The following is a 71,335-nucleotide window of genomic DNA, read 5'->3' on the forward strand; positions in this document are numbered from 1 at the left end:
ACTAGGGATACTTTTATTAAATCCATTTATTAAAGTGGGCAGTGATTTGAGTCTATATGTTGGCAGCAGCCTCTCTATGTTAGTGATGGCTGTTTAACAGTCTGATGGCCTTGAGATAGAAGCTGTTTTTCAGTCTCTCGGTCCCAGCTTTGATGCACCTGTACTGACCTCGCCTTTTGGATGATATCGGGGTGAACAGGCAGTGGCTCAGGTGGTTGTTGTCCTTAATGATTTTTTGGCCTTCCTGTGACACAGGGTGCTGTAGGTGTCCTGGAGGGCAGGTAGTTTGCCCCCAGTGATGCATTGTGCAGACTGCACAACCCTCTGGAGCACCTTGCGGTTGAGGGAGGTGCAGTTGCCGTACCAGGCAGTGATACAGCCCGACAGGATGCTTTCGATTGTGCATCTGTAAAAGTTTGTGAGGGTTTTAGGTGACAAGCCAAATTTCTTCAGCCTCCTGATGTTGAAGAAGCGCTGTTGCGCCATCTTCGCCACGCTGTCTGTGTGGGTGGACCATTTCAGTTTGTCCGTGATGTGTAAGCTGAGGAACTTAAAACTTTCCACCTTCTCCTCTACTGTCCCGTCGATGTGGATAGGGGGGTGCTCCCTCTGCTGTTTCCTGAAGTCCATGATCATCTCCTTTGTTTTGTTGACATTGAGTGAGAGGTCGTTTTCCTGACACCACGCTCCGAGTGCCCTCACCTCCTCCCGTAGGCTGTCTAGTTGTTGTTGGTAATCAAGCCTACCACTGTAGTGTTGTCTGCAAACTTGATGATTGAGTTGGAGGCATGCATGGCCACGCAGTCATGGGTAAACAGGGAGTACAGGAGAAGGCTGAGAACGCACCCTTGTGGGGCCCCAGTGTTGAGGATCAGCGGGGTGGAGATGTTGTTTCCTACCTTCACCACCTGGGCGCGGACCATAAGAAAGTCTAGGACCCAGGTGTACAGGGCGGGGTCGAGACCGAGGGTCTCAAGCTTAATGATGAGTTTGGAGGGTACTATGGTGTTGAATGCTGAGCTGTAGTCAATGATCAGCATTCTTCCATACAGTTGAAGTCGGAAGTTTACATACACTTAGGTTGGAGTCATTAAAACTTGTTTTTCAACCTCTCCACAAATTTCTTGTTAATTAGTTTTGGCAAGTCGCTTAGGACATCTACATTGTGCATGACATAAGTAATTTTTCCAACAATTGTTTACAGACAGATTATTTCACTTATAATTCACTGTATCACAATTCCAGTGGGTTAGAAGTTTACATACACTAAGTTGACTGTGCCTTTAAACAGCTTGGATAATTCCAGAAAATTATGTCATGGCTTTAGAAGCCACATCATTTGAGTCAATTGGAGGTGTACCTGTGGATGTATTTCAAGGCCTACCTTCAAACTCAGTGCCTCTTTGCTTGACATCATGGGAAAATCTAAAGAAATCAGCCAAGACCTCAGAAAAAACATTGTAGACCTCCACAAGTCTGGTTCATCCTTGGGAGAAATTTCCAAACGCCTGAAGGTACCACATTCATCTGTACACACAATAGTACGCAAGTATAAACACCATGGGACCATGCAGCCGTCATACCGCTCAGGAAGGAGACACGTTCTGTCTCCTAGAGATGAACGCACTTTGGTGCGAAAAGTGCAAATCAAACCCAGAACAACAGCAAAGGACCTTGTGAAGATGCTGGAGGAAACAGGTGCAAAAGTATCTGTATCCACAGTTAAACGAGTCTTATATCGACACAACCTAAAAGGCCGCTCAGCAAGGAAGAAGCCACTGTTCTAAAACCGCCATAAAAAAGCCAGACTACGGTTTGCAACTGCACATGGGGACAAAGATTGTACTTTTTGGAGAAATGTCATCTGGTCTGATGAAACAAAAATAGAACTGTTTGGCCATAATGACCATCCTTATGTTTGGAAGAAAAAGGGGGAGGCTTGCAAGTCGACGAACACCATCCCAACCGTGAAGCACGTGGGTGGCAGCATCATCTTGTGGGGGTGATTTGCTGCAGGAGGGACTGGTGCACTTTACAAAATAGATGGCTGCATGAGAAAAGAAAATAATGTGGATATATTGAAGCAACATCTCAAGACAGGAATGGGCTCAAAATTCACCCAACTTATTGTGGGAAGCTTGTGGAAGGCTACCTGAAACATTTGACCCAAGTTAAACAATTTAAAGGCTTTGCAACCAAATACTAATTGAGTGTATGTAAACTGCTGACCCACTGGGAATGTGATGAAAGAAATAAAAGCTGAAATTAATAATTCTCTCTACTGTTATTCTGACATTTCACATTTTTAAAATAAAGTGGTGCTCCTAACTGACCTAAAACAGGGAATTTTTACTAGGATTAAATTTCAGGAATTGTGAAAAACTGAGTTTAAATGTTCTTGGCTAAGGTGTATGTAAACTTCTGACTTCAACTGTAGGTATTCCTCTTGTCCAGATGGGATAGGGCAGTGTGCAGCCGATTGCATCGTCCGTGAACCCATTGGAGCGGTAAGCAAATTGGAGTGGGTTTAGGGTATCAGGTAGGGTGGAGGTATTATGATCCTTGATTAGTCTCTCAAAGCACTTCATGATGACGGAAGTGTGTGCTGCGGGGCGATAGTCATTTAGTTCAGTTACCTTAGCTTTCTTGGGAACAGAAACAATGGTTGCCATCTTGAAGCATGTGGAGACAGCAGATATGGATAGAGATTGATTGAATATGTCCGTAAACACACCAGCCAGCTGTTCTGCGCATGCACTGAGGACTCGGCTAGGGTTGCCGTCTGGTCCTGCAGCCTTGCGAGGGTTAAGACGTTTAAATGTTTTATTCACGTAGGCCACAGAGAAGGAGAGCACACAGTCTTTGGAAGAGGGCCGTGTCAGTGGCACTGTATTGTCCTCAAAGCACGCAAAGAAGTTGTTTAATTTGTCTGGGAGCAAGACGTTGATGTCAGCGACCGGGCTGGTTTTCCTTTTTGCTATCCGTTAATGTCTGTAGACCTTGGTACATACAGTGGGGAGAACAAGTATTTGATAACCTGCAATCAGCAGTGTTTCCTACTTACAAAGCATGTAGAGGTCTGTAATTTTTATCATAGGTACACTTCTACTGTGAGAGATGGAATCTAAAACAAAAATCCAGAAAATCACATTGTATGATTTTTAAGTAATTAATTTGCATTTTATTGCATGACAAGTATTTGATACATCAGAAAAGCAGAACTTAATATTTGGTACAGAAACCTTTGTTTGCAATTACAGAGATCATACGTTTCCTGTAGTTCTTGACCAGGTTTGCACACACTGCAGCAGGGATTTTGGCCCACTCCTCCATACAGACCTTCTCCAGATCCTTCAGGTTTCGGGGCTGTCGCTGGGCAATACGGACTTTCAGCTACAAAGATTTTCTATTGGGTTCAGGTCTGGAGACTGGCTAGGCCACTCCAGGACCTTGAGATGCTTCTTACGGAGCCACACCTTAGTTGTCCTGGCTGTGTGTTTTGGGTCATTGTCGACCCATCTTCAATGCTCTTACTGAGGGAAGGAGGTTGTTGGCCAAGATCTCGCGATACATGGCCCCATCCATCCTCCCCTCAATACGGTGCAGTCGTCTGTCCACTTTGCAGAAAAGCATCCCCAAAGAATTATGTTTCAACCTCCATGCTTCACGGTTGGGATGGTGTTCTTGGGGTTGTACTCATCCTTCTTCCTCCAAACACGGCGAGTGGAGTTTAAACCAAAAAGCTCTATTTGTCTCATCAGACCACATGACCTTCTCCCATTCCTCCTCTGGATCATCCAGATGGTCATTGGCAAACTTCAGACGGGCCTGGACATGCACTGGCTTGAGCAGGGGGACCTTGCGTGCGCTGCAGGATTTTAATCCATGACGGCGTAGTGTGTTACTAATGGTTTTCTTTGAGACTGTGGTCCCAGTTCTCTTCAGGTCATTGACCAGGTCCTGCCGTGTAGTTCTGGGCTGATCTTGCATGGAGCCCTAGACCGAGGATGATTGACCGTCATCTTGAACTTCTTCCATTTTCTAATAATTGCGCCAACAGTTGTTGCCTTCTCACCAAGCTGCTTGCCTATTGTCCTGTAGCCCATCCCAGCCTTGTGCAGGTCTACAATTTTATCCCTGATGTCCTTACACAGCTCTCTAGTCTTGGCCATTGTGGAGAGGTTGAAGTCTGTTTGATTGAGTGTGTGGACAGGTGTCTTTTATACAGGTAACGAGTTCAAACAGGTGCAGTTAATACAGGTAATGAGTGGAGAACAGGAGGGCTTCTTAAAGAAAAACTAACAGGTCTGTGAGAGCCGGAATTCTTACTGGTTGGTAGGTGATCAAATACTTATGTCATGCAATAAAATGCTAATTAATTACTTAAAAATCATACAATGTGATTTTCTGGATTTTTGTTTTAGATTCTGTCTCTCACAGTTGAAGTGTACCTATGATAAAAATGACAGACCTCTACATGCTTTGTAAGTAGAAAAACCTGCAAAATCGGCAGTGTATTAAATACTTGTTCTCCCCACTGTATGTCTCATGTTTGAGCCGTTGAATTGCGAATCTACTTTGTCTCTACACTGACACTTTGCTTGTTTCATTGCCTTGCTGAGGGAATAAATACACTGTTTGTTTCCAGTCGCCTTGCCATGATTAAATGCGGTGGTTCGCGCTTTCAGTTTTGAGCGAATGCTGCCATCAATCCACAGTTTCTGGTTAGGGAAGGTTTTAATAGTCACAGTGGGTACAGCATCTCCAATGCACTTCCTAATAAACTCACTCACCGAGTCAGCGTATATGTTGATGTGATTGCCTGAGGCTACCCGGAACATAGCCCCAGTCCACGTGACCGAAGCGATCTTGAAGTGTAGAATCTGATTGGTCAGACCAGTGTTGGATAGACCTAAGCACGGGCAATTCCTGTTTTAGTTTCTGCCTATAGGAGGGGAGCAACAAGATGGAGTCATGGTCAGATTTGCCAAAGGGAGGGTGGGGGAGGGCCTTGTATGCATCGCGGAAGTTAGAGTAGCAGTGGTCCAGTGTTTGGCTCGAGCGGGTACTATAATCAATGTGTTGGTAGACTTTAGGTAGCCTTGTTCTCAAATTAGCTTTGTTAAAATCCCCAGCTACTATAAATGCAGCCTCAGGATATATGGTTTCCAGTTTACATAGAGTCCAGTGAAGTTCTTTCTGGGCCGTCGAGGTATCTGCTTTGGCGGGGATATACACGGCTGTGACTATAATTGAAGAGAGAATTCTCTTGGGAGAAAATGCGGTCAGCATTTGATTGTAAGGAATTCTAGGTCAGGTGAACAAAACGACTTGTTCCTATATTATGTTATGATTACACCATGAGTCGTTAATCATGAGGCATACACCCCCACCCTTCTTCTTACAAGAGAGATGTTTGTTTCTGTCGGCGTGACGCATGAAGAAACCCGGTGGCTGTACTGACTTTGACAACATAATCCTAGTGAGCCATGTTTCCGTGAAACAGAGAATGTTACAATATCTGATGTCTCGCTGGAAGGCAACTCGTGCCCTAATTTCATCCACCTTGTTGTCTAAAGACTGTACAATGGCAAGTAATATGCTCAGAAGCGGTGGATGGTGTGCTCGCCTTCTAAGTCTGACCAGGAGGCCGCTCCGTCTGCCTCTCCTGCGGCAATGACGTTGTTTTGGATCGGCCTCTGGGATAAGATCCAATGTCCAAGGTGGCGGTCCGAACAAAGGATCCGCTTCAGGAAAGTTGTATTCCTGGTCATTATGTTGGTATGTTGGTGTCGCTCTTATATCCAATAGTTATTCCCGGCTGTATCGAATAAAACTTACGATTTTCAGGGCTAACAATGTAAGAAATAATACATAAAAAAACGAACTACTGCATAGTTTCCTAAGGACTTGAAGCAAGTAGACCATCTCTGTCGGTGCCATCTTGCTATCACGGCGCCATCTTGCAATCTGTCACAGGTCAGTTGTCAAAGTAAATATAGAAATAGGTAAAGAGTGACTGGGGTTTCTTGGTGGATGAGAGAAACTTGACCTGAACATCCCACTACAGGTAATTCCACAATTGTCAGAGTGATAATTTGTTGTAGTGATGATGGGTGGGAAGTAGGTAGGCCGAGTGTTTCTGTATTGGCTAACGAAGGCAAAGTTTGAGGCGTTGGTCCACCAGACATTTTACGCATTTGGGGGTAAGTGTCTGGGAATGAGATTAGTTCCAATGTAATCAATCAACACTACTTCTTGACTGCATTATACTGCAAAGCACTGTAATTGGGATAATGAAATCTATACTGATTGTATTTAGAGGGAGAAACTCCTTAGGAATGTGTGTGATTTCCCTGTGTTTCTGTAGACACACTAATACCAATCAAGTAGTCCTACCAGTAACTACATATCTACATGTAGATTCAGCAGCTGCACAAGAAGAGAATCCATCCCTCCCCTTCTTCCTGTGTGATTGTGTCTGGTTGACAGGCAGTATTTCCTATCACTGACAAGGAAAAAGCAACATTACACAATAGGTATTGATCAGAAACAATGTGTTGATTAGTGTGTTTCTGTGGGTTTTAATCTAGTGGGTTTAATAATTGAAATAGGTACATAAATGCTTTGCCATTTAATCTGTATGAGCTCCAAAAAATACAAAACAATATGATCGAAGTTTAAAAGGAAAACAAAAAGAGAATGTGCAGAAGAGGTAGAAAACTGAACAGCTTGTAATACACCTCCCCCTTTCAAATGAAATTGGAATGATTATTTACAAGCAAATTAGAATGCTGTCTTGACACAGCAGGCTATCACACAATAATTAATCAGTATAAAGAATGCAGACAATCTCATGTATTTTAGCATTAAAGGGGCAATCTGCAGTTGCTACATCCATTTTTCTACTTATAAAGTAAGGACATCAACCTATTGATTATTTAATTTTACACCTGTATTTTCAGGCCTAATGTAGTTTTTGAGTAAAAAAAATATGCCCAGGGCCCTAAATCAAATGTATATTCAAGATCCTTTTTACATCAGCAGTTGTCACAAAGTGCTTATACAGAAACACAGCCTAAAACCCCAAACTAACACGAAGATGTGTATCAGGTAAGTAACCTACTGCTGAGTCAAAGAATGATGTCAAGGTATTTATCACTTTCTAGCTAAATTCATGTCATCCTTGTGCAGTGAACATGTCTTGCCTTTTTTTTACTGACAATTTCTTTGTCATTTCTGTATGAGCAGCAGCGTGTCGTGTTCTCCTCTCCTCGGTGCCCGCACATGATGAGAGAACTGTTACAAAGTAACCGAATATGAAAGAATGTTAAGAGAAACTGATTCGACCGTTACAATGTATAATTTGACCCTTTGTTTCCCAGTAATCTAATCGACTTCTGAAGATGTTTCATCAAGTTCAGCTGAAGGATAAGACGGTCAATTGGGCAGGAATCACATGCTGGGATATTTACTTGGGGGCGGGACCTGAGATTTTCTAATTCCTATTTCAGCCAATCCCAAAATACACTGTGTGATATCGAGGTCCTTTTAGCCAATCACAAGCCTTTCTTACTATCACGACATATAGCTGGCTGTATAAAGTGTTGTGTTTAGTAGGCATGGTCTACACAACAACAGCATAAATCAACACACTGTTACTGCAAATTGACGGAAAAAGTAAGTATTACCCTAGCTCTATTATGTTTGTACAGTGTTAGGTCGGTCTTCTTGGGTTATGGCCGTTTACCAGGGGCATTTGCTCTTCGGTTGATACAACAATGCCTAACAGCGTTAGGATACAGTTTCTGATGTTATTGCTGCCGGCTGTTACTAAACATTCCCTTGAATATCTCGGTGGATATCAACATTACTTTATCATTTGGAAAAGCATTACTTGATATTTTTTATAGCGATAGTAACGTTCCATATAATTTGTTTTTTCCTTCAGTTGAACTTACTGTTGGGCTAGAACCCAGTTCTCACATACGAAATGTCTCCAGTGTTGTCGTTTTTATACGTTGTTACGATATAGGGGAAAACAGTAAAAAAATTTAATGTATAAATGTGGCTAATATTTGGATGAGGTGTTGCCTAATGAGAATTTCAGCAATTTAAAAGGAGACTGGCGTTTGATTCCACGATGTGTTATCACCGCTTTCAACCGTCAAAGTACAACCCAAATTCCATGGATTTTTTTTTTTAGATTTTTGGATTAATAATCATCTAAATGTGTTTACACTGCGCTTTTAACCATTACACAAACATATAAAAACAAACAATTGAATTACTGTGCTTCATCTAATAGCACAACCACATGACCTTAAGTGGTGTTGAGATTTCATTAATAACCGCTAGGGGGCAGTATTTTCATGGCCGGATGAAAAACGTACCCAATTTAAACAGGTTACTATTCTGGCCCAGAAAATAGAATATGCATATTAGTAGATTTGGATAGAAAACACTGAAGCTTCTAAAACTGTTTGAATGGTGTCTGTGTATAACAGAACTCATATGGCAGGCAAAAAACCTGAGAAATTGAATCAGGAAGTGGAAGAAATTAGAAATGTATTTTTTGTTTTGAATCCCTTAACTACAGTGACATAGTAGGTGCAACGTAAATCCTAACTCTTCCATTGGCTGTCAACAATCTTTAGGAACTGGTTTCAGCTGTTACCGGGCAGATAATTATTACATTTACATTTAAGTCATTTAGCAGACGCTCTTATCCAGAGCGACTTACAAATTGATTATGACTCAGTCAAGCATTGGCCAGTCTGAGGAGAGGTGTCTTATGATGCACGTGAGTTTGTCGTGTTTTTAAAAAAAAAATTCTTCTGGAACAAATACCTATTGCCCGGTTGTAAAATTATCGCAATTTTACGTAAAAAAATACCCTAAAGGATTGATTGTAAACATCGTTTGACGTGTTTCTACAAACGGTAATGGAACTTTGAACACTTTGACTATGGGTTTGCGTCCACGCCACACAGCATTGTACTGTGTTTTGGATGGGTCAACAAAACGGACGTATTTGGACATAAATGATGGACTTTGCAGAACAAATTAACATTTATTGTGGAAGTGGGTGCCCATCCGAGTGCATTCCACCGAAGATCAGCAAAGGTAAGTAAATATTTCGAACGTATTGTTAGAGATTTGTCGACTCCGTGGTTGTAGGCTAACTGTATAGTACTCAGAATATTGAACAATGTTTTTTCCGTAAAGTTATTTTGAAATCTGACAGTGGTTGCATAAATGAGTAGATCATCTCTAATTCTTTAAATAATTGTTATAAATGTTTATCAACGTTTATGAGTTCTTCTGTAAATTAAATGTGCCTATTCACCGAAAGTTATTGGGAGAACATTTTCTGAATGTCATGTGCCAATGTAAAAATTGGGTTTTTGGATATAAATATAAACTTGATCAAACAAAAAGGCATGTATTGTCTAACATGTCCTAGGAGTGTCATCTGATGAAGATTGTCAAAGGTTAGTGCTTAATTTTAGCTGTATATCGGGTTTTGTGATGGCTATCGTGCTTGGAAAACTTTTTTTTTTTTTTGCTGAGGTGCTATGCTAAAATAATCTAATGTTTTGCTTACACCGTAAAGCCTTTTTGAAATCGGACAATTGGATTAACGAGTAGAGTATCTTTAAAATGCCGTATAATACGTGAATTCGCGCCGTGCTATCTCACTGGTTGTTGTCCAACCAATCCCGTTATCGGGATTGTATCAAGAGGTTTTAACTACGTAATTTAGTGCCAGTGATCAATGCCATTTTGAGAATGTGTAGATTATTATAGCTATTGTGAGTATCTCCAGACCTACGACCTTGGCACGCTATTTTGAATGCATGATGAATTAGTTCAGTGTTGTCACCTTTTTTGCCCTGTTGGTTAGAGCCTGTAAGTAAGCATTTCACTAAAGTCTACACCTGTTGTCACATGCACCGAATACAAACTTTGATATGATTTGGAAATGAGACATTTTATAGTGACTAATCTCAAATGTGGCACTGGATATGTTTACTCATTTTAGTTGAATAAATACTGTTACAATAGTTTAAGAGCCATAATTTAGGCTATTTGCTGTATTGCACAAATAATATAAATGTTTAGTTGTCAATGCAACCAATTATCAACATTTAAAGGATTTGTTTATTTTGTGCCACTGATTTAGTCTGGTGTTAATTTTAGCTTGTCTACATATTGTTTGCTTCACAGCTCCAGCTCAACCAAAAGTTTGTCACGTCCTGACCAGTGTAGGGGTCTATTTGTTATTGTAGCTTGGTTAGGATGTGGCAGAGGGTATTTGTTTTGTGTACATGTTTAGATAAGAGGGATATTTTGTGAGTGTTTTTGGGGATTATTGGTGTATGTATTGTAGAGGGGTTATTTGATTTATGTGTTCTGGGGTGTTGGGTATGTTCTTGTGTTTTGTATTTCTAGGGGCTGTTCTAGTTGTAATTCTTTGTTGGCCTGGTGTGGCTCTCAATTAGGAACAGCTGTACATTGTTGTTCCTGATTTGAGTCATATTTAGGGAGCTTGTTTTCACCTGTAGTATTGTGGGTAGTTTTTGCACCGCTTGTAGTTATAGCCTGCAACTGGTTCCTGTCGGGGTTTCTCTATTTTCTTGTTTTTCCATGTTCACGTGTTTAATAAAATATGATGATGAGCACGCAACCCGCTGCGCCTTGGTCTAATCTATACGACAGCCGTGACAAACAAAGTTAAAGAATAGGTCTGAAGTTGGATTTAGTCCTATTCTTTAACTTGGATATTTGTTGAGGGAGATGTGACTCCAACACATGACTTAATTTAAGATTACTTTTGAAATCAACCAAAACTTGAAACTAGGTGTATGTCTCTTTTTAGTTGACCCCTGGGTTGACTTGAAACAATAGCTCCTGATGCCTTCACAAATCCTATATGCCTGAATAGTGTCATTGACATGTAGAGTAGGGTGTCATTTCATTGTTTCTGTAAAACCTATCCTTTGGAATGACTCTGCTAGCATCAGTGAATCTTAAGAGACTTCTCACTGTACCACATTGGTAGTAGTCAGTGACATATCAAAGCTAAGCAGGGCTTGGTTAAAACCCTGGGTGGGAGACCAAATGGCTAGCTGTAGCTCAACTCTTCAGTAGTAGGTGCTGCCCAGACTCTTGTTTTTTTTTTTCCTCTGGTAGTGGCTATAACGTTGAAGCTCTATTGTTTCAACATTTAATAACGTATAGATTCTTTACACTGAATACAATGCTGACTGATGGCTCTCCTCTCTCCCTTCAGTTGTCTGACCATGACGTCCCTCTACTTGGCAGTGTTGGTGCTCTGTATGAGTGCTGTGTATGCGGCCCCTATGTTTGACTCTCAGTTGGAGGGCCACTGGCACTTGTGGAAGAACTGGCACAGCAAGAACTACCATGAGGTGGGTGTTTAAGCACAAGTAGGGGAGAACATCCTCATAGGAACCCCTCAGTAGCTCCCAACGAGTGCCTCTAATTGGTGCATTTTGTATACATGTAGCTGTAAATTACAATTAACTCCGTATAACATTATTGCATGGATTGTGTATTTTCTGACTTTTTCACTCATTGTTACAGAGGGAGGAGGGCTGGAGGAGGATGGTTTGGGAGAAGAACCTGAAGAAGATTGAGATGCACAACCTGGACCACTCTATGGGAAAACACTCCTACCTTCTGGGCATGAACCACTTCGGTGACATGGTATGAAGATCTACCTTGCTGAGCAGTGCTTGACTTGGACTAAATGGGCGCCGGTACTCATTCTGAGTGCCAGTACTGTTTATGTTAAGGTGCAGGAAATCTGCAGTACTTTCAGCTAATATTCTGAGGTGCAGGAACTCAAGCACTAGACAGATTGAGGTGCCAATTCTGGTGAGCTCCTGCCCAAGTCAAGCTCCATTGCTGAGACATTTTAATAGTGGTGCAGGAGGTACATTTCAGAAGTCTTGTCCCATGCTGAATCTTTTTGTTGACATGATTATTTTATTATTTAGCCTTTATTTAACTAGGCAAGTCAGTTAAGAACAAATTCTTATTTACAATGAAGGCCTTGGAACAGTGGCTTAACTGCCTTGTTCAGGGGTAGAACGACAGATTTTTATCTTGTCAGCTCAGGGATTCGATTTAGCAACCTTTCGGTTACTGGCCCAACACTGTAACCGCTAGGCTACCTGCCGCCCCTGCATTGGCTACAGCACCTAAAGTATGAAATGCTTCACAGGCACTTTGAAAACCGACACAGGTGTCAGCATTGACAACTAAAGCAGGAATGTATTCACTAACAGGTTAGGTTTCTTCCACTATCAGGTTCTGAAGGAACAGTGATCTGAGAAGGGAACAGAAGTGTTCACTTTTTAACGCACCATGTTTCTCGTTCAATGCATAACTTAAAAAAAAAAACGTTTAAAGACATTAAACCTACATGTTACAGTCAGTAAGTTATTAAACACATCTGGCCAGGGAGACACTACACTTCATGTTTTTCTGGATTTCTTCCTCCCTAGACCAATGAAGAGTTCAGGCAGCTGAACGGCTACAAGCAGACGACTGAGAGGAAGTACAAGGGCTCTCTGTTCATGGAACCCAGTTACCTGCAGGCCCCTAAAGCTGTGGACTGGAGAGAGAAGGGCTACGTCACTCCCATCAAGGACCAGGTGAGACCTCAATCACTCGAGTCATGACTCATCCACACACTGCTGTGTCGCGTAATGCAGACTTTCGTGATTTCTTGCATCCAGGGAAATGTCTGGCTTGTTTGCATGCTTACCTATGACATGCCTGTAATTTACAGTGTGGCAAATTGTGTATGCAAGTGGTTTATTACTAGAGGTTGGCCGATAAATCACATTTTCATTGAAGGCCTGGGAGCAGTGGTTTAACTGCCTTGTTCAGGGGCAGAACCTTGCAACCTTACGGTTAACTAGTCCAATGCTCTAACCACCTGCTTTACATTGCACTCCACGAGGAGCCTGCCTGTTACACGAATGCAGTAAGAAGCCAAGGTAAGGTGCTAGCTAGCATTAAACTTATCTTATGAAAATCAATCATAATCACTAGTTAACTACACATGGTTGATATTACTAGTTGATCTAGCCTGTCCTGTGTTGCATATAATCGCTTAGGCACAGGTTGCTCTAACGTGTACCTAACCATGAACATCAATGCCTTTCTTAAAATCAATACAGAAGTATATATTTTTAAACCTGCATATTTAGTTAATATTGCCTGCTAACATGAATTTCTTTTAACTAGGGAAAATGTGTCACTTCTCTTGCAACAGTCAGTGTATATGCAGCAGTTCGGGCCGCCTGGCTCATTGCGAACTGTGAAGACTATTTCTTCCTAACAAAGACAGCTGACTTCGCCAAACGGGGGATGATTTAACAAAAGCACAATCGTTGCACGACTGTACCTAACCATAAACATCAATGCCTTTCTTAAAATCAATACACAGAAGTATATATTTTTAAACCTGCATATTTAGCTAAAAGAAATCTATGTTAGCAGGCAATATTAACCGGGTGAAATTGTCACTTCTCTTGCGTTCATTGCATGCAGAGTCGGGGTATATGCAACAGTTGGGGCCGCCTGGTTTGCTGCGAACTAATTTGCCAGAATTTTACGTAATTATGACATAACATTGAAGGTTGTGCAATGTGACAGGAATATTTAGACTTGGGATGCCACCCGTTAGATAAAATACAGAACGGTTCTGTATTTCACTGAAATGAAAAACGTTTTGTTTTCGAGATGTTAGTTTCCGGATTCGACCATATTAATGACCTAAGGCTCTTATTTCGGTGTTTATTATATTATAATTAAGTCTATGATTTGATAGAGCAATCTGACTGAGCGGTGGTGGGCAGCATAAGGCTCGTAAGTATTCATTCAAACAGCACTTTCGTGCCTTTTGCCAGCAGCTCTTCGCTGTGCTTCAAGCATTGCCTTCAAGCATTGCCTTCAAGCATTGCCTTCAAGCATTGCCTTCAAGCATTGCCTTCAAGCATTGCCTTCAAGCATTGCCTTCAAGCATTGCCTTCAAGCATTGCCTTCAAGCATTGCCTTCAAGCATTGCCTTCAAGCATTGCCTTCAAGCATTGCCTTCAAGCATTGCCTTCAAGCATTGCCTTCAAGCATTGCCTTCAAGCATTGCCTTCAAGCATTGCCTTCAAGCATTGCCTTCAAGCATTGCCTTCAAGCATTGCCTTCAAGCCTTGCCTTCAAGCCTTGCCTTCAAGCCTATCAACTCCCAAGATTAGGCTGGTGTAACTGATGTGAAATGGCTAGCTAGTTAGCCAGGTGCACGCTAATAGCGTTTCAAACGTCACTCGCTCTGAGACTTGGAGTAGTTGTTCCCCTTGCTCTACATGGGTAACGCTGCTTCGAGGGTGGCTGTTGTCGATGTGTCCCTGGTTCGAGCCCGGGTAGGAGCGAGGAGGGGGGACGGAAGCTATACTGTTACACTGGCAATACTAAAGTGCCTATAAGAACATCCAATAGTCAAAGGTATATGAAATACAAATCGTATAGAGAAATAGTCCTATAACTACAACCTAAAACTTCTTACCTGGGAATATTGATGACTCATGTTAAAAGGAACCACCAGCTTTCATATGTTCTGTGCAAGGAACTTAAAATGTTAGCTTTCTTACATGGCACATATTGCACTTTTACTTTCTTCTCCAACTTTGTTTTTGCATTATTTAAACCAAATTGAACATGTTTCATTATTTATTTGAGGCCAAATTGATTTTATTGATGTATTACATTAAGTTAAAATAAGTGTTCATTCAGTATTGTTGTAATTGTCGTTATTATTATAAAGAAATATTACAAAAAATTGGCCGGTTAATTGGTATAGGCTTTTGGTCTCGTATCGGCGTTGAAAAATCATAATCAGTCGACTTCTAGTTATTACTTACATACACTGGCTTAATATGCACGTGTCAGTGTGTTCTGACATGCAATACTAACAAGATGTTTAACAATCTTTCCTCCAGGGCTCATGTGGGTCTTGCTGGGCGTTCAGTTCCACCGGGGCCATAGAGGGTCAGCTATTCAGGAAGACTGGCAATCTGGTGTCTCTGAGTGAACAGAACCTGGTGGACTGCTCCAGACCCCAGGGCAACGAGGGCTGTAATGGAGGTCTCATGGACCGGGCGTTCCAGTATGTAAAGGACAACGGTGGCCTGGACACAGAGGCATCATACCCCTATGTGGGCAAGGTACTGTGTTCTATTAGTCTGAATTCAAATATAATAGCGTATGAAGATGCATTTATTAAAAGTAAGGCCCTGTTCTTTTAGCCTGGTCCCTGTTAATGCAGTTTGCTGTAGAACTAACTGTTTTTTGGGGTTTTTTTGAATGATTTTCAACTTAGAAATATAAATTACATTTTCCACTTCATTACAGTGGGATTTTAGTCTCCAAGGATGACTGACTTGCTTGAATAATTGGAGTTTTAATTTTTTTTTTTTACTAATCATGGCCATTGTTCTTCTCTGGTAACTCAGGATGATCTTTGCCACTACCGACCAGAGTTCAGTGCTGTCAATGAAACCGGCTTCGTGGACATCCCCAGTGGCAAGGAGCACGCTCTGATGAGTGCTGTGGTGTCTGTCGGCCCCGTCTCTGTCGCCATCGATGGCAGCCACGACTCCTTCCAGTTCTACCAGTCTGGTGAGTAGCAATTAGCGGTGCAACTTAAACTATGTGTTAGAATATTTGCAAGGATTGGATTCCCTACCTCCTATTTTTGGGTAGCAGTGATCTGTACTGGTCTGTCCTTTTCACACTGTAGCTAAGATTTACAAATAGGATCATCTTTGAAGTAAATTGTTTCCAATATTTCAATTTTTCCCTCTAGTAAATAGCTACACACTACCTTTAGCGTTGAGATCAGGAGGTTTTACATACTGAGGTTAACCCAGCATCTTAGCCCACTAATTTAACTATGTCCTCTCCCTGTAGGCATCTACTATGAGAAGGAGTGCAGCAGTGAGCAGCTCGACCATGGCGTTCTGGTGGTGGGATACGGTTTCGAAGGAGAGGATGTAGATGGCAAGAAATTCTGGATTGTCAAGAACAGGTACAGTACATAGTATCTTCCTAGGATGTTTTTTATTTGTTACGTCACCACTACGGGATTGGTTAATTTCCTCATCGGGGAATGTGTCTCTCTACATTGCCTTTATTTGGATACGGTGTTGGTCTTGTCCTGATACTATGGTCTAAGTCATACATTTCTCTAAAGCAGCAGTAAATCTCTATAACTTCCTACTAATTAGGACTGTGGGACTAACATGTTTTGTCTTTTCCTCAGCTGGAGCGAGAAGTGGGGAGACAAAGGCTACATCTACATTGCTAAAGACAAGATGAACCACTGTGGCATCGCTACGGCAGCCAGCTACCCACTAGTCTAGTGTTCTAGTACACTAGACCTTAGTTTTAGGAATGTTTGAAAGTTCTGGCTAAAGGGTCAGGATTACAGTGCTGCTTAACTAAATCTGTGAAAGGTGCATGAGAACCTGCTGCTTGGGTTTTAAAGAATCACATTTAGGGAATTTGTTTTATACTTTATTTTGTGTGTATGCCTGTGTGAAGTGAATGTTACAGGTGTGACCTGTGTACGTTCCTAGTTCTGCTTTTACACCTGTTTTGTACATGTGAACAAAATAAACTTTTTAAATTGCTTTGTGGTCCTAATCGACTAGATTCTCTTATGATGTAGTGCTAATTTTTCAACGTTGGCACTCTCTAGCAGCTATTATGACCGTCGATGAAGACTGACTCTCAAACACAAACATGTCATGTGGAAGCTAGGTGAATTTCAACAGCACTAGGTTGTGTTCAAAACAAATCTCCCCTGCATCCCACTTCCCTGTAACATGGCACTCCTGCTTGAGACTCTTGAACTATTTATTTTGTTTTACTATTTCAGTGATTTTTGTTGGGTGGTACACTTCAGTGCTTGTTTATTTTTCACAAAATGAAATTGAGTGACCAGTGAATTTTGGCCACCAGGAAGTGACAGGGTGTCTTGACCCAATAGCCACTACATAACACAGCCAAAACCACTTTCCCATTTTTGACAGATGCCATTCTGGCAGGCGAAATCATTAGACTAATCACAACACTGGCAGGTCAGGAATTTTGATTTATTCTGCTATTACTGCAGATATTATGGACCTCAGAAAATTGGCAAATTCTAAAGATCCTGTGTAGCACCTTTAATGGTTGTGGGGTTTGATGCACAGTAGTGAATGAGAACTGATGCCTCTACTAGGCATTAAGATGCATTTTGGGGGGGGGGGGGTGACCCTATCCAGTGGGTGTACTTGTACATCAAGCTGCTTCACCCTACAGAAACAACATGGACTCTTGCCCCTAATTGGCAGTTCTGGCTCAGACAAGCCTTACAAAGGCTTTTGTGCCTGGGCCTTATGGATAAAAGCTTACAAGGACAGATTGGTATAAGATATTTGTTTTCACTTACAAGTTTTTAATCTTTTGTATATAAAGTGGCAAGCCAACCAAATCGTTTGACCAAAACATGCTTTGAGGCAGATTGTATTTTTAAACATTGTCACACCCATTGTATTTCCTATATTGTCCTTAAGACCGCTACACCATCTTTTACTATGTTTTCTACAAGCCTTCCAGAGGCCATGAGTAATGGCAAACCTTGTTAAAGGCCAAGTGCAGTAAAAATTCAGTATAAAATCCTTTCAGCTGTTATTTCCCAATGGCTGCTGGTTAAAAATACAATCAACACAGGATGTTTTAATAAGCATGTTTTGCATGAGAAGTTGCAGTATCAGTTAACAGACCAGTTCCAAACCTCTCTTCCAGTAACAGCTCGTTTTCAGGTTAGAATACATATTCCTCCCCATTAGGTCCTTCATCTCTGGTGGATTGAGCTACTCTTTGGTGCCCTTCCCCCTCGCCACTCAGACCACTCCAAGATAGTCCTAGCGACAAATAGGTTTTTGCTAAAAACTGTTTCTCTATGACCACTTTAATGGAAAACCGTTACAGTAAGGCTGTAATATGTAACTTTTTGGGGCGACCGTGCCTAATTCACAGAAATGGTCATTCTCATTGAAAGTATGTCTAAGAAGTGGTAGCTCTGTTCTGTGTGAGCTATTTCTACGCTTTCCGTTAACTTTAGTTTTTGCGTCTTTTAATTTCGGTTTTGAACACCAGCTTCAAAAAGCAAAAAATATATTTTTGGTTATGGAATGTATATTTCACAGGTTTAGATGAAACAATGATTCTCTACGCTATACTTGTTTTGTCACAAACTGAAATTAGGCGAACTGTGAGCTGAATTTTAACAACCAGGAAATGGCCAGAGCTATTTCTGCATAGGGCATCTTTTATTATTACCCAGAAATGATTAGATTTATAGATAACATCTGCATTGGGCCTTTAAAATGCAGGAAATTCATTTAAAATGTAATTGTTAGTGACGTTTCTGTGTACTGTATTTGGTATGTCTAGCTGGTCCTAATGTAAATACATGCCAGGCTGAAGTGAAGAACAGACCGTACAGTAATTTAAAACCTTGTACGGCCTACATACTTACTACAGGAGTTTCTGATCAACAGTATGTGAAGAGACATTTGTCACTCAGCATTAAGTTTATTTTAAGCTTTACTACACAGCAATAAGTCCAGTGTTGAATTAACTCCCACAGAGTTGATTTCAACACTTTTTGAGGGTTTATATAGGTCCACACTCTCCAGAGTTAAATTAACACTTTCAAAATAGTTAAACATTTAACACTCTGCCAGAGTTCCTTTAACTCGCAAAACAGAGTTAAAGTAACACTAAGAGATTAGACAACTAACACTGCTCCGAGTTAATTTTTATTAACTATTTGGGTAGTGTTAATTTTTATTAACTATTTGGGTAGTGTTAACTTCACTCCCTAAAGTGTCAATTATCTACACTGAAAAAATGTTAAAATGAATTGTTAATTTATTCAATATTATTTCATTAAATATATACACTTATAATAATAATAATGAATCACAATAAACAATCATTGTCAAAAACATTTATTTGTGCCTTCTCCCTTGCAGTCAGTTGAATTAAAACATTGTGAATGAAGGTATAATGTACATACTTTCATCTGAAACATTGTATGAGCTTTGAATATCAAATGGTTTATGAAATTTAAGCTCAGACATTTTTAGTAGACATCTTTCCACACTTCGTAATACTCTGAATGCATGATGATTGTCAACAAAAAAAAAATGTGATCTTCAACCAAAAGTACATCACTGATTTGACAAAAGACTGGCATGTCTTCTTCCATTGCACTGCAAATAACTAGTCCAGCTTTATATTCTACACCATCAACTTTAACCCAACTAGTTGAGAAAACGTCTTTTGACAAGATCGTTTCAAGCATTTCATTGTTGACGACATTCTCATCTCTGAAGAGAAAATATTTAATTGGCCCATACTCATTTTGTTTGAGGGTGAAGGTTTCCCAGTGATAAGCAATGGCCATCTGATGCTTTTTAGCAAGCGATTTGGTTATGTTTTTGAAATTTTTAAAACAATCTTTAAACAGCTTGTGTTTGGCCTCAAACCTCATACACCACGTATATAATAAGGGGCCAATTTTCCTTATAGAAGATGGGTAATGGATCATAAAATGATGCTTAGGTATCAAGTTTCTATGTGGATACAAGTGCTTAAGTAGTTTGTGGTGGTCAACAATCAAATGCTTTAAATATATTGTCATACCTAGAGTGAGAGAAGGTGAAAAAACTATGTTCATTATTTGAAGTAACAACAGTAACAAATTCCAGTTTTTGTTTCCTGCAGGAATAATGTCAAACAGTGGGATGTTTTTCACAAGACACAATGTCTGAATAGAATTCAAACCAATGCCAACACTCTCCAAAATAATCTTTGTTAGGACGATTTTTTCATTCTAAAAATCCATAATCAAAACAATAAATCCTGGAAAGCAAGTCCTGTTCTGACATAGTGTTGCGTGAGATATCCAAAAAGCAATTTGATCTCATACTGAACCACACCCTCAAGAACAGCATGCATGATATCAAATGAATAGTTATTACAAACATGGAAATACTTCAATGAATTAAACGGTTTGCCTTGCATGGGATGAGACGCTTATCCATTGTGATGTAGAAGCTCTCAATCTTGCTCTTCTGACGCCCAACAGCGAGGAGGTACGGCTGCCGATCCTGCTGGTTGCGGAGATGCTCCTCCAAACTGCAGCATGACTAGGGTTGAGATCAGAAAACTGAAAATTAGACAAGAATAATGTGCAGCCAGAGAAAACTACATTATAGAAGTGATTATTCAAACAGCTTTTCATTGGCTAGTGCAAGATGGGAATGAAGACTTAATTACAATTCCATCCACTTTTTAACAACCCTCACTAACATATGTGGCTAAGAAGGTGACGTGACAAATTATTATAATCACGTTAATAATATAATTACCTTATGAAAGACAAGTCTCTCAACTGCATCACATGCACTAATTTTTGGAGACTTCAGTCCCCCTGGAGGTGGTGGAAGGAGATGTAACAGCAACAACAGGGAAGCCATTTCTTGGTCGTAGGCTGAGGACAAAGAGTCACAAGAATTAACTGAACTCTTCAAATGTAATACTTTTAAAGTTTGAATGAGAACAGGGAGGCATTATGAGAACGTTTTAAAAAGTCATTCATCTATTAGTCACATTTATCCCAAAAATCAGATCAACGTTCAGAGATACACAGAATAAACAAATGAAATATTATTGCAGTTATAATTTAACTGCAAAAATAGCAAATTTATTAAACTTTTTTTTTTTTAAACTCACTTGTTGGCTCATCAAGATCCCTTCCTGGGGGACTTTCTGCTGACTGCACCAAGCGACGCAACTCTGGTGTTGAGGTGAGCCGCTTAGCCTCTTTTATGACATTTGGCTTGAAGAACAAATCCCATTTCTGAAGAAGCCTGGAGGATGTGTCGCCATCAAATAGGAGAGTGAAGTCTTGGTCCACCTTTAAGAAAGAAGATATTAAACTACTACTACTACTACTTCAGGAAATACTTTCAAATTTCAAGCCATTCTAAACATCTCATCCCAAACTTACCAATCCTTTTGTATCCAGGAATCTTGGGAAGCTGGAGAGGATATCAACACTTCTGCCTGGGTCATTAACGAGCTTCTGACGGTGCTGAAAGGTCTCTCTCATTTTCTGGAAAAATCAGGGAATTGTCTGTGGTATGGTTGAGCAAAGACATGGCCTCTTGGCAAGCATCACCATCAAGCTGCCTTTCAACATTAACAGTCCTTTGGAAATTTGGGCCCCCTGGAGAAAAGTCAATTGGGCTATTTGGTGGCAGTGCAGATCCTCGACGAGTCTTCCTCTGGACTGTTTTCAGACGCCAAGAAATGTATCCTGTGCTGCTTGCAGCATCATAGAAGTGTTCCTGAAATGGAAAAAAAGAAAAAGAAATGCGTTGTCATACCAGGCTCATGAGAAATCTCACGGAATTCAAATATCAATGTCATCCACACAGTTTTGTGTCACAACATGACATGAAAGAGTTAACAATAATAATGCCTATTACATAGCCCTTCTTGGAGTATGGATCCTTGAGGGAAGGAAACAACATCACTATCCCACGCGCATAATCTTCTCTGATTGCTTTAGTGGGGCGGTGCCTGAGAGGAGATATTAAATTAGTACATTTATGCAATGGCCATGCAGTTATCTGGTACAAATAAAAACAATGTGAAACAAACATACCCATGATTGTCAATCATGTGAGCCACCAGGATGTTAACCATTTTTCTTCTTGCAGCATCTGTTAGGGTTTCTGTTGTTTGGTACTCCTGTAGTACTTCTTCACCCCCAGACTTGCCTCTTAGCACAGCTTCAATCAACTAATAAAAAACAAAAACATTACAATACAAAACATGGTGATAAATAGCTTTTCTAGAGACTCAGAGTGAAAAAATGTGAAAGCATTAAGAAACCTGTTCAGCAGACACAGCATCATGTGTATCCTCAATTCTTTGTCTCTTGCTAGGGACATCATCTAGGATTATAGTTGATGCACTTGAGCTGAAGCTTGAGTCAGACGTCTCAGAAGCAGAAGACAAGGAGAAATCAGAGAATTCTAAAGGAATAGAAAAAATGCAAATAATTATATTATGTAAGGTGTAAAGTTCTTTATTATACCTGCCTTGATATCTCACCCTGATCTGAGAATAGTGTCAGCACCACATTGCCTTGTCCAACGAGGTCGCTGAATATTTCTGCATCAACTTCTGTCCCTGTTGCATCCTTGTATATAACTTTTGCATCAGGTGGCAAAATCTCTCGATGGCTGGAAAAGATAGTAAGGTCAAACTGAATGTGCCTTTGAAGTCAGCACTGTTTCTTGCCTCACAGCCAATAACTCTTCACGTTGAATACACACTGTATAACCCTTAAATAGACCTAGAGCATTTTCCCTCACATAACCCATTCCCTCTTAAGTCCAAATTGATGATTGGCTTTTCTTCTTGACTGTTTTGGTGTATATTAATACTTTACACTCTATGAAGCACACATTACAGAACTGAAAATGATTAGCAATTTAACCCCATTTACCGTATAAAAGAGTCTGATAAAGGCATGTAAAGAAAATCAGAATCGACAACATTAAGGAGCTTGCACAATGAGTTTTTAAAAGAACATGGGTGTGGTTTAAAACCTTTTTCCTAAGCCATGCTAACCGTTTTCATGGAATTGCATAAAGTCAAACCGTCCTTCATCCTCATCCAGCTTCACATATTTCTGCTGTTGGCTGTACTTCACCTGGACCAGCATTTTGACTGAGACATGCAAGGAAGTTTGACAAAGTAAATAAACATTTAAAGGAAGAACGATAAAGATTAAAGCTAAGTCGACAGTGTTACACCATTTTTGGTGACCCATCAGATTCTGTGACATGCACTGTTGGAAAAAGTACTAATTTTCAGAAAATCGCGCTGTGAATGAGATATTAAAATGCTGCTTATGCATTGACTCATCAGTATTTAATGAAGCACTTAAATGTTTAATAAATGTTTAATATCAGTCACAGCCCGATTTTCTGCTAATTTTGTACTTTAGCTTTAATTTAGTAATTTCAATTACAATTAACTGGTAATACTTATATACTTTTAATTAAGTAAATGATCTGAGTACTTTTTCCAACACTGCAGGTCATAGAATCTGATGGGTCACCAAATACAGTGTACGCTGGTCACACAGACAACAGGTGAAACACCGTCTGCATGTTGGGACGTGTTGTTTGCGGCCCCTTTGATGTTCAAAGTGAAGGGGGGGAAAAGACGTTAGCTCCAGCCTCAAACAAGATTTTATACAGTAAAAAAACATAACGCTTTGTTTTTCCTTTCAATAAATCATCATTGATAAAGTTGGAGACGGTTTAAGTAACAAACTGTTAGCTAGCTTACCATACACTTCTAGCTAGCTAATCACCAGGACAAATTTGCTGCTCAGACCTGGCAACAAACACGGTTTTGTTAGGCATATATTCTCTGTAGATGTTTCATTGTTCATACTGAAATTCTCCGCATCAATTTATAATTGTTTCAGTAAGTTTGAGTTAATTGCACTTACCGTGTAGTACTGCATGGGAGGGAGAAAATGGCGCCGACTTGTCTCCTCTGTCTCCAACCGACGAAGTGAAATGCATGGGCGGAGCTTAATTACATCTCTGCGGAGTTGGGTTAACACTGACCGGATCAACTCTGTCAAATAACTCCAACACTGAACACCATTTAAATCAGAATGTGTTAAAATTACACTCTGGGAGTGAAAATCAACTCGGAAATGTTTAACCCTGAAATTTCAACACTCCAATTTTTGCTGTGTAGCACATAAGTCAGTTTGTGCTTACTGCTGGCATGTCTATGTGTTTACAACACTGTTATAGACACAGGATATATATACCCTAGTATATATTATGACGATCTATTTTCATTATATCTATTTTAATTTATTTTTCACTATCTGCGTTGTTGGAGCTCGGAGCTTAAGATTTTCATGGTACAATGTAATTACATCTGCAACCCTGTAAATGTGACTATTTAACTGTAATCTAATATTCTGAGCTACAGTCGATATACAGTCGATTTCTAACTGGAGCCTTATGTGTGGAGCGCAGAGCAACAGCCACTAAGAGTAATAAGATATTGAGGAAGACTAGAGCTCTGAAATGACTGAGTTTGTCCCTGAAAGGGAGGGAAAACACCAGGAAGAGAGAAAAGTACAGCTGGGTCTGTTTCCTCTGTACTGCTTTTTATCTACAGCTAGTGTTTGTTTGTTGATTAAAGGCAGTGCATGCTAATGTGGAGACAACAGCCTAGTGTTGTAGAGACTTCTATGCCTCACGGTAGAGAGAGGAGTTGTAGGACATTCTGTTCTATCTGACACACACTGCTGAGAAAGTCACAAATTTGTAACAAGTAAAAATGAACACCTTATTCGAATAGTACAACTTGGTTCGTTTAGCTCGATGTTCACTTCCAGTAAAGTCATTCATTACAGCTTATAGGGGCAGAGCAACAACCGTTTGATATACCTGTTTTCGTATGCAGGAGAAAGCTGATACTTATGCTAACCGCTTCACACGTACAAAGTAAGCATCAACCACTCCCTTAAGATCAACTTTTGTTAACTAAAACAGCTCCCCATTCAAGATGCACCCACAAAGTCTCCCATTCACTCTCATATGTGGCTCCATAGGACACCAAGTCCATTCACATGAATGATAGATTATGTTCCACTGTATTTGAATCACTGGTGGAGCACACAGTTGAAACAAGAACAAACAAAAGAGGGGACAAGAGACACATTATATTCAGGCCCATTTCAAGTGGTATGACAATGTATGTCATCAAGTAATAGTGATATTGATAACAATGACATCGCCTGATCAATACCCCTATACTGTTTTTATGGGTGTGATTGTAATGGCAGAACTGGTCTGAACTGGTCTTTTCTGATTCTTCTTCATGATATCGGTAGAATTGACAATGTCTTGTCTAAAGCGAAATGACTCACGGAGAAAAGCAGGCTTTGCTATGCTATTTAGGTTGTAATGTTCTTACCCAATAATCTGTTCCCCATCCACAGACCCTGATACCTTTGTCATTTTTAAGAAAGATATTAAGACACTCTTTTAGCCGTGCTTTTACTTAGGGTGCTTTTAGTCATACTATCTGTTTTATATATTTTATCCCATTCTATATATATATTATTTATTTTCTATTTGAATGCATTAGTCTCTTATGTCCACTGTTATTTTAATATTGTTTTACTAATTTCATTTGTCTCATTTAGAAAACGTATTGTGTTTTTCATTTTCCCACCTATTATTTTATTTGTAAAGCACTTTGAAATGCATCCCCTGTAATAAATTTGAGCTATAAATAAAGTTCGATTTGGAACAGACATGCATTGCTGTAAAATCATTAAGATAAGATGTGATCTTATCACCAAGTAGAGTAACTAAGTAACTCATAAAGCTAATTTGTATGGCAAGATGAACAACAACACATTGATAACAGGGCCCCTAGTATTTGAATACTCTCATCATCACACATTTGTGATAGATGCTGATGACTACTAGAGGTATTGTCCAAAGGCCTACTTTCTGCTTGTCTGGCTTTTTAAAAGCATTGTGACATGTTATGGACATTTTATACATGTGCTTTTCTTATAACTCATTTTTGTGTTCTATGTGCTGTTTCACAAACCAATTTCTGTGTTCATGCGAGTGACTGATTGAACAAATTCTCACTTATCAGTATCTGCAATTTGGCAGTACGCCCAGTCCTTGTTTTGAGAATGAAAGATATCTCATTTTCAAGGTCTTCGCTTAGAGAGAAGAAGCCTTGTGAGGTGTTGGTCTTTCACATGTTATGAACCAGTATTGGTCGGTCACATTAATGAAACAAAACGGTAATGATTAATTAATTATGCTAAATCATGCAAATATAACTTGTCTGTGTACAGCTGTGTATAAAACAACTGCTGGGACTGCCCCAGCAGAGCTTCTGACAGACGTTCACTATAGTACATTAAGTTTGTTGGAACCTCTCCAGCACCCTGACAATAAACAATGATTCATTTAAGATTGACTTTGAGTGTAAGAATTTCCACAACAGCCTCCTCTTTGCTTGTCACAAGATATTGTTTCTGCTATTTCAGCTTCAAACACATCCTATTAAATTACTATTCAAATTCCTAATTCTGTGTTCAAACATGTCAATCAGATATCTAATAATCCTACTACAGAGAACACAAGAGGGCACATGTTGTCCTGAATGCTCTCTTCCTGCTCTTCTACAGAGTCATGGTTCCACTTTCCTGATTATAAAGGTTTTCCTCTTTTCCTTTCCCAGACTCAGGGCTGTGTGACCACAGCCCCACCACCTAGGCCCCAGGATGACACGGATTGACGTGGGTCAGAGGATAGAGCTTGTAGTATGATCAGTAATGTTTGTGTATTGTGTAATCTAGAAGGATGTGCCAAGCCTCGACATGGCAAGCGACTTCCACTTTTAGCAATTTTTCTATTTTTTGAGATTGGTTGGCTTTCCCGAACAAAATGTTATAATGTGCAACATATAGTAATTATGCACAATTAGGAAATAATTAACATGACTGACAACAACATACAGTCAGTGGCGATTTTAGCATGTAAATCTTGGTTGGGCAAACCAAGAAAATGTGGGATGCATGCCAGCAAAGCAACAACACAACACTAAACAATACATGAATTGCACTATAACGGTGACAAACGGTACCCACAAACTGTTCGGGCCTACATAAAGCTATCCCAACAGCAGAGTCCCAACAGCAGTCCCAACACTGCTACAGTTCATTCAGCCTCATTTACAACCTTTTAAAAAAACATAGCTGATACGTCTGACTTGCTTAAACAAATGTGGTTTCTACTGACAATTGAGATGTACAAACTATGGCATAAGGGGACAAAAAGCGGATAAGAGGCAATCCGTAATTTCGATTAAGACATTCATGAGCGAGAGACGACGGACGTAGTCAATATAACTATTTATTCAGCACTTTTGAAATGTACAGCGACAGAATTCAGAACATGGGCCGTTCTTACATATAAACAGACAATGAAAGCTCTTACAATTTTCGATGATTACGTTTCTCTAAAACAGGTTATAGAAAAACAAGCACACACCTGCCACGAACGATGTGTTTACAATACCGCACAACATACACGTAGAATTACTTTAGCTACAGTATACATATCTCTCTGGCATCCTATATTTTTTCCTATATAATTTCTGAAGCAGCATAAGACATTTTTGGACTCATGTTATGATGTACTTGAACAGGAAAGTGGCGCGGCAGTTCTTCGTGGGCAGATTTAGTCATCAAAGAGAAAGATGCCGGATTTACATTCCAGACTTGAATGACCGTTCAAAACGTATTTTCCCAGTTGTCGCTCGTTTTTCCCAGTTGTCTTGAACTCACAGTTAGCCACTGATTCCTTCCCAAACAACTCATTCCTGAATATGCGATTTCCAACTTGTTGTATGATGTTTATGTCCAAAGCCAATGACCACCGAGACATTTTATCTCTAATTTCTCTTCATATGACAAAGATGGAAAAGGATTTGATTGTTGACTTGATTCATGATGGCGACTGCTAGCTTGCTAGCTAAGATTTTGAAAGTATGATGTTGACATGATCAGTCCAATCAAAGCTACTGTAGATATAATGTGATTTGATGTCATTCTATCTGTGGCCGATGACCTTGAGTCTTCTTGGATGCTTTCTTCTAATATAACTCTATGGCAGAACCCAAGGTGCAGACATTTTCGAGCTCTAACCTTAGAATTGGGGATGACCGACTGTCCCAATCATGACAGAAAACTGAGCCAATCATGACAGAAATCTGAGCCAATCAGGCACAATGCTCAGCCTTGCCTGCTGGCTTGCCCCACCACCACAGAAAGCACTGAGCTTGGCTGAAACATCTGCATTTGGAGCTGCCTTACTCAAGAAATCAAAAAAGAGACCATGTTTGTATGCGGCTTTATTAACTCAATTTGTTTTTTGCATTGTTTGCAAACTGATATGTGACACGTATTAATGCCAAAATAACAAGCAGAACAGGCAAGCCCCCCTGCCCTGAACGACAGGTCGCACTGCATACAGTACATAGCTTTGGCATGGTGGTTACCAGAGTACTAAACATTTTTTAATAAAAGTACCTAGTGTTTTCTTTAGCACCCATGTCAAATTAGTATTTAAGGATCATAAAGGATTGAGAACTGAGAGCAAAGAATTCCCAAAACACCACCTGCTGTTGTTAATATTAGAAACCAAAGTTTCTCATGGTTTGACAGACTGTATTGAGCCAGGCTTTTCCACTCAATATGGTGGTGAGAGGAAGCCCAGTGGCCGGCAGTGGGAGAAGATGGCACGACATAGATTTTGGCCAACATTCTGCTAATTTTCTCATCGATAAAACGTTTGCTCTCAATACAGTTTCAGTTTGAAAAACTACAATATGTTACAAACAGAGTTGACTAAGTTTTGTAGACTCGACCCTTTGCCAAAGTTTTACAAAATTGCGTTGTTTAGAAGGAGTGTAAGGGTGAATTGAGTTATTGCACACACACTTCACAGGGTAGGCGTTCCCAAACGGAAATACATGCTAGAATGCGCCAAAGGGCTCTCGCTAGCTCGTGTTTGGCTCTGCCCATCTCCTTGCTTGTGCTGCCCACTTTGATTAATTTGCTCCCATTGGAAATGGCAGGCTGTTGTCTATCTTCGGTTAGTTATACGTCCCCATGCTGGTGAGCAACACAACATGGACAACAAGAGGAGGGATTTTTACATTGGGTTTTATTCAAAACATCCTTCAGGTCAACCAGTGCAAATGACACAACAACCCTCCATTAGGAGGGGGAGGCTGAGGTTTTATTTGGTCGATGAGGGGGTTGGTCCCTCAGTTTAGTGATCCAAACGAATCTTGGTCAATGTAAAACACGTGGGATGCGTCTTAATAATTTAAAGGCCCAGTGCAGTCAAAAATGTGATTTGCCTGTGTTTTATACAGTTGAAGTCGGAAGTTTACATACACTTAGGTTGGAGTCATTAAAACATGTTTTTCAACCACTACACAAATTTCTTGTTAACAAACTATAGTTTTGGCAAGTCGGTTAGGACATCTACTTTGTGCATGACACAAGTCATTCTTCCAACAATTGTTTACAGACAGATTATTTCACTTATAATTCACCGTATCACAATTTCAGTGGGTCAGAAGTTTACATACAATAAGTTGACTGTGCCTTTAAACAACTTGGAAAATTCCAGAGAATTATGTCATGGCTTTAGAAGTTTCTGATAGACTAATTGATATCATTTGAGTCAATTGGAGGTGTACCTGCAGATGTATTGCAAGGCCTACCTTCAAACTCAATGCCACTTTGCTTGACATCATGGGAAAATCAAAAGAAATCAGCCAAGACCTCAGAAAAATAATTGTAGACCTCCACAAGTCTGGTTCATCCTTGGGAGCAATTTCCAAACGCTGATGGTAGCATGTTCATCTGTACAAACAATAGTAGGCAAGTGTAAACACCATGGGACCACACAGCCGTCATACCGCTCAGGAAGGAGGCGCGTTCTGTCTTCTAGAGATGAACGTACTTTGGTGCGAAAAGTGCAAATCAATCAGAACAACAGCAAAGGACCTGTGAAGATGCTGGAGGAAACAGGTACAAAAGTATCTATATCCACAGTAAAACGAGTCCTATATCGAGATAACCTGAAAGGCTGCTCAGCAAGGAAGAGGCCACTGCTCCAAAACCGCCATAAAAAACCCAGACTACGGTTTGCAACTGCACATGGGGACAAAGATCGTACTTTTTGGAGAAATGTCCTCTGGTCTGATGAAACAAAAATAGAACTGTTTGGCCATAATGACCATCCTTATGTTTGGAGGAAAAATGGGGAGGCTTGCAAGCCGAAGAACACCATCCCAACTGTGAAGCACGGGGGTGGCAGCATCGTGTTGTGGGGGTGCTTTGCTGCAGGAGGGACTAGTGCACTTCACAAAATATATGGCATCATGAGGGAGGAAAATTATGTGAATATATTGAAGCAACATCTCAAGATATCAGTCAGGAAGTTAAAACTTGGTCGCAAATGGGTCTTCCAAATGGACAATGACCCCAAGCATACTTCCAAAGTTGTGGCAAAATGGCTTAAGGACAACAAAGTCAAGTTATTGGAGTGGCCATCACAAAGCCCTGACATAAATCCCATAGAAAATTTGTGGGCAGAACTGAAAAACTGTGTGCGAACAAGGAGGCCTACAAACCTGACTCAGTTACACCAGCTCTGTCAGGAGCAATGGGTCAAAATTCAACCAACTTATTGTGGGAAGCTTGTGGAAGACTACCCACAATGTTTGACCCAAGTTAAACAATTTAAAGGCTTTGCAATGCAATGCTACCAAATACTAATTGAGTGTATGTAAACTTCTGGCCCCACTGGGAATGTGATGAAAGAAATAAAAGCTGAAATAAATAATTCTCTCTACTATTATTCTGACATTTCACATTCTTAAAATAAAGTGGTGATCCTAACTGACCCAAGACAGGGAATTTTTACTAGGATTAAATGTCAGGAATTGTGAAAAACTGAATGTAAATGTATTTGGCTAAGGTGTATGTAAACTTCCGACTTCAACTGTATACATTTCCACACTATGTGTCACAGGGGTCGTTGAAAGGGGACCAAGGCGCAGCGTGTAAAGTGCTCATATTTATTTTATTTATGATAACACTTCAACAAAATAACAAAACGACAGACAACAGTTCCGTCAGGTACGTAGACAAAACGGAAAACAACTACCCACAAACCCCAAACGAAAACAGGCTGCCTAAGTATGGCTTCCAATCAGAGACAACGAAAGACACCTGCCTCTGATTGGAAACCATACCCGGCCAAAACCTGGAAAACAAAACATAGAAATAGAATACTAGAAAAACCCCACATATAAACAGAAAACCCAAAACCACCCAACACAACCACCTGCCACGCCCTGACCGCTCTACTATGGCAAATGACCTCTTACAAGGGTCAGGATGTGACACTATGAGGTTGGAATAACACTCTGAAATTGTGGAAATTATGATAATGCCCTTTTAGTGTTAGAACTGTTTGAAAAGATTGCCTGAAATGTCTACCTGTTTTGTTGGGATGGAGTTTTGGCCTGCCTGGTGACATGACCAGGTGATAAATTAGTTAACAGACCAATAAGAAAGAGAGTTCTTAACCTCTCTACCAATAACAGCTCATTTTCAGTTTACCCCTCCCCACTCAGACCACTCCCAGACAGTCCTAGCTAAATTCTTGCTGGAGAAATTTCTCTTTGCTACGAAACTATTTTTGTAAAACAAAAAAAAGTATCATTTGAATTTAAAACAATCACAGTAAGGTACTTACAGTACCTTCGGAAAGTATTCAGACCCCTTTACTTTTTCCACATGTTGTTATGTTACAGCCTTATTCCAAAATTAATTAATGAATAAACATCCTCAGCAATCTACACACAATACCCCATAATGACATAGTGAATATAATGTTTTAGATATTTTTGCAAATTTGTTACAAATAAAAAAAGATTTACCTTATTTACATAAGTACTCAGACCCTTTGATATGAGACTCGAAATTGACCTCTGGTGCATCCTGTTTCCATTGATCATCCTTGAGATGTTTCTACAACTTGATTGGATTCCTCCACCTGTGGTAAATTAAATTGATTGGACATAATTTGGAAAGGCACACACCTGTCAATCTAAGGTCCCACAGTTGACAGAGCATGTCAGAGCAAAATCCAACCCATGAGGTGGAAGGAATTGTCCGTAGCTCCGAGATAGGATTGTTTCGAGACACAGATCTGGTGAAGGGTACCAAAACATTTCTGCAGCATTAAAGGTCCCCAAGAACACAGTGGCCTCCATCATTCTCAAATGTAACAAATCTGAAACCACCAAGACTCTTCCTAGAGCTGGCCGACCGGCCAAACTGAGCAATCGGGGGAGAAGGGACTTGGTCAGGGAGGTGACCAAGAACCCGATGGTCACTCTGACAGAGCTCTAGAGTTCCTCAAGGGGGATTGGAGAACCTTCCAGAAGGACCACAATCTCTGCAGCACTCCACCAATCAGGCCTTTATGGTAGAGTGACCAGACGGAATCCACTTCTCAGTGAAAGGCAATTGACAGCCCACTTGAAGTTTGCCAAAAGGCACATCAAGACTCTCAGACCATGAGAAACAAGATTCTCTGGAAGGTTCATCAAGATTGAACTCTTTGGCCTGAATGTCAAGCGTCATGTCTGGAGGAAACCTGGCATCATCCCTAAAGGGAAGCATGGTGGTGGCAGCATCATGCTGTGGGGATGTTTTTCAGTGGCAGGGACTGGGAGACTAGTCAGGATCAAGGGAAAGATGAACGGAGCAAAGTACAGAGAGATCCTTGATGAATACCTTCTCCAGAGTGCTCAGGACCTCAGACTGGGTCGAAGGTTCACCTTCCAACAGGACAACAACCCTAAGCACACTGTCTTTGGGACAAGTCTGTGAATGTCCTTGAGTGGCCCAGCCAGAGCCCATACTTGAACCCAATTTAACTTCTCTGGAGAGACCTGAAAATAGCTGTGCAGTGACTGTCCCGAACTACCAGACAGAGCTTGAGAGGATCTGCAGAGAAGAATGGGAGAAACTCCCCAAATACAGCCGTGCCAAGCTTGTAGCGTCGTACCCAAGAAGACTTGAGGCTGTAATCGCCACCAAAGGTGTTTCAACAATGTATTGAGTAAAGGGTCTGAATACTTTTGTAAATGTGATATTTCCATTTTCTTTGTTATACATTTGCTAAAATTTCAAAAAAACTGTTTTCACTTTGTCATTATGGGGTTATTGTGTGTAGATAGATGAGGGGGAAAAATTATGTAATCAATTTTAGAATAAGGCTGTAACCTAACAAAATGTGGAAAAAGTCAAGGGGTCTGAACACCTTCCAAATGCCCTGTACTCAACTCTTTATTCAACGCTATGGTCATGGCCGTGTGACATTGCCTGCAGTACACTTCATGTCTGAAAGGTAGAGTAAGTGCATCTATTTCTGTTAGATTGTAATCAAACGTATGATATTGCATGGATACATTACTGCATTGTTATCAAAACATTCTTCTTGGTATGATCGATCAATACTAGGAACTAATGGTTATCTTAAAAAAAACAATGGATAATTCAGTACCCATCCATTCATTGATTTCACTGTAGTGTTTTTGTAGACACACCAATACCAATCAAGGAGTCCTATTACTAACCACATATCTACAGTGTGTGTGTGTGTGTGTGTGTGTGTGTGTGTGTGTGTGTGTGTGTGTGTGTGTGTGTGTGTGTGTGTCTGCCCTATCAGTAACCACATAGATTCAGCAGCTGCCCAAGAAGAGAATCCATCCCCCCCTTTTCCCTGTGTGATTGTATTTGGTTGACAGGCAGTATTTCCTAAAGCTGACAAGGCAAAAGTGACATTACACAATAGGTATTTCTTTAGAAACAATGTATTGATTAGTGTGTTTTCTGTGTGTTTTGATTTAGTGGGTTTAATCATTAAAATAGTTACATAAATGTGTTAGTCTGTATGAGCTAAAAAAAAATACAAAAACAATATTATCAATGTATAAAAGGAAAACCAAAAGAGAATGTGCAGAAGAGGTAGAAAAACACTGAAAGGCTTGTAAGACACCTTTCAAATGAAATTGGAGTGATTACTTACACAAATAAATCAGAACTTTCTTGACACAGCAGGTTATCACACAATCATTAATCAGTATCTCAGATGATCTTATTTATTTTAGCTAGATAAATGTAGGTTAATTTGTTCCTTCTCTCAACTTCAGGATATTATTTGAATATATCATATTAGGACATGGTTGAACAAAAACTGAACTGTTTGCTTCACAGAGCAGGAAAATATGTGGCGTTTGTTGTTGGCCACTTAGTTTCAGGTACTAGACTATATGTAACCTTTCTTCCTATATTCATGTCATTATTGTTCAATGAACATGTTTAGCATTTTTTTCTGGTAATGTCTTTGTCATTGCTGTATGAGCATCAGTGTGCCATGCTCTCATCTCCTCGGCGCCGGCACATGATGAGAGAACTGTTTCAAAGTAACTGAAAATGAAAGAATGTTGAGTGAAACTGATTCGATGTTACAATGTATCTTTTTAACCTTTGTTTCCCGGTAATCTAATCAACTCCCTAAAGATGTTTAATCAAATTTGATGTATCATCTTTAGGGAGTTGATGAAGTGGTCAGGAATCACATGCTGGGCTATTTACACCGGGCGGGACCTGAGATCTAAATGATCTTTAAGCCAATCACTACCCCCCCACTATAGGACATATAGCTGGCTGTATAAAGTGTCGTGTCTAGTACACTGGCTTCACAACAACAGCAGAAGTTATCACACTGCGACTGCAAATTGACGGGGAAAAGTAAGTATGGCTCTAGATTATATTGTTTGTACAGTGTTTGGTCTTGGAATTTGGGTTATGTACATTTACCAGGGGCATTTGCTCTTCGATTTGAGTGATACAGTAAAACAACATTAGTCTACAGTTTCTGATGTTGCTTTTTCTGCCGGCTGTTACCAAACATTTCCTCGAATATCTCTGTAGATATCAACAGTAATTAATATAATTTGGATCACCGGTAGTGTAGTAGCCTAGTAAGACAAACTACTTTTCCATCCAACCGTGTTATGCGAGTAAAGTATACGTCGGGTAAATGTCAAACCTGATGGCAACATAATTTCCTGGTAAACTTTCCAAATGTCGACAACACAAAATACGCTAGACAAGATGGAGTCTTTTTGTGTCAGTAAAATTAATTATGTGATTGTTGGTGAATATAATAACCATCATATGGAAGTAAACTTGGAGTAATAGTGTGGACCTCCCTCTACTACTCGTTGGGAAAGCATGCAGTTTAATAGGCTGCAGATTAAATTATGATGAATTAACTTCACAGGATGGTGTTTGTGACCACAGGGATGAATTAAAACAATAGCTGCTGATGACTAAACAAGTGATTTACTGGGATAAATATTACAATTGATGATATGACTTATGAAGGATGGTTACATTTAATTTTCTGTTAAAGCTACCCTTTGTAATGACTTGGATTTTATTTTTAATTGGTATTTTATTAGGATCCCGATTAGCTGTTGTAAAAGCAGCAGCTACTCTTCCTGGGGTCCACACAACATGATACATAATCCAGAACATCATTAACCAAGAACAGCTCAAGGACAGAACTACATACATTTAAAAAAAATGCACATGTAGCCTATATATCAATGCATACACACAAACTATCTAAGTCAAATAGGGGAGAGGTGTTGTGCTGCGAGGTGATGCTTTATCTGTTTTTTGAAACCAGGTTTGCTGTTTATTTGAGCAATCTGAGATGGAAGTTCCATGCAGTAAGGGCTCTATATAATACTGTATGTTTTCTTGAATTTGTTCTGGATTTGGGGACTATGAAAAGCCTCCTGGTGGCATGTCTGATGGGATAAGTGTGTCAGAGCTGTGTGTAAGTTGACTATGCAAACAAAGTATTTTCAACACAATGTTTCTTATAAAAAGTGATGCAGTCAATCATTTACACGATACCACATTGGTAGTAGTCAGTGACATATCAAAGCTAAGCTGGCCTTGGTTAAAACACTGGCTGGGAGACCAGATTGATAGCTGTAGATCAACTCTCCAGTAGGAGGTGCTGCCCAGACTTTTTGGTGTGTATGTAATGTTGACGATCTGCCGTTGTTTCAAAGGTACAAATTCAACATTTTATACTATATAGCTTCTTTACACTGAAAATACAAGGCACTGAGCTCTGCGCTCTCTCTCTCTCTCTCTCTCTCTCTCCACAGCTGTTTGACCATGCTGTCCCTGTACTTGGCAGTGTTGGTGCTCTGTATGAGTGCTGTGTATGCAGCCCCTATGTTTGACTCTCAGTTGGAGGGACACTGGCACTTGTGGAAGAACTGGCACAGCAAGAACTACCATGAGGTGGGTGTTCTACGCACAAGTAGAGGAGCACATCCTCATAGGAACCCCTCAGAAGCTCCCAACGAGTGGAGGCTGGTGGGATGAGCTATAGGAGGATGGACTTATTGTAAAGGCTGGATTGGAATTATTGGAATGGTATCAAACATTTGGAAACCATGTTTGACTCCATTCCATTACAGCCAGTACAATGAGCCTGTCCTCCTCCTATGACTCCTCCCACCATCCTCCACTGCTCTCAACAAGGGGCTCAAATTGATCAATTGGTGCATACATGTAGCTGTTAATTACACCTAATGCAGTATATCATTAATTGTAAGGATTGAGCCCATAGTTCTGGGACAGTATATGATTGTGTATTTTCTCACTGTTTTTCACTCATTGTTACAGAGCGAGCAGGGCTGGAGGAGGATGGTTTGGGAGAAGAACCTGAAGAAGATTGAGATGCACAACCTGGACCACTCTATGGGAAAACACTCCTACCGTCTGGGCATGAACCACTTTGGTGACATGGTAAGAAGAATCACCTTGCTGAGCAGTGCTTGACATGGATGAAATGGGTGCCGGTACTCATTCTGGGGGCCTGTACTGTATATATTTATATCCATGAACCCTGCAGTACTTTTTGAGCTAATCTTTTGAGGTACAGGAACTCAAGCAGTAGAAAGTTTCAGGTGCTGATATCAGTTCCAGTGAGCTTCTGTCCAAGTCTGTTGCTGAGACATTTTACTGTGGAGCAGGAGGTACATTTCAGCAGCTCGTTCTCATACTGTGTGTGCTATAGCTGGATCTTTTTGTTGTCATGCCATAGATTTGCTAAAGCACATAGTTTGAAATATTTCACAGGCACTTTGACAAAACACGTATCAGTGTTGACAATGAAAGCAGGAATGTATTCAGACTCGCAGTTTAGGTTTCTTTAACTATCAAGCAGGAATGGAATAGTTATCCTGAGAAGGGAATTGAAACTTACTCCGTCTTAAAGATGCACACTAGATTCATGGTTCAGTGCACAACTTTTAAAACGGTCTTAAGATATATATAAAAAAAAAAAAATTGAGCACGCCCCCCCCCCCTGCAGTGGAGCAAACAAACTAACATGATTCAAGCACACTGAGACAGTTGTGAAGAAGGTACAACAAAACCTAATCCCCTTCAGGAGACTGAAAAGATTTGGCATGGGTCCTCAAATCCTCAAAAGGTTCTATATCTGCACCATCGAGAGCATCCTGACTGGTTGCATCACTGCCTGGTATGGCAACTGCTCGGCCTCTGACTGCAAGGCACTACAGAGGGATATGCTAACGGCCCAGTACATCACTGGGGCCAAGCTTCCTGCCGTCCAGGACCTCTATACCAGGCGGTGTCAGGGGAAGGCCCTGAAATTGTCAGACTCCAGCCAACCTAGTCATAGACGGTTCTCTCTGCTACGGCAAGTGGTACCGGAGCGCCATGTCTAGGTCCAAGAGGCTTCTCTCCGCTAGCCATAAGACTCCTGAACATCTCGTCAAATGGCTACCCAGACTATTTGCAGTGCCCCTCTCACCCTCTCTTTACACCACTGCTACACTCTGTTGTCATCTATGCATAGTCACTTTAATAACTCTACCTACATGTACATATGTTACGTGAATTAAAGTATCAATGTTCTTAAACCGAACTTCAATTTAAACTACTCAGCTTGTATACCAGAAGGTGTAAGGTTCCGGTTGAAATGAAGACTGAGGCCCAGCTAACAATGGTCAGAACGTTTATTTGAGAGCTCTGAAATCCTTACAATGTACAAAGCCTTTTATATTAACACACACATTCCTTATCAACCTTGCCACCTGTCTTCTAATCTCCTGCCAACTAGCCGTTCCCAGGCCGTTGTTTCTCTCCCTAACTTAGTGAGGCATCTTCTGCTGTTCCTTTCCCAAGGTCGTCTTATCAACTCTGCCCTGCTCATTTTTGAAGTGTTAACAGTGCCTTACTCACACACAGTATTGGAATAGTTATTATAGCCTTATTTCAATAGGTTCTGAGTGAAATCATTTAGTCAAACCTTTAATGATATAATTTCCATTACAACATACTACCTCAAATAACCGATTGACTCTTTATCGTTACTCCCCTGTGTATAATCTCGCTGTTATTTCACTGCTGCTCTTTAATTACTTGTTACTTTTATCTCCTTTTTTTTTTTAACTGCATTGTTGGTTAAGGGCTCTTAAGTAAGCATTTCACTGTAAGGTGAAAAATACCTCTCTTTGGTGCATGTGGCTAATGAAATTTGATTTCCCATTCAGATGGTAAATTACAAACCACATCTGGACAGGGAAAACATTACGTTTCAACGTGTTCTGATTTCTTCCTCCCTAGACCAACGAAGAGTTCGGGCAGCTCATGAACGGCTACAAGCAGACGACTGAGAGGAAGTACAAGGGCTCTCTGTTCATGGAACCCAGTTACCTGCAGGCCCCTAAAGCTGTGGACTGGAGAGAGAAGGGCTACGTCACTCCCGTCATGGACCAGGTGAGACCTGAATCACTCATGAGTCATGACTCATCGACACACTGCTGTGTCACTAAATAAATGCAGATCTTCCAGAGAACTGTCTGGCTCTTGTGTGCTAGTTACCATGATTGTAATTTATAGTATACAGAAGATAAGGCAGGAAATTGCGTATACATGGTTATTTCTGACATGAAATACTAACAAGATGTTTAACAATCTTTCCCTCAGGGCTCATGTGGGTCTTGCTGGGCGTTCAGTTCCACCGGGGCCATAGAGGGTCAGCTATTCAGGAAGACTGGCAATCTGGTGTCTCTGAGTGAACAGAACCTGGTGGACTGCTCCAGACCCCAGGGCAACGAGGGCTGTAATGGAGGTCTCATGGACCGGGCGTTCCAGTATGTAAAGGACAACGGTGGCCTGGACACAGAGGCATCATACCCCTATGTGGGCAAGGTACTGTGTTCTATTAGTCTGAATTCAAATATAATAGCGTATGAAGATGCATTTATTAAAAGTAAGGCCCTGTTCTTTTAGCCTGGTCCCAGATAATGCAGTTTGCTGTAGAACTAACTACTATGGTTGTTATTTTGGAATGTTTTTCAACTTAGAAACATAAATTACATTTTCCACTTCGTTACAGTGGGATTTCAGTCTCCAAGGATGACAGACTTGCTTGAATAATTGGAGTATGTTTTTACTAATCATGGCCGTTGGTCTTATCTGGTTACTCAGGATGATCTTTGCCACTACCGACCAGAGTTCAGTGCTGTCAATGAAACCGGCTTCGTGGACATCCCCAGTGGCAAGGAGCACGCTCTGATGAGTGCTGTGGCGTCTGTCGGCCCCGTCTCTGTCGCCATTGATGGCAGCCACGACTCCTTCCAGTTCTACCAGTCTGGTGAGTAGCAGTTAGCGGTGCAACTTAAATTATGTGTAACATTATTTGCAAGGATTGGATTCCCTAACTACTGTTTGAGTAGCAGTGAGTTGTTCTGGTCTGTCCTTTTCACACTGTAGCTAAGACTTACAAATTGGTATCAACTTTCAAATAAATTGTTTGTTACCAATATTTCAGGTTTGCCCTCTAGTAAATAGCTACACGCTAACTAGCTTCCTAACGACCTTTAGCTTTGAGATCCAGTGGTTACTGAGGTAAACCAGCACCTTAGCCCACTAATTTAACTATGTCCTCTCCCTGCAGGGATCTACTATGAGAAGGAGTGCAGCAGTGAGCAGCTCGACCATGGAGTTCTGGTGGTGGGATACGGTTTCGAAGGAGAGGATGTAGATGGCAAGAAATTCTGGATTGTCAAGAACAGGTACAGTACATAGTACCTTCCTGGGATGTTTTTTGTTTGTTACGTCACCACCACGGGATTGGTTAATTTCCTCATCGGGGAATATGCCTCTCTACATTGCCTTTATTTGTATACGGTGTTGGTCTTGTCCTGATACTATGGTCTAAGTCATACATTTCTCTAAAGCAGCAGTAAATATGTGAATCTAATTAGGACTGTGGGAGTAACATGTTTTGTCTTTTCCTCAGCTGGAGCGAGCAGTGGGGAGACAAAGGCTACATCTACATTGCCAAAGACAGGAAGAACCACTGTGGCATCGCCACGGCAGCCAGCTACCCACTGGTCTAGAACCTGGAGGTTCTAGTACACTAGACCTTAGTTTTAGAAATGTTTGAAACTTCTGGCTAAAGGGTCAGGATTACAGTGCTGTTTAACTAAATATGTGAAAGGTGCATGAGAACCTGCTGCTTGGGTTTTAAAGAAGCACATTTAGGGAATTTATGAAATTCTACTTTTATTTTTTATTTTTTTTTATACTTGTCTATGCATGTTGAGTCAAGTGAATGTTACAGGTGTGACCTGTGTACGTTCTTAATTTCCTGTTTTTACACCTGTTTTGTACATCAGCAAAATAAACATTTTTTAAAATTGATTTGTGGGGCTACTTTGTGGTACTAATCGACTACATTTTTCTACGATGTAGCGCCAATTCTAGCAGCTTTTATGACCGTCAGTGAAGGATGACTCTCAAACATGTCATGTGGAAGCTAGGTGAATTTCAACAGCACTAGGTTGTGTTCAAAACAAATCTCCCCTGCATCCCACTTCCCTGTAACATGGCACTCCTGCTTGAGATTTTTACTTAAATATATTTCAGTGGTTTTGATGGGACAAGGGTTCTCTACACTATTCAGTGCTTGTTTCCTCAACTTAAATTGAGTGAACAGTGTTGTATTTTAGCAACCAGGAAATGACAGCTGTTAAGTTTAGTTTTTGCATCTTTTAATTTTGTTTTTGAACTCCGGCTTCAAACTGCTGAAAATACAATATTTTGGCTTATGTAAAATATATTTCAGAGGTTTAGATGACACAATGGTTCTCTACACTACTTTGTCACAAACTGAAATTATTTGAGCAACCAGGAAATGGCCAGAGCTATTTCTGCATAGTGCATCTTTTATTACCCAAAAATGATTACATTTTTAGATAACTGCTGCATTGGGCCTTTAAAATGCAGAATTCTTAACTGTTAATGAAGTGTCTGTGTACTGTATTTGGTATGTTTAGCAGGGCCTAATTTAAATAATAGCCAGGCTGGAGTGAACAGACTGTGCAGTAATTTAAAACCTAAACCTTGTGCGGCCTACAGACAGTACTGTGCAGCCGTCTTCATCGACCTGGCCAAGGCTTTCGACTGTCAATCATCGTATTATCAGCAGACTCAACAGACTTGGTTTCTGACTGCCTCGCCTGGTTCACTAACTACTTCTCAGAGTTCAATGTGTCAAATCGGAGGGCCTCTTGTCTGGACCTCGGTCTCTATGGGGGTACCACATGGTTAAATTCTCGGGCTGACTCTTTTCTCTGTATATATCAATGTCGCTCTTGCTGAGGGTGACTCTTTGATCCACCTCTACACAGACGACACCATTCTGTATACATCTACAAACAAGCTTCAATGCCATACAACAATCTTTCTGTGGCCTCCAACTGCTCTTAAATGTTAGTAAAAAGAAATGCATGCTCTTCAGCCGATTGCCAGCCTGACCGACTAGCATCACTACTCTGGACGGTTCTGACTTAATATGTGGACAACTATAAATACCTAGGTGTCTGGCTAGACAGTAGACTCACATTAAGCATCTCCAATCCAAAGTTAAATCTAGAATCGGCTTCCTATTTTGCAACAAAGCCTCCTTAACTCATGCTGCCAAACACCCTCGTAAAACTGACTATCCTACCGATCCTTGACTTCGGCGATGTCATTTACAAAATTGCATCCAATTTGTTGAGTAGAGTATTGGAGGCTGTCTATCACAGTGCCATCCATTATGTCACCAAAGCCCCATATACTACCCACCACTGCGACCTGTATGCTCTCGTTGGCTGGTCCTCACTACATATTTGTCGCCAAACCCACTAGCTCCAGGTCATCTATAGGTCTATAAGCTAAATCTCCACCATACTAACACCCACTCGTAGCACGCGCTCCAGCAGGTATATTTCACTGGTCATCCCCAAAGCCAACGTCTCTTTTGGCCGCCTTTCCTTCCAGTTCTCTGCTGCCAAGGACTGGAACAAATTGCAAAAATCACTGAAGTTGGAGACATATCTCCCTCACTAACTTTAAGCGTCAGCTGTCATAGCAGCTTACCGATAGCTGCAGCTGTATTCAGCCCATCTGTAAATAGCCCATCCAACTACCTACCTCATCCCCATATTTATTTTAGTTTTTCTGCTCTTTTGCACACCAGTATTTCTACTTGCACATCCTCATCTGCACATACATCACTCCAGTGTAAACTGCTAAAATTGAATTACTTTGCCACTATTGGCCTATTTATTGCCTTACCTCCTTACTTCATTTGCACACACTGTATACAGGTTTTTCTATTGTGTTATTGACTGTACGTTTGTTTATCCCATGTGTAACTGTGTTGTTTCTGTCCCACTGTTTTGCTTTATCTTGGCCAGGTCGCAGTTGTAAATGAGAACATGTTCTCAAATGGCCGACCTGGTTAAATAAAGGTACAATAAAAAAAATACTACAGGAGCTTCTGTGACTTTGCCTTCAAGATCAACAGTATGTGAAGAGACATTTGTCACTCAGCATTAGTTTATTTGTAGCTTTACTTGATGAGACCAACTACTTGACAACAGTCTCTAGTCTAGCACAAAACAAGTCAGTTTGTGCTTACTGCTGATATGTCTGTCTTTACAACACAGTTATAGACACAGGATATATACCCCTACTCAGCTACCTATATAAAGTTGAAGTTAGAAGTTTACATACACCTTAAACTCAGTTTTTCACAATTCCTGACATTTAATCCTAGTAAACAGTCCCTGTCTTAGTTCAGTTTGGATCACCACTTTATTGTAAGAATGTGAAATGTCAGAATAATAGTAGAGAGAATTATTTATTTCAGCTTTTATTTCTTTCATCACATTCCCAGTGGGTCAGCAGTTCACATACACTCAATTAGTATTTGGTAGCAAAGCCTTTAAATTGTTTAACTTGGGTCAAAAGTTTTGGGTAGCCTTCCACAAGCTTCCCACAATAAGTTGGGTGAATTTTGGCCAATTCCTCCTGACAAAGCTGATGTAACTGAGTCAGGTTTGTAGGCCTCCTTGCTCGTACACACTTTTTCAGTTCTGCCCACACATTTCTATAGGATTGAGGTCAGGGCTTTGAATGGCCACTCCAATACCTTGACTTTGTTCTCCTTAAGCCATTTTGCCACAACTTTGGAAGTATGCTTGGGGTCATTATCCATTTGGAAGACCCATTTGCGACCAAGCTTTAACTTTCTGACTGATGTCTTGAGATGTTGCTTCAATACATCCACTTAATTTTCCTCCCCCATGATGCCATCTATTTTGTGAAGTGCACCAGTCCCTCCTGCAACAAAGCACCCCCACAAGATGATGCTCCCACCCCCGTGCTTCACGGTTGGAATGGTGTTCTTCGGCTTGCAAGCCTCCCCATTTTTCCTCCAAACATAAGGATGGTCATTGTGGCCAAACAGTTCTATTTTTGTTTCATCAGACCAGAAGACATTTCTCCAAAAAGTACGATCTTTGTCCCCATGTGCAGTTGCAAACTGTAGTCTGGCTTTTTTATGGCGGTTTTGGAGCAGTGGCTTCTTCCTTGCTGAGCGGCCTTTCAGGTTATGTCGATGTAGGACTTGTTTTACTGTGGATATAGATACTTTTGTACTTGTTTCCTCCAGCATCTTCACAAGGTCCTTTGCTGTTGTTCTGAGATTAATTTGCACTTTTCGCACCAAAGTACGTTCATCTCTAGGAGACAGAATGCGTCTCCTTCCTGAGCGGTATGACGGCTGCGTGGTCCCATGGTGTTTATACTTGCGTACTATTGTTTGTTCAGATGAACGTGATACCTTCAGGCGTTTGGAAATTGCTCCCAAGGATGATCCAGACTTGTGGAGGTCTACCATGTTTTTTCTGAGGTCTTGGCTGATTTCTTTAGATTTCCCCATGATGTTAAGCAAAGAGGCATTGAGTTTGAAGGTAGGCCTTAAAATACATCCACAGGTACACCTCCAATTGACTCAAATGATGTCAATTAGCCTATCAGAAGCTTCTAAAGCCATGACAATATTTTCTGGAATTTTCCAAGCTGTTTAAAGGCACAGTCAACTTAGTGTATGTAAACTTCTGACCCACTGGAATTGTGATACAGTGAATTATATGTGAAATAATCTGTCTGTAAACAATTGTTGGAAAAATTACTTGTGTCATGCACAAAGTAGATGTCCTAACCGACTTGCCAAAACTATAGTTTGTTGACAAAACATTTGTGGAGTGATTGAAAAATGAGTTTTAATGACTCCAACCTAAGTGTATGTAAACTTTAGATTTCAACTGTAGCTATGGCATGGTGGTTACCAGAGTACTATACATTTTTTACTAAAAGTACCTGCTGTTTACATTGGCATCCATGTCAAATGAGTATTTAAGGTTCATAAAGGATTGAGAACTGAGAGGAAATAATTAGAAACCAAAAATGTTCATGGTTTGACAGACTGTATTGAGCCAAAGATAGAAAAAATAGACAGATATTTCCCCGGATTTATAAATGTTAAGTATCCGGTTGGCTTCTCCACTCAATATGGTGGTGAGAGGAAGCCCAGTTGGAGAAAATGGAGAGACATAGATTTTGGCCAACATTCTGTTAATTTTCCCAATCTCAATTACAGTTTCAGTTTGAAAAACTACAATATGTAAAGAACAGAGTGGACTAAGTTTTGTAGACTTGACTCTTTGCCAAAGTTTTACAAAATGTGTTTGTTTTGAAGGAGTGCAAGGGTGAATTGAGTTATTGCACACGCACACTCCCCAGGGTAGGCGTTCTATAACGGAAATATACAAATACATGCTAGAACGTGCCAAAATGCTCTCGCTAGCTCGTGCTTGGCTCTGCCCACCTCCTTGCATGTTCTGCCCACTTTGATTAATTTGCTCCCATTGGAAATGACAGGCTGTTGTCTATCTTGGGTTAGTTATAAAAATATTTGATTGAGCTGTATGCCACTGAAGGGCTAATACGTCCCCCTGCTGGTAAGTTAGAAACACGACATGGACAACAAGTGGAGGGATTTTTACATGTTACATTTACATTTTACATTTAAGTCATTTAGCAGACGCTCTTATCCAGAGCGACTTACAAATTGGTGCATTCACCTTATGATATCCAGTGGAACAACCACTTTACAATAGTGCATCTAAATCTTTTAAGGGGGGGGGTTAGAAGGATTACTTTATCCTATCCCAGGTATTCCTTAAAGAGGTGGGGTTTCAGGTGTCTCCGGAAGGTGGTGATTGTCTCCACTGTCCTGGCGTCATGAGGGAGCTTGTTCCACCATTGGGGTGCCAGAGCAGCGAACAGTTTGGACTGGGCTGAGCGGGAACCGTGCTTCCTCAGAGGTAGGGGGGCCAGCAGGCCAGAGGTGGATGAACGCAGTGCCCTTGTTTGGGTGTAGGGCCTGATCAGAGCCTGAAGGTATGGAGGTGCCGTTCCCCTCACAGCTTCGTAGGCAAGCACCATGGTCTTGTAGCGGATGCGAGCTTCAACTGGAAGCCAGTGGAGAGAGCGGAGGAGCGGGGTGACGTGAGAGAACTTGGGAAGGTTGAACACCAGACGGGCTGCGGCGTTCTGGATGAGTTGTAGGGGTTTAATGGCACAGGCAGGGAGCCCAGCCAACAGCGAGTTGCAGTAATCCAGACGGGAGATGACAAGTGCCTGGATTAGGACCTGCGTCGCTTCCTGTGTGAGGCAGGGTCGTACTCTGCGAATGTTGTAGAGCATGAACCTACAGGATCGGGTCACCGCCTTGATGTTAGTGGAGAACGACAGGGTGTTGTCCAGGATCACGCCAAGGTTCTTAGCACTCTGGGAGGAGGACACAAGGGAGTTGTCAACCGTGATGGCGAGATCATGGAACGGGCAGTCCTTTCCCGGGAGGAAGAGCAGCTCCGTCTTGCCGAGGTTCAGCTTGAGGTAGTGATCCGTCATCCACACTGATATGTCTGCCAGACATGCAGAGATGCGATTCGCCGCCTGGTTATCAGAAGGGGGAAAGGAGAAGATTAATTGTGTGTCGTCTGCATAGCAATGATAGGAGAGACCATGTGAGGATATGACAGAGCCAAGTGACTTGGTGTATAGCGAGAATAGGAGAGGGCCTAGAACAGAGCCCTGGGGGACACCAGTGGTGAGAGCGCGTGGTGCGGAGACAGATTCTCGCCACGCCACCTGGTAGGAGCGACCTGTCAGGTAGGATGCAATCCAAGTGTGGGCCGCGCCGGAGATGCCCAACTCGGAGAGGGTGGAGAGGAGGATCTGATGGTTCACAGTATCAAAGGCAGCAGATAGGTCTAGAAGGATGAGAGCAGAGGAGAGTGAGTTAGCTTTAGCAGTGCGGAGAGCCTCCGTGACACAGAGAAGAGCAGTCTCAGTTGAATGCCCAGTCTTGAAACCTGACTGATTAGGATCAAGAAGGTCATTCTGAGAGAGATAGCAGGAGAGCTGGCCAAGGACGGCACGTTCAAGAGTTTTGGAGAGAAAAGAAAGAAGGGATACTGGTCTGTAGTTGTTGACATGGGAGGGATCGAGTGTAGGTTTTTTCAGAAGGGGTGCAACTCTCGCTCTCTTGAAGACGGAAGGGACGTAGCCAGCGGTCAAGGATGAGTTGATGAGCGAGGTGAGGTAGGGGAGAAGGTCTCCGGAAATGGTCTGGAGAAGAGAGGAGGGGATAGGGTCAAGTGGGCAGGTTGTTGGGCGGCCGGCCGTCACAAGACGCGAGATTTCATCTGGAGAGAGAGGGGAGAAAGAGGTCAAAGCACAGGGTAGGGCAGTGTGAGCAGGACCAGCGGTGTCATTTGACTTAGCAAACGAGGATCGGATATCGTCAACCTTCTTTTCAAAATGGTTGACGAAGTCATCCGCAGAGAGGGAGGAGGGGGGGAGGGGGATTCAGGAGGGAGGAGAAGGTAGCAAAGAGCTTCCTAGGGTTAGAGGCAGATGCTTGGAATTTAGAGTGGTAGAAAGTGGCTTTAGCAGCAGAGACAGAAGAGGAGAATGTAGAGAGGAGGGAGTGAAAGGATGCCAGGTCCGCAGGGAGGCGAGTTTTCCTCCATTTCCGCTCGGCTGCCCGGAGCCCTGTTCTGTGAGCTCGCAGTGAGTCGTCGAGCCACGGAGCAGGAGGGGAGGACCGAGCCGGCCTGGAGGATAGGGGACAGAGAAAATCAAAGAATGCAGAAAGGGAGGAGAGGAGGGTTGAGGAGGCAGAATCAGGAGATAGGTTGGAGAAGGTTTGAGCAGAGGGAAGAGATGATAGGATGGAAGAGGAGAGAGTAGCGGGAGAGAGAGAGCGAAGGTTGGGACGGCGCAATACCATCCGAGTAGGGGCAGAGTGAGAAGTGTTGGATGAGAGCGAGAGGGAAAAGGATACAAGGTAGTGGTCGGAGATTTGGAGGGGAGTTGCAATGAGATTAGTGGAAGAACAGCATCTAGTAAAGATGAGGTCAAGCGTATTGCCTGCCTTGTGAGTAGGGGGGGAAGGTGAGAGGGTGAGGTCAAAAGAGGAGAGGAGTGGAAAGAAGGAGGCAGAGAGGAATGAGTCAAAGGTAAACGTGAGGAGGTTAAAGTCACCCAGAACTGTGAGAGGTGAGCCATCCTCAGGAAAGGAACTTATCAAGGCGTCAAGCTCATTGATGAACTCTCCAAGGGAACCTGGAGGGCGATAAATGATAAGGATGTTAAGCTTGAAAGGGCTGGTAACTGTGACAGCATGGAATTCAAATGAGGAGATAGACAGATGGGTCAGGGGAGAAAGAGAGAATGTCCACTTGGGACAATACGTGGGCAGACGAGGAGAAAGCAGTAGGAGTAGCAGTGTTATCTGTGATAATCCATGTTTCCGTCAGCGCCAGGAAGTCTAGGGACTGGAGGGTAGCATAGGCTGAGATGAACTCAGCCTTGTTGGCCGCAGACCGGCAGTTCCAGAGGCTGCCGGAGACCTGGAACTCCACGTGGGTCGTGCGCGCTGGGACCACCAGGTTAGAGTGGCAGCGGCCACACGGTGTGAAGCGTTTGTATGGCCTGTGCAGAGGGGAGAGAACAGGGATAGACAGACACATAGTTGACAAGCTACAGAAGTGTTGTTTCTTGTATTATTGTCTCTTGTGTCTTTAGAGAACTGTTTCACTTTGATATCGTTTTTCTTCTGTCCTGATTTTCTCTTTCTTTTCTTCTGTTAACTAGATATTCTTTGTTATTCTTCGTTAGCTAGCTAGCTTCTTCCAAAAGAGTCCCTAGCAACTGCTTAGCAACTGGTAAACAATTCAGCTAGCTAAGATAACTACAATTTTATGAAAAATAGTAACTTTTTTCAAAAGCCTATCTTCTTTGTTTGTTGCTTGTTTTTTCTCCTATTCAGTCTTGCAGTTTTCTTTAGATTTTTTCCGATGTACTTCACTCTAAAAACCATGTAAATTTCAATATTTGTAGGAGCTCATTTTTCAGCTGCTGCAGCTCAAATTGAAATATATATGTATATAGGACATCATGTTACACAATGCATGCATTCTTTTGTTCAATAAAGTTCATATTTATATATAAAAACAGCATTTTACATCGGCGTCTGACGTTGACTAACTATTTTCCCTCAAATGCATCCCGGGAAACAGTGCTACAATTTACTGAATTACTATTCGAAAACATTTTTAAAATGTAATATTGTCATTCTAAGATTTATAGATGAATATCTCTTGAAAGCACCTGTCATACCAGATTTAAAAAGAACTTTACTGGGTAATCACACTTTGAGATAAAAGGGGATGCGATACTCAGAAAATTAGCTAGTAATTCTAGCTCGGCGCCATCTTGGAACAATCACATATCACATCTAATCTTGTATAATATTGTCAATAATCCCTTACTTTTAGTTGTCTTCATCAGAAAGCACTTCCAGGAATCCCAGGTCCACAAGAAATGTATTTTCGGTCGAAAAAGTCCATCCTTTATGTTCCATTAGCTTGTTCTTGTTAGCGCGTCCGAAGGCTGTATCCAAATGCTCCGTCGGCCGCGGGACAGCAGTTTCGAAAAAAAAATTAAAAAAATTGTAAGACATGTGGGAGGCATCATAATAATTTAAAGGCCCAGTGCAGTCAAAAATGTGATTTGCCAATATTTTATATATATTTCCACACTATGAGGTTGGAATAACACTCTGAAATTGTGGAAATTATGATAATGCCATTTTAGTGTAAGAACTGTTTGAAAAGATTGCCTGAAATGGCTGCCTGTTTTGTTGGGATGGAGTTTTGGCCTGCCTGGTGACATCACCAGTTAATAGACCAATAAGAAGGAGAGTTCTAAACCGCTCTGCCAATAACAGCTCATTTTCAGTTTTCCCCTCCACTCAGACCATTCCCAGACAGTCCTAGCTAAATTCTTGCTTGAGATATTGCTATTTGCTAAGAAGGTATTTTTGTAAAAAATTGTATCATTTGAATTTAAAACAATCACAGTAAGATACTCAGTGACTTCGGACAGTATTCAGACCCCTTGACTTTTTCCACATGTTATGTTACAGCCTTATTCCAAAATCGTTTAAAAAAAAAACTGCGATCTACACACAATACCCCATAATGACATAGTGAAAATACATTTTTGGACATTTTTGCAAAATTATTTTAAAAAAAATCCTGTTTCCATTGATCATCCTTGAGATGTTTCTACAACTTGATTGGAGTCCACCTGTGGTAAATTAAATTGATTGGACATGATTTGGAAAGGCACACACCTGTCTGTCTGTCTGTCTGTCTGTCTGTCTGTCTGTCTGTCTGTCTGTCGTCCCACAGTTGACAGGGAATGTCAGAGGTAAAACCAAGCCATGAGGTCGAAGGACTCTTCTTAGAGCTGGACGCCTGGCTAAACGGAGCAATCGGGGGAGAAGGGCCTTGGTCAGGGAGGTGACCAAGAACTCGATGGTCACTCTGACAAAGCTCTAGAGTTATTCTGTGGAGATAGGAGAATCTAGAGTTCCTCTGTGGAGATGGGAGAACCTTCCAGAAGGACAACCATCTCTGCAGCACTCCACCAATCAGGCCTTTATGGTAGAGTGACCAGATGGAAGCCACTTCAAAGTAAAAGGCACATGACAGCCTGCTTGGAGTTTGCTAAAAGATACCTAAAGACTCTCAGACCATGAGAAACAAGATTCTCTGGAAGGTTCTCCAAGATTGAACTCTGGCCTGGATTCCAAGGGTCACGTCTGGAGGAAATCTGGTATCATCTCTACAGTGAAGCATACTTTCAGAATGCACTGTAATTTTTACTCCAAAATGATTTGATATTGAGATAAAAACAGCTGCATTGGACCTTTAAATGTTTTATACATATAAATACATACACATGAAATTTACTGAACAAAAATATGAATGCAACAATTTCAAAGATTTTGCTGAGTTATAGTTCATATAAAAAAATCTGTCAATCCAAATAAATTCATTAGGCCCTAATCTATTGATTGCACTTGACTGGGCAGGGGCGCAGCCAGGCTGACCCACTGGGGAGCCGGGGTCAGCCAATCAGAATGAGTTCCCAACAAAAGGGCTTTATTACAGACAGAAATACTCCTCCAAACGTGTATCCACGCCAAACCAGGACCTCCAGGCCGGTTGGACGTACTGCCAAATTCTCTAAAACGACGTTGGAGGCGACTTGTGGTATAGAAATTAAGTTTAAATTATCTGGCAACAGCATTGGTGTAAATTCCTGCGGTCAGCATGCCAATTGCACGATCCCTCAAAACTTGATATCTTCAGAGTGGCCTTTTATTGTCCCCAGCACAAGGTGCACCTGTGTAATGATCATGCTGTTTAATCATCTTTTAAAAAAACAATTTTTTAGGGGTGGATCAGCTTAATATTGCAGAAAGAATATTGCTTCCATCAATGTAATTGTCTGCATCATTTCCAATCCCCCATATATTTTTGGGGTAAATATTATATATCCATACACGCATGCATACATATACACATAGACATATAGACATACATACTTTTTTAAAGAATATAACTTTATTATTATTCCCCGCAAACCCTACCACCGATCCCCCAGTTGGAGAAAAATAATAAACACTTCGGCTTTTACCTTCAATTTATTCATTTTATACACATTTTACAGGCACAGTCTATTTTACAATTGTTATTTTTTGGGCTGTTTGTAGTCCTTCCTCTATTTCTGATGTCCATCCAGTTTGATTTCTATTTGTAACTGTATTATTTCACAAACGTTCTGAACCTATATACATTTTACAGACCCCGTATGTTTTACATTGTTTATCTTGTTATTAGTTCCACCCTTCAGCTCCATTCAACCCCTCCCATCTGTCTCTCAACATCATCCATTTTGGATTTCTATTTGCCATATATTTTTCAACTGTGCTGTGATGCTTCACAAAACAATTGAACCTTTCTATTCTCATAGCTTCTACAGATTGTAAATTAAAAATAAACATTTTTGCTAAAATAATAATTATATTATTGATTGATTGACTATGGCTTTTCAAATCACCCAGTATTGCTATCTGCAGCGTTAGTTGTAGGCAAATGTTGCAATTCTTCAGCCATTCCTGGACCTGTGACCAAAAACGAGCTACATATGGACAATACCAAAATAAATGATCTAATGACAGCCTCCGCACAGCAGAATCTGCAGAGCTGGGAAGATTGTATCCCCCATATATATAACATTCTATTAGTTGCAAGAATTTTGTATAGTAATTTAAATAGAAAAATTCGAAGTTTTGAATCCGGAGTTGTTTTGCGTATCAATTCATAAACCATGTGCCATGGAATGGGTACATCGAAAATCTCTTCCCAACTATTTTGCAATTTATATGGCACAGCTGTCAGTTTTTTGGTCCTTAAATGAAATTGGTATATGTTTTTATTTATCACACTTTTCTTTATGTTCTTTAATACAGGGCTGACATACAAGTTCCTTACTTTTTTCCCCTTCTACTTGCCTCTTCCATTTTTGTGGTAATGCTGCAATTCTAATTTTGGGTAGAGCAGACATTTCCATATGTCTGTGTTAGCTGCATGTGTGACATCACTCCACCAGTCCTATTTATAATATCATTCACTAAAATCATACCTTTTTTAAACATTTCTTAAGAAAAATACAGTTTTTTTCAATCAATTACTATATTTGAATTTAACCACAATATTTGTTGTATTATTTGTTCTGTCTTTTAAGGTGGATTAAACTGAAATTGCAACCAACTTTCTAAGGCTTGTTTAAAAAATAAAGATATTTTGGAGATTATTTCCTTTTCAAACAACCAAAAGTGGGCAGGTGTAATCTGAATAAAGGGAAAAGGCCCTTCTTGAACATAGGATGAGACATTCGTACCAATTTACTAGAAAACCATTTTGGATTTAAGTATAACTTTGGTATGTATGACTGATGCCTTTAGTGAGAGGTCTAATGCTTTACTATTTAATAATTTCTGCCCTCCGAATTCATATTCGTTATATAAATAGGCCCTTTTAATTTTATCTGGCTTGCCGTTCCAAATAAAATAGAATATTTTTTGTTCATATAATTTAAAAAGCAGGTCACTAGGTGTAGGCAAAACCATAAGCAAATAGGTAAACTGTGATATGACTAAAGAGTTAATCAGGATGATTTTTCCACAAATAGACAGGTATTTTCCTTTCCATGGTAGCAAGATCTTATCTATTTTTGCTAACTTTCTATAAAAATGTATTGGAGTGAGATCATTTCTTTCTTTTGGGATTTGTATACCGAGTATGTCCACATCTCCGTCAGACCATTTAATTGGTAAACTACATGGTAATGTAAAATGTGCATTTTTTTGTGATTCAATACGTAATATAATAAGTACACTTATCATAATTTGGTTTTAATCCAGAGAGGATAGCAAAAGTATCTAGATCCTCTATGAGGCCGTGGAGAGACTTTAATTGTGGTTTAAAAAGAAAACATGAATCATCGGTGTACTATGACACCTTAGTTTTTAAGCCACGAATTTCTAATCCCTTAATATTATTGTTTGATCTAATCTTAACAGCTAACATTTCGATGGCAATAATAAATACATATGCCGATAGTGGACAACCTTGTTTTACTCCTCTAGATAGTTTAAAACTTTCTGAGATGTAGCCATTATTGACTATTTGTAACGGGTTGGCAGTCGTGGTGAAGGAATGAGGCACAGGAAGCAGCGAGCACAGGATAGTGGCGCATTTAATTTACACTCACTCATCAAACAAATACTCCCAAACACAGGGGAGAAAATACACACGGCGTAAAATAGCGCCGACACGAACATGAGCCGTCACAATAGAAATTATCCCGCACAACATGGAAGAGGACCAGCTAACATAAATAGCCTCGCTAATTAACCAAACTAACACAGGTGCACAAAACCAAAAAGAATGGAAAACCAAAAAGGGAATCAGTGGTAGCTAATAGGCCAGTGACGACGACCGCCGAGTGCCACCCGAGCAGGAGGGGGCGCCACCGTCGGTGGGAATCATGACAGTACCCCCCTCCTGACGCGCGGCTCCCGCAGCGCGCCGACACCGGCCTCGAGGACGACCCGGAGGGCGATGCGCAGCGCGATCCGGACGGAGGCGATGGAAATCCTTCAACATGGATGGGTCCAAGGCGTCCTCTGCCGGCACCCAGCACCTACCCCTCCCAGTCCACAAGGTACTGCAGGCCCCTCGCCCGGCGTCTCGAGTCCAGAATGGCCCGTATGCTGTACGCCGGGGACCCCCCGATGTCCAGAGGGGGTGGAGGGACCTCCGGCACCTCACCTTCCTGCAGGGGACCAGCTACCACCGGCCTGAGGAGAGACACATGAAACGAGGGGTAAATACTGTAATAAGAAGGGAGTTGTAACTCCCTAACACACCTGGTTTATCCTCCTCAGGACTTTAAAGGGCCCCACACACTGCGGCCCCAGCTTCCGGCAGGGCACGCGGAGGGGCAGGTTCCGGGTCGAGAGCCAGACCCTGTCTCCCGGTACGAACACGGGTGCCTCACTGCGGTGGCGGTCAGCACTCCTCTTCTGCCGTCCACTGGCCTCCTTCAGGGAGTCCTGGATGGCTCTCCAGGTCTCCTTGGAGTGCTGTACCCAGTCCTCCACCGCAGGAGCCTTGGTCTGGCTCCGGTGCCATGGTGCCAGGACCAGCTGGTAACCCAAAACACACTGAAAGGGTGACATGTTAGTAGAGGAGTGGCGAAGTGACTTCTGGGCTAACTCAGCCCAGGGAATGTACCTCGCCCACTCCCCTGGCCGGTCCTGGCAATACGACCTCAGAAACCTGCCCACCTCCTGGTTCACCCTCTCCGCCTGCCCATTGCTCTCGGGGTGAAAACCGGAGGTCAAACTGACCGAGACCCCCAGCCGCTCCATAAACGCCCTCAAGACCCTGGATGTGAACTGGGAACCTCGATCAGAGACAATGTCCTCCGGCACCCCGTAGTGCCGGAAGACGTGGGTAAATAGGGCCTCCGCAGTCTGCAGGGCCGTAGAGAGACCGGGCAACGGGAGGAGACGGCAGGACTTAGAGAACCGATCCACAACCACCATAATCGCAGTGTTCCCCTGAGAGGGGGGAAAATCTGTCAAGAAATCTATAGACAGGTGTGACCATGGCCGTTGTGGAACGGGGAGGGGCTGTAACTTCCCTCTCGGTAGATGCCTAGGAGCCTTACTCTGAGCGCACACCGAACAGGAAGAGACATAGGACCTCACGTCCTTAGCCAAGGTGGGCCACCAGTACTTCCCCCTGAGACTCCGCACTGTCCTCGCCACACCAGGATGACCCGCAGTAGGTAGCGTGTGCGCCCATCGAATCAATCGATCACGAACACCGAGCGGCACATACATGCGACCCACGGGAACCTGCGCAGGTTCCAACACTAATGCCCGCTCGATGTCCGCGTCCACCTCCCATACCACCGGTGCCACCAGCCTAGACGCTGGAATGATGGGAGTTGGATCGATGGGCCGGTCCTCCATGTCATAGAGACGGGACAGCGCGTCGGCTCTAGTGTTAACCTGTTAGGGATAGGGGGCAGTATTTACACGGCCGGATAAAAAACGTACCTGATTTAATCTGGTTATTACTACTGCCCAGAAACTAGAATATGCATATAATTATTAGCTTTGGATAGAAAACACCCTAAAGTTTCTAAAACTGTTTGAATGGTGTCTGTGAGTATAACAGAACTCATATGGCAGGCAAAAACCTGAGATGATTCCTTACAGGAAGTGGCCTGTCTGACAATTTCTTGGGCTTCTTGACTCTCTTTATTGAAAACTGAGGATCTTTGCTGTAACGTGACACTTCCTACGGCTCCCATAGGCTCTCGGAACCCGGGAAAAAGCTGAATGATGTCTTTGCAGCCCCTGGCTGAAAAACATTAGCGCATTTGGATGGTGGTCGATCAGAGTACAATGAGACTGAGGCGCGTGCACGAGGCGACCCCATATTTTTATTTTCTCTGTCTTTGAACTAAAACAACGACTCCCGGTCGGAATATTATCGCTTTTTTACGAGAAAAATGACATAAAAATTGATTTTAAACAGCGGTTGACATGCTTCGCAGTACGGTAATGGAATATTTCGAATTTTTTTGTCACGAAACGCGTCGGGTGCGTCACCCTTATTTACCCTTCAGATAGGGTCTTGAACGCACGAACAAAACAGAGGATATTTGAACATAACTATGGATTATTTTGAACCAAACCAACATTTGTTATTGAAGTAGAAGTCCTGGGAGTGCATTCTGACGAAGAACAGCAAAGGTAATAACATTTTTCTTATAGTAAATCTGGACACTCAAGGACATTCAGAGACTCGTCTCGAAGCCACTCCTGCGTTGCCTTTTCTGTGTGATTAGGGTTGTTGTCCTGTTGTAAAGTGAACCTTTGCCCCAGTCTGAGGTCACCCACCTTGCTTCACTGTAGGGATGGTTTTGGCCAGGTGATGAGCGGTTCCTGGTTTCCGCCAGACGTGACGCTTGGAATTCAGGCCAAAGACTTCAATCTTGGTTTCATCAGACCAGAAAATCTTGTTTCTCATAATCTGAGAGTCCTTTAGTTGCTTCTTGGCAAACTCCAAGCGGGCTGTCATGTGTCTTTTACTGAGGAGTGGATTTCGTCTGGCCACTCTACCATAAAGGCCTAATTGGTGGAGTGCTGCAGAGATTGTTGTCCTTCTGGAAGGTTCTCCCATCTCCAAAGTGAACTCTGGAGCTCTATCAGAGTGACCATCGGGTTCTTGGTCATCTTCCTGACCAAGGCTAGATTGTTCAGTTTGACCAGGCGGCCAGCTCTATGAAAAGTCTGGGTGGTTCCAAACTCCTTTCATTTAAGAATTATGGAGGCCACTGTGCTCTTGGGGACCTTCAATGCTGCAGAATTTTTTTGGTACCCTTCCCCAGATCTGTGCCTCGACACAATCCTGTCTCGAAACTCTAAGGACAATTGCTTCGACCTCATGGCTTGGTTTTTGCTCTGACATGTACTGTCAACTGTGGGACCTTACATAGACAGGTGTGTGCCTTTCCAAATCATATCCAATCTATTGAATTTGCCACAGGTGGACTCCATCTCAAGGATGATCAATGGAAACAGGATGCACCTGAGCCTAATTTCATAGGGTTATGAAAATAATGTGTTTAATTTAGCAAAACATTCTAAAAACCTCTTTTTGCTTTGTCATTGTGGGGTATTGTGTGTAGATTGATGAGGAAAATGTTTTATTTAATCGATTTTAGAATAAGGCTGTAACACAACAAAATGCGGAAAAAGTCAAGGGGTCTGAAAACTTTCCGAATGCACTGTATATACAAAAGTACATGGACAACCCTTCAAATTAGTGGGTTCAGCTATTTCAGCCATACCCGTTGCTGACAGGTATATAACATCGAGTACACAGCCATGCAATCTCTATAGACAAACATTGACAGTAGAATGGCCTTACTGAAGAGCTCAGTGACTTTCAACACGCCACCTTTCCAACAAGTCAGTTCATCAAACTTCTGCCCTGCTAGAGCTTCCCCGGTCAACTGTAGGTGTTGTTATTGTGAAGTGGAAACGTCTAGGAGCAACAAATGCTCAGCCGTGAAGTGGTTGGCCACACAAGATCACTGAATGGGACCGCCGAGTGTTGAAGTACGTAGCGTGTAAAAATCGCCTGTCCTCGGTTGCAACGCTCACTACTGAGTTCCAAACTGCCTCTGGAAGCAATTTCAGCACAAGAACTGTTTGTTGGGAGCAGCCGCACACAAGCCTAAGATCACCGTGCCTAATGCCAATTGTCGGCTGGAGTGGTGTAAAGCACGCTGACATTGGACTCTGGAGCAATGGAAATGCTTCACAATCTGATAGTCCGACAGATGAATCTGGGTTTGGCGGATACCAGGAGCATGCAACCTGGCCAAATTAATTTTTAGATATTTTATTTTATGTTTTACTTTAAAAACGATTTCCCGGTCGGAATATTATCGCTTTTTTACGAGAAAAATTGCATAAAAATTGATTTTAAACAGCGGTTGACATGCTTCGAAGTACGGTAATGGAATATTTAGAATTTTTTTGTCACGAAATGCGTCGTGCTCGTCACCCTTCTTTACCATTCGGATAGTGTCTTGAACGCACTAACAAAACGCCGCTGTTTGGATATAACTATGGATTATTTGGGACCAAACCAACATTTGTTATTGAAGTAGAAGTCCTGGGAGTGCATTCTGACGAAGAACAGCAAAGGTAATAACATTTTTATTATAGTAAATCTGACTTTGGTGAGGGCTAAACTTGGTGGGTGTCTAAATAGCTAGCTGGGCTATCTACTCAGAATATTGCAAAATGTGCTTTCACCGAAAAGCTATTTTAAAATCGGACATAGCGAGTGCATAGAGGAGTTCTGTATCTATAATTCTTAAAATAATTGTTGTTTTTTGTGAACGTTAATCGTGAGTAATTTAGTAAATTCACTGGAAGTTTTCGGTGGGTTTGCTAGTTCTGAACAAAACATGCTAATGTAAAAAGCTGTTTTTTGATATAAATATGAACTTGATTGAACAAAACATGCATGTATTGTATAACATAATGTCCTATGAGTGTCATCTGATGAAGATCATCAAAGGTTAGTGCTGCATTTAGCTGTGGTTTTGGTATTTGTGACATATATGCTAGCTTGAAAAATGGCTGTGTGATTATTTTTGGCTGGGTACTCTCCTGACATAATCTAATGTTTTGCTTTCGTTGTAAAGCCTTTTTGAAATCAGACAATGTGGTTAGATAAAGGAGAGTTTTATCTTTCAAATGGTGTAAAATAGTCATATGTTTGAGAAATTGAAATTATAGCATTTTTAAGGTTTTTCGTATTTCGCACCAGGCGCTACCATTGGATATTGGTGAGGCGTTCCGCTAGCGGAACGTCTGTCCATAAGAGGATATGCTTAATTTAGAGTTATTTATAAAACGGTTGATGTTTTATACATTCTAAGTCTGCATGATGCAACTCAAAAACAAAAAAGTTGCATTAAAAGCATGAGCTCTGCTTTGTTTTGAGTACAGGCTGCACACTCTTCATCAGTCTCTCATTCACAATTTGACAAGCACTTGATAATGCCTCAAATTTCCTGGCGGCAACCTCCTAGTGTGGCCATAATGCCCCCTAAAGAAATCCAGGCTGTTGTGCCCTTGGGCTGAATATAATATGTATAATTCCCTTCTCCCAGTTGCATGTTTCAAAGCACCTCTCACTCACATGGCTCTCAGATATCTAAATTCTTATTAACCAATGCTTCTCACGTGATCAGATTCTTCTCACGTGATCAGATTCTTCTCACAGGCATCTGACAGGCACATCGGGGACTCAACTGATTGGGTCATTCTTATCGAGTTCCCGAGGTGCATATTGAAGATGTTAGAAGAACTGTCCACATTTACTTTTCGTCAGCCAACAAGATGAGTAGGCCTAACAAACAGCAAAAGCACTAGCTTATTTCAATCTACTATCCCCCATAGTACAAAGTTGACCTATTCTGTTGGTCAACTTGTCCTTCCATGTGAAAACGAAATATTCAGAACCCAAATTAATACAACCACTCGCATCAAAAAACATTTCAAAAGCAATGAGGCTGATGCAACAGATCTGTACATGACAATAATTTCATGACCACCACTGCCCTATTCTGAATTGATGATTACTTGTGTGGTGCCAGCTGTGGGCATGTGGGCAGGGTTGAAACAAATCCAACCTTCATTTACATTGTGATGCAGTCACGACCAGAAGTCTCACAAAACTCAGTTTTGGACAAGACGGACTTTATGACGAAAATTGTCCTATTTACACTTTGTAGTCAATTTTGACACTATGTTTCTGACTCATATCGATGAAACCTAGTCTGTTTTATAAATGAGATGTTTTTAGGGGTAATTACAGTTACTGTGTACTGACACGACCAGGGCAACTCAACAGTAAAGAAAAATTCAAGTGTCTGCATAACAGCGCAACACAACTCCAAACATGACAGATAAAAAGCTACAAAGCCCCTTGGCTATAAAGAAACATGAGATTTAAAAAAAATCTACCTGTAGAATGAAATAAGACCTATATGATTTTTTTCATTTCTTCAGTTATTCAGATCTACCCGCTAATGTGAGATTTTGAGAATACATAACATTTGAGGACAGATAACTTATTAAGGGCCTATATATTTTCAATGTTTTGTTCACCGACAATCTAACTGCAAAGTTGGTCATCTTCTTCCCTTGCTTTCTGGCTGCCCACCCGCTTCCCTTCTAACTTAAAGTTTGTTTATTTGTCATATAATATTGATATACATGGAGTACACAGTCCAATGAAACGGTTACTTGCAAGTTAGCCTCTTGACAATGCAACAACAGAAAAAGTAAGTAGCTAAGGGCCCGATTCCGACTATCAAATTATGCCTTTCTTACGCACGCCTTTACTACGCACTTCCCAGTAGTTGGTATTCAGACTTACCTTATGAAGGTGCATAACAGCCTTTGCAGGCATGGTTCCGTTGCGCATGCTGAATAAATGTAATTCGACCCCTGAAAACCCTCCCACTTACTGGCCAAAATATTTTCTCGTGGAGTTTTCATTCAATATGGTTTTCAGTACATTTATCTTAAGCCATCCCTTTGAATATGGTGTGCATTTTAGTTAGAATGTTGTGGACAGACATGGGAGAACAGGTTCAGGATATTAGGGATCAATTAAAGAAATCCATCTAAATATATGCATATTCGCCTCTGTTTCTGCACCAATTGGTAAATACTCTGATCTTGTAGATTATTTAGGTTTAGGAAAGTATTTATGAATCATAAAAAACTGGTTTGGAGAGCCTTTATTCACGAAAAAAAGAAAATGGTGGTATGATTAATTTAGAAAATTGTCACATTCAGTTCTTCAACCCTTGGTAAAGTTGGAAGATTAGTGTACATAAAATTATAATAGGAAGAGTAGTGTACAATAGTAGGCTATACCCTCGTCTATTGCCTGCTATAACCATGGAACTGTGTGATGCCACGGCCAAGTATTGTTCCATGCGTCAGGTTCAAACTGTTCTGGCTTGGTCTGCACCTTGCTCCATAATGATTTAATTAGCCTACATGTCTTTTTTTACACTAGCAATTGTTACTAATGATCCTCAGCAACAACCACATGGCCCTGATGGCATTTACAGAAGAAGCAAATGAAGCTAAATTAAAGAATGTAAGTAAATGGAATGATAGTGTAGGCTATACCAACAGAAGGGGACCAACAGTAAAATGTCAGTTGAATATGTGTGTTCATTAGGCCTACTGACGGTCGATACTGATAGTGGCTAACATTTAACATGATAGAAATAGGAAACATAGAATGTCGGGTAGGCTATAATTAAGACATTCGAGAGTGCCCATCCCTGAAATCTAAAAGGCTATACAATATACATTCTGCATATTGGCACAGCATTTCATAAACTTTACTGTGGGAATGTTGATGTGTTGATACGCTTCAGTTTGCTGCCATATGACTGTTCTTACATTTGTCTCCAGTGATTATAAGGTAAAATATATCTAGAACAAGTGTAATTTATATTTACAATTCCCTCATCCAAATGGACAACTCATTTACCTAGCTCTTATCAATAGCACTTATTAAGTTGTAAATTACAGTGCTTAGAGAATGATGTTATTTCTATCAGAAATAATTAAGTAGATACTTTTTCCACTTGGAACCGTCAGGTTCGTTTGACCTTATTCATGGTTTCATCGCACATAAAGGTGGTGGAATTATCAGGAAATTAAGCCAAGGTCAGAATACGGCGTATCTGTAGACACACCTCCGCCACACCTTCATTTCTTAGATCTCCACCCGAATTAATAGCATGTGAATAACCTGCTATTCTCATGCTTCAGTTCATGGTTCAAGAGAAAAGTGCATAAAGAGGGAATTAAGTTCCATTTATGCACGCTTAACTCGTGTCGGAATCGGGCCCCAAGTAAATAAAAAGGGTAATACAAATAAAAGCTCAATAAACAAGACAAAGTAAACATGTCCCTCCCATCCCCGTCCCCCACCCCTTGGGCCAATTGAGCATTAATTGAGCATTAATGTCTTAATCAAAAATACGGATTGCCTCTTATCTGCTCGTCGTTCCCTTATGCCATAGGTTGTACATCTTAATTGTCAGTAGGTAAAAACTACATTTGTTTAAACAAGTCAGCCATATCAGCTATGTTCTTCAAAAAGGCAGTAAATGAGGCTGAATTAACTGTTTCGCTGCCAGAAAAGGCTCCGCTGATAGCTAGGTGTAGCAGTGGTAAGGTGTTGTGACTGCTGTTGGGACTCCGCTGTTGGGATAGCTGTTGTAGGCCCTAGCAGTTTGTGGGCATGGTTTCTCACCGTTATAGTGTAATTAATGTATTTTTTTGTGTTGTGTTATGTAGTGGCTATGCTGACATGCATCACTTGTTTATTTAAAAAATATTCTCCACCAAGATTTACATACTAAAATGCCCCAGTGGGAGTCTACACTGTGTAATGCAACAATCCCTAGTAAGCTAGCGTTTTGAGGGTGGACTGACTGTATTATTTGGCAATAATAGACTGGTTTTATGCACCACAATTTTCTATCCAAGCTCGTTACAGAGCGCGAAGACGGCTCATGTCATGCAAGCTCAAGTAGGACAGTTGTACATATATGTATATATAAAAAAATGCACCTTTATTTAACCAGGTAGGCTTGTTGAGAACAAGTTCTAATTAACAACTGCGACCTGGCCAAGATAAAGCAAAGCAGTTCGACACATACAACAACACAGATTTACACATGGAATAAACAAACATACAGTCAATAATACAGTATATATACTGTATATAAAAAATAAAAAATAAAAAAATTGGTTGCTGATTAGATTGCTGTTTATTCAAAATTCATTTTATAATCTGCAATGTTTGATTTTCCAACTTGAATTAGTTTACTGAACAAGTGATTACATTATTGCCGCCAGGCAACAGTCCAGCATTGCGACACTGTGTTTAGCTTTGTGAAATGTTAGGTTAGAAGAAAGCAGAAAGGCATAAGAAAATAATGACCAAATAGGCTTACAATGAAACATTTATCCATTTAATAATTTTTGGGCAAAAAATTTGGGTCTCAAAACCCACCTGCCCTGAATGATGGATCGCCACTGCATTGGGCACACATTGGTGGAATCAACATTGTTTCCATGTCATTTCAATGAAATCACATTGACCCAAAGTGGAATAGTGAATTGACGTCTGTGCTAAGTGGGTTACTATCGATAGGCCTATGTCATTTAGTACTTTCAAATTACACATCAAATAGCCTAACAATAAGGAAAAATGTAATTAGCTTGAAGATACATTAAGCCACTCTTTAATATTGAACTCAGATGGTTTTGTCTGGCTAATAGCCTACACAAACAGAGCACCACAGTATGAGTCATAATACCCATTAAACCTAGCGGTCAAACAGGGAAATGGTTCCAATCGTTTTTCCAGCATTAATTTTCCCGTAGGGGACTTTAGAAACACCTCAAATAAGGGCTGTGTTTTGTGTAGGCTTACCCTAGTGTGACGTTTTGATAACCTTGTAAATGTCTCTCGGTCAAGGTGTAACGCCCTGGCCATAGAGAGGGGTTTTGGTCTTTCTTTTGGTTAGGCCAGGGTGTTACATTGGGTGGGCGTTCTATGTTCCTTTTTCTATGTTTTTGAATTTCTTTGTTTTGGGCCGTGTGTGGCTCCCAATCAGGCACAGCTGAAGCTCGTTGTTGCTGATTGGGAGTCACACATAAGGAGCATGTTTTTCCTTTGGGGTTTGTGGGTAATTGTTTCTGTTTAGATATTTTCCTAACAGGACTGTTTTGCTGTCGTGTTTTTGTTCATTTTTGTAGTGTTCTCACGACAGCCCTTACACAAGGGGACTTTTATCAATATATTAGTCTGTATTTACTCTCATGGTATGGGCAGACAGAAGCTACGGACAACGAACACAATTGCATTTTATCCATGGCAATTTGAATGCACAAAAACACTGTGATGAGATCCTGAGGCCCATTGTGAGGCAAATTTTTTTAAGGTATCTGTGACCAACAGATGCATATCTGTATTCACAGTCATGTGAAATCCATAGATTAGGGCCTAATGAATTTATTTCAATTGACTAATTTCCTCATATGAAATGTTATTCAGTAAAATCAATGAAATGTTGCATTTATATTTTTGTTCAGTATAATTAAATCCAACTTGAAAGACTCCTGATATCCGAAGTCCTTGCTGATTCTCTCTATTAAAACTTCTTTGGTATCGGTGTCCCGTCCACGGGACCGTTAAAGCCCTGAGTCAATACAGTACATGTTAGAATCACCTTTGGCAGCGATTACAGCTGTGAGTATTTCTGGGTAAGTTTCTAAGAGCTTTGCACACCTAGATTTTACAATATTTGCACATTATTATTTTTTTAATTCTTCAAGCTCTGTCAAGTTGGTTGTTGATCATTGTCTAGACAGCCATATTCAAGTCTAGACAGCCAATTGAAGTCAAAACTGTAAATAGGCAACTCGGGAATCAGTGGTGTAATATTTTTAAGTAAAATTTCTTTAAAGTACTTCTTAAGTAGTGTTTTGGGGGGTATCTGTACTTTACTATCGTAACTGCTCTCTAGGAGTGGTGGGGAGGGGGAGACGTCAGGCGCAGGAGACCAAAAGTGCACTAGCAGAGCGTTTTTATTCCAGAGTCCAAAAACACCATGAACAGGCATAAAAACAAACCAGACAAAAACTGTCCACCCAAAAAGGTCCGGGACGCAATCCAGAAAGAGAGGCAAGTCCACAATAGAGAAAGAAAATCAAATGCAACCCCAAAACCCACAACCCACAACAGGTAACAAAAAACAATCCCGCAAGAACCCAAACTAGACAAGCGAGACTAAATAACCCACTAATGACCCAACTCAAAACAGGTGCAATAAAAGACAGACAAAACCAAACGAAAAGGGAAAAAGGGATCGGTGGCAGCAAGTAGACCGGCGACGACGAACTATTTATAAATTTGACAACTTATTTTTTACTCCATACATTTAACGACACCCAATATGTACTCATTACACTTGGAATTGTCACGACTTCTGCCGAAGCCGATGCCCCTCCTTGTTTGAGTTTTGCTCGGTGGTCGACATCACCGGTCTTCTAGCCATCACTGATCCATTTTTCATTATCCATTGGTTTTGTCTTGTTTTCACACACACCTGGTTCTAATCCCATTAATTACCTGTTGTGTATTTAACCCTCTGTTTCCCCTCATGTCCTTGGAACCTCAGAGGAATCAATGAGGAAGAGGCTAATCCGCTCCTCATGACTTCCCCGCGCTGTTTGTATGTTATTTTTGTGTCGTGTATTTTGTAGTAGTGAGCTACGGGTATTGTTGCCCGTGTTATTTTATGTACATTTTGGTTTTGGAGTTCGTTGTTTGTTTATCATTTTATTAAAACAACTCCAGTATTACCAAGTTGGTTTCTCCTGCGCCTGACTTCCCTTCCACCTACACACACGACGATGACAGGAATGCTTAGCAGGACAGGAAAATGGTCAAATAACGCAATTATCAAGAGAGCATCCCTGGTCATCCCTACTGCCTTTGAAATGGCGGACTCACTAAACACACATGCTTAATTTGTCGGGGGTGTTGGAATGTGCCCCTGGCTATCGATCTGGTTTGCTTAATAAAAGTAATTTGAAATTATTTACACTTTTACTTTGATACTTAAGTATATTTAAAGCCATACTTTTAAACTTTTACTCATAGTATTTTACTGGCTGACTTTCACTTTTACTTATTAAGACATCTTTACTTTTACTCAAGTATGACAAATTAGTACAATTTCCAGCACTGTCAGGAACATTCAACGTCGTGTTGGGAAGCAACTCCAGTGTATATTTGGCCTTGTGTTATATATTATTGTCCTGCTGAAAGGTGAATTTGTCTCCCAGTGGTTTCCTCAAGGATTGTGTCTGTGCTTAGCTCTATATCGTTTCTTTTAATAAATAAAACAAACTCCCTAGTCCTTGCCGATGACCAGCATACCCATAACATGATGCAGCCACCACCATGTTTGAAAATATGAAGAGTGGTACTCAGTGATGTGTTGTGTTGGATTTGCCCCAAACATAATGCTTTGAATTCAGGACATAATTTATTTTCCACATTTTTTTGCAGTTTTACTTAAGTGCCTTATTGTAAACAGGATGCATGTTTCGCAATATTTGTATTCTGTGCATGCTTCCTTCTTTTCACTCTGTCAATTTGATTAGTATTGGGGAGTAACTACAATGTTGTTGATCCATCCTCAGTTTTCTCCCATCACAGCCATTAAACTCTGTAACTGTTTTAAAGTCACTGTTGGCCTCATGGTGAAATCCCTGAGCAGTTTCCTTCCTCTACGGCAACTGAGTTAGGAAGGACGCCTGTGTCTTTGTAGTGACTGGGTTTATTGATACACCATCCAAAGTGTAATTAATAACTTTACCACGCTCAAAGGGATATTCAATGTCTGCTTTTTTCCCTTTCTACCCATCCACCAGTAGGTTCCCTTCTTTGTGAGGCATCTGCAAACCTCCCTGGTCTTTGTGGTGAATCCGTGTTTGAAATTCACTGCTCGACTGAGGGAACTAGTAACTAGTTGTATGTGTGGGGTACAGAGATGAGGTTGTCATTCAAAATCATGTTAAACACTATTATTGCACACATAGTGAGTCCATGCAACTTGTGACTCCTAAACGTATTTAAACTTGCCATAATAAAGAGGTTGAATACTTATTGACTCAAGACATCTCAATTTAATTCATTTTAAATTCAGGCTGTAACACAACAAAATTAAAAAAAAACCTAGGGTGTGAATACCTTCTGAAGGCACTAAGTCTTTGCCAATTGGATGTAGTCATTTACTCTGAATTAGTCCGTAAAGGTATCATGTGTTGCATGTAACCTACACTGTAATCATTTGTGTCAATTGTTTTGTGAGTAACACATCATGTTAGTTGAATTGATTAAATGCAGCGCTCATTTTACAGAGCCATTCTTTGATATGAATATAACCTCATAAATTAGTGGAGTCATTGGTAAACCGATCTTTTGATGTACATTTTATGTCATAGGGGTGTATTTTCTAAGCTGTTATGACTACTGTGAAGCACCATTTGATAATAGTATGCTTATTGTTTAAACTGTAACACGTCAGATTACTTTAAAATTGAGACTACAGTAGTGCTCAAATTTGATGTTGAAGTCTAATGGTAAATGTTATGTACACTATACATATTAGATTACATGTACTTTACATCTTGGTCTAAGATCAACTAGATAAATTACAGCTTGGACTATGGGTGCTATAGACAGCACATTAGCCTCTAAATAATCAGTTATCTTAGAACAAATGTAATTATAGCATCTGAGTGATAATGAGTAGACATGATAATGGAGTCAGAATGATGAATGTAGTTTATTATTAAACACAATTTCAACTCATCTACATGTGTGTGTTAGAATGTTATACAACTCCTCTCACCACCCTGAGGCATATCAGTCTCTGCATCACTAGGCTCTTGTCTAGGCATTATCATTCAATGCCTTTACTCAAACACTAGCTGTAGATAAAAAGCAGTAGATGAAACAAACCCAGGTGTACCGTTCTCTTTTTGTCCCTCACTTTCAGAAACAAACTCAGTCATTTCAGAGCTCTAGTCTTCCTCAATGTCTTATCATTCAGTGGTTGTTGCTCTCAGCTCCACACAGAACGCTACAGTTACAAATAGACTGTATATCAACTGTACCTCAGGGATATATATATATATATATATATATATATATATATATATATATCCTGTGTCTACAACAGTGTTGTAAACAAACAGTAAGCACAAATTGACATGTTATGTGCTAGAGAATGTAGTCTAGCTGGTCTCATCAAGAAAAGTTACAAATAAACGGAATGCTTAACTCAAATAGAACTATACACACACACATACAATCGCGCCGACACACATAAAATCAAGTATAAAACAAAATAGGTAGAATTTCATAATTTCCCTAAAACAGTGTTTCTTTAAAACCCATGCAGCAGGTTTCTCTCGCGCATTTCACAGACTTAGTTAAGGCAGCACTGCAGTCGTCATGGCCCTTTTTTCAGAACGTTCGTCAAACATTTCTAAAACTAAAACTCTGGGTCTAGTGTTCGACAACTTACAGAACACTAGACCAGTGGGTAGCTGGCTGCCGTGGCGATGCCACAGTGGTTCTTCCTGTCTTTGGCAATGTAGATGTAGCCTTTGTCTCCCCACTTCTCGCTCCAGCTGAGGAAGAGACAAAACATGTTAGTCCCACAGTTCTAGTTAGCAGGAAATTATAGATTTACTGCTGCTTTAGAGAAATGTATGACTTAGAACATAGTATCAGGACAAGACCAACAATGTGTTCAAATAAAGGCAATGTAGAGAGGCATATTCCCCAATGAGGAAATTAACCAATCCCGTAGTGGTGACGTAACAAACAAAAACATCCCAGGTAGGTACTATGTACTGTACCTGTTCTTGACAATCCAGAATTTCTTGCCATCTACATCCTCTTCTTCGAAACCGTATCCCACCACCAGAACTCCATGGTCGAGCTGCTCACTGCTGCACTTCTCCTCATAGTAGATCCCTGCAGGGAGAGGACATAGTTAAATTAGTGGGCTAAGGTGCTGGTTTACCTCAGTATGTAAAACCACCTGATCTCAAACCTAATAGTTGGTTACTTAGCTAGTAACTAGTTAGCTACTGGTGAGCAAAATAGAAACATTGGTCACAATTTACTTCAAAGACAACACCATTTGTACACGGTGAACAGGACAGTAGACCAGTACAGATCACTGCTACTCAAAAACAGTAGGTAGGGAATCCAATACTTGCAAATAATGTTACACATAATTTAAGTTGCACCGCTAACTGCTACTCACCAGACTGGTAGAACTGGAAGGAGTTGTGGCTGGCATCGATGGCGACAGAGACGGGGCCGACAGATGCAACAGCCTTCATCAGAGCGTGCTCCTTGCCACTGGGGATGTCCACGAAGCCGGTTTCATTGACAGCATTGAACTCTGGTCGGTAGTGGCAAAGATCATCCTGAGTTACCAGAGAAGACCAACGGCCATGATTAGTAAAAAACAACATATTCCAAATATTCAAGCAAGTCAGTCATTCTTGGAGACATAAATCCCACTGTAATGAAGTGGAAACTCACTTATTTTTCAAAGTTGAAGTTGTAAGTCATTCCAAATCTACAGCAAAAACTGCATTATCTGGGACCAGGCTAAAAGAACAGGGCCTTACTTTTAATAAATGCATCTCCATACGCTATTATATTTGAATTCAGACTAATCGAACATAGTACCTTGCCCACATAGGGGTAGGATGCCTCTGTGTCCAGGCCAGCGTTGTCCTTAACATACTGGAAAGCCAGGTCCATGAGACCTCCATTACAGCCCTCGTTGCCCTGGGGTCTGGAGCAGTCCACCAGGTTCTGTTCACTCAGAGACACCAGATTGCCAGTCTTCCTGAATTCCTGGCCCTCTATGGCCCCGGTGGAACTGAACGACCAGCAAGACCCACATGAGCCCTGATGGTGTAAATATTGTTAAACATCTTGTTACTTTTTCATGCCAGAACACACTGACATGTGCATATTACACCAGTAATAAAATATATATGTATATGCAATTTGCCACCTTATCTTCTGTATACTGTAAATTACAATCATGGTAAACAGCACACAAACAAGCCAGACAATTCTCTGGAAGTAAAACTTTATTTAGGGACACAGCAGTGTGTGTGGATGAGTCATGACTCAGGAGTGATTGAGGTCTCACCTGGTTCTTGATGGGAGTGACGTAGCCCTTCTCTCTCCAGTCCACAGCTTTAGGGGCCTGCAGGTAACTGGGTTCCATGAACAGAGAGCCCTTGTACTTCCTCTCAGTCGTCTGCTTGTAGCCGTTCATGAGCTGCCCAAACTCTTCGTTGGTCTAGGGAGGAAGAAATCAAAACACGTTGAAACGTAATGTCTTCCCTATCCAGATGTGGTTTGTAATTTACCATGTGAATGGGAAATCAATATTTTTTTGTGTCTTAGGACTTTTTTAAAGGTTGTGCACTTAGCCATAAATCCTGTGTGCATCTTTAAAAGACTATGAGTAAGTTTCAATTCCTTTCTCAGGATAACTATTCCATTCCTGCTTGATAGTTGAAGGAACCTAACCTGCGAGTCTGAATACATTCCTGCTTTCATTGTCAACGCTGACACCTGTGCCTGTGAAATATTTCATGCTGTCTGGGCTTCAGCAAATCTATGGCATGAAAACAAAAAGATCCAGCTATAGCACACACACAGTATGGGAAAGAGCTGCTGAAAAGTACCTCCTGCTCCACAGTAAAATGTCTCAGCAACAGACTTGGACAGAAGCTCACTGGAACTGATATCGGCACCTGAAACTTTCTACTGCTTGAGTTCCTGCACCTCATAGAATATTAGCTCAAAAGTCCTGCAGGGTTCCTGGATATAAATATATACAGTACAGGCCCCCAGAATGACTACCGGCACCCATTTCATCCATGTCAAGCACTGCTCAGCAAGGTGATTCTTCTTACCATGTCACCAAAGTGGTTCATGCCCAGACGGTAGGAGTGTTTTCCCATAGAGTGGTCCAGGTTGTGCATCTCAATCTTCTTTAGGTTCTTCTCCCAAACCATCCTCCTCCAGCCCTCCTCGCTCTGTAACAATGAGTGAAAAACAGTGAGAAAATATACACAATCATATACTGTCCCAGAACTATGGGCACAATCCTTGCAATTAATGATATACTGCATTAGGTGTAATTTACAGCTACATGTATGCACCAATTGATCAATTTGAGCCCCTTGTTGAGAGCAGTGGAGGATGGTGGGAGGAGTCATAGGAGGACAGGCTCATTGTACTGGCTGTAATGGAATAAATGGAACAGAGTCAAACGTGGTTTCCAAATGTTTGATACCATTCCAATAATTCCAATCCAGCCTTTACAATAAGCCCATCCTCCTATAGCTCATCCCACCAGCCTCCACTCGTTGGGAGCTACTGAGGGGTTCCTATGAGGATGTGCTCCTCCACTTGTGTTTAAACACCCACGTCATGGTAGTTCTTGCTGTGCCAGTTCTTCCACAAGTGCCAGTGGCCCTCCAACTGAGAGTCAAACATAGGGGCCGCATACACAGCACTCATACAGAGCACCAACACTGCCAAGTACAGGGACATCATGGTCAAACAGCTGTGGAGAGAGAGAGAGAGCAGAGCTCAGTCAGCCTTGTATTTTCAGTGTAAAGAAGCTATATAGTATAAAATGTTGAATTTGTACCTTTGAAACAACGGCAGATCTTCAACGTTATATAAACACACACCACAAAAAGTCCGGGCA

At 41.1% G+C, this 71,335-nt stretch overlaps 4 protein-coding genes across 14 annotated transcripts in view; 2 read left to right on the plus strand and 2 right to left on the minus strand.

Moving 5' to 3' along the window:
* The first annotated feature begins 7,577 nt into the window (after window positions 1–7,577).
* Window positions 7,578–16,724, plus strand: LOC115159196 (cathepsin L1). Its single transcript, XM_029708674.1, has 8 exons — window positions 7,578–7,680; window positions 11,297–11,435; window positions 11,611–11,733; window positions 12,537–12,686; window positions 15,033–15,257; window positions 15,546–15,711; window positions 16,003–16,120; window positions 16,355–16,724. The coding sequence occupies exons 2-8, from the start codon at window positions 11,307–11,309 to the stop codon at window positions 16,452–16,454; spliced, it is 1,011 nt and encodes a 336-aa protein (XP_029564534.1). The 5' UTR covers window positions 7,578–7,680; window positions 11,297–11,306; the 3' UTR covers window positions 16,455–16,724.
* A 2,354-nt stretch (window positions 16,725–19,078) lies between these two features.
* LOC115159197 (uncharacterized) lies at window positions 19,079–23,934 on the minus strand. Of its 11 annotated transcripts, XR_003868863.1 has the most exons (10): window positions 23,687–23,934; window positions 23,521–23,568; window positions 22,795–22,893; window positions 22,051–22,193; window positions 21,821–21,957; window positions 21,642–21,735; window positions 21,161–21,500; window positions 20,884–21,067; window positions 20,520–20,641; window positions 19,079–20,297 (listed from the first exon to the last, which is right to left on the minus strand). XR_003868863.1 is itself a non-coding variant. In XM_029708675.1 (5 exons), exons 1-5 carry the CDS (start codon window positions 23,009–23,011, stop codon window positions 21,225–21,227), a joined length of 867 nt encoding a protein of 288 aa, XP_029564535.1. In that variant the 5' UTR covers window positions 23,012–23,186; the 3' UTR covers window positions 21,159–21,224. The 11 variants fall into 11 exon arrangements, 1 of the variants encoding a protein (XP_029564535.1); XR_003868862.1 differs by lacking the exon at window positions 23,521–23,568 and having other exon boundaries at window positions 23,687–23,933; XR_003868867.1 differs by lacking the exon at window positions 22,795–22,893 and having other exon boundaries at window positions 23,687–23,933.
* Window positions 23,935–34,524: 10,590 nt separating this feature from the next.
* LOC115159192 (cathepsin L1) lies at window positions 34,525–40,666 on the plus strand. Its single transcript, XM_029708669.1, has 8 exons — window positions 34,525–34,645; window positions 36,085–36,223; window positions 36,611–36,733; window positions 38,582–38,734; window positions 38,945–39,169; window positions 39,449–39,614; window positions 39,918–40,035; window positions 40,263–40,666. Exons 2-8 carry the CDS (start codon window positions 36,095–36,097, stop codon window positions 40,360–40,362), a joined length of 1,014 nt encoding a protein of 337 aa, XP_029564529.1. The 5' UTR covers window positions 34,525–34,645; window positions 36,085–36,094; the 3' UTR covers window positions 40,363–40,666.
* A 26,669-nt stretch (window positions 40,667–67,335) lies between these two features.
* The window catches only part of LOC115159195 (cathepsin L1), a 5,010-nt gene continuing 1,010 nt past the window's right edge, over window positions 67,336–71,335 (minus strand). Inside the window, exons 2-8 of the mRNA XM_029708673.1 lie at window positions 71,050–71,188; window positions 70,533–70,655; window positions 69,758–69,910; window positions 69,283–69,507; window positions 68,849–69,014; window positions 68,436–68,553; window positions 67,336–68,204 (exon numbers count right to left, since the gene is read on the minus strand). Of these exons, the coding sequence (XP_029564533.1) occupies window positions 68,105–68,204; window positions 68,436–68,553; window positions 68,849–69,014; window positions 69,283–69,507; window positions 69,758–69,910; window positions 70,533–70,655; window positions 71,050–71,178 (1,014 nt within the window). The 5' untranslated portion in view covers window positions 71,179–71,188 and the 3' untranslated portion in view covers window positions 67,336–68,104. The remainder of the gene's footprint in view (window positions 68,205–68,435; window positions 68,554–68,848; window positions 69,015–69,282; window positions 69,508–69,757; window positions 69,911–70,532; window positions 70,656–71,049; window positions 71,189–71,335) is intronic.

The sequence above is a fragment of the Salmo trutta genome, chromosome 23 (assembly GCF_901001165.1).
Source record: "Salmo trutta chromosome 23, fSalTru1.1, whole genome shotgun sequence".
NCBI classification, from domain to species: domain Eukaryota; kingdom Metazoa; phylum Chordata; class Actinopteri; order Salmoniformes; family Salmonidae; genus Salmo; species Salmo trutta.

What these genes read in the sequence shown, in the direction of transcription:
- LOC115159196 (XM_029708674.1), top strand. Translation starts at nt 11,307, where the DNA reads ATGACGTCCCTCTACTTGGCAGTGTTGGTGCTCTGTATGAGTGCTGTG. An exon ending in TCACTCCCATCAAGGACCAG is followed by an intron (nt 12,687 to 15,032) that starts GTGAGACCTCAA and finishes TCTTTCCTCCAG; the next exon opens with GGCTCATGTGGGTCTTGCTG. An exon ending in CTTCCAGTTCTACCAGTCTG is followed by an intron (nt 15,712 to 16,002) that starts GTGAGTAGCAAT and finishes CTCTCCCTGTAG; the next exon opens with GCATCTACTATGAGAAGGAG.
- LOC115159192 (XM_029708669.1), top strand. Translation starts at nt 36,095, where the DNA reads ATGCTGTCCCTGTACTTGGCAGTGTTGGTGCTCTGTATGAGTGCTGTG. An exon ending in TCACTCCCGTCATGGACCAG is followed by an intron (nt 38,735 to 38,944) that starts GTGAGACCTGAA and finishes TCTTTCCCTCAG; the next exon opens with GGCTCATGTGGGTCTTGCTG. An exon ending in CTTCCAGTTCTACCAGTCTG is followed by an intron (nt 39,615 to 39,917) that starts GTGAGTAGCAGT and finishes CTCTCCCTGCAG; the next exon opens with GGATCTACTATGAGAAGGAG.
- LOC115159197 (XM_029708675.1), bottom strand. Translation starts at nt 23,011, where the DNA reads ATGTCACAGAATCTGATGGGTCACCAAAAATGGTGTAACACTGTCGAC. An exon ending in TATGCAATTCCATGAAAACG is followed by an intron (nt 22,194 to 22,794) that starts GTTAGCATGGCT and finishes CTATTCCTTTAG; the next exon opens with AATTCTCTGATTTCTCCTTG. An exon ending in CACATGATTGACAATCATGG is followed by an intron (nt 21,736 to 21,820) that starts GTATGTTTGTTT and finishes ATCTCCTCTCAG; the next exon opens with GCACCGCCCCACTAAAGCAA.